General features: G+C 35.3%; 2 protein-coding genes across 2 annotated transcripts; one reads left to right on the plus strand and one right to left on the minus strand.

Annotated features, from left to right (window-relative positions):
- The first annotated feature begins 32,293 nt into the window (after positions 1-32,293).
- LOC107619647 (UDP-glycosyltransferase 79A6-like) lies at positions 32,294-36,005 on the plus strand. Its single transcript, XM_016321940.3, has 2 exons — positions 32,294-32,919; positions 35,115-36,005. The coding sequence occupies exons 1-2, from the start codon at positions 32,331-32,333 to the stop codon at positions 35,930-35,932; spliced, it is 1,407 nt and encodes a 468-aa protein (XP_016177426.1). The 5' UTR covers positions 32,294-32,330; the 3' UTR covers positions 35,933-36,005.
- Positions 36,006-38,492: 2,487 nt separating this feature from the next.
- LOC148546499 (uncharacterized) lies at positions 38,493-40,046 on the minus strand. Its single transcript, XM_088499227.1, has 2 exons — positions 39,169-40,046; positions 38,493-39,099 (listed from the first exon to the last, which is right to left on the minus strand). The coding sequence occupies exons 1-2, from the start codon at positions 40,044-40,046 to the stop codon at positions 38,493-38,495; spliced, it is 1,485 nt and encodes a 494-aa protein (XP_088355353.1).
- Between the last annotated feature and the right edge of the window lie 22,091 nt (positions 40,047-62,137).

Genomic DNA, 62,137 nt, shown 5'->3' on the forward strand with positions numbered 1-62,137 from the left:
GAATCCCTGCTTTCCTATTGCCTTCATCCAACCATTCATACTCCTTTTCCATGGCAAGCTGTATGTTGGGTATCACCGTTGTCAATGGCTACTTCCCGTCCTCTCAGTGAAAATGGTCCAAATGCGTTGTCACCGCACGGCTAATCATCTGTCGGTTCCCATTCATGCTGGAATAGGATCCAGTGATCCTTTCGCGTCTGTCACTACGCCCAACACTTGTGAGTTTGAAGCTCGTCACAGTCATCCCTTTCCAGATCCTACTCGGAATATCACAGACAAGGTTTAGACTTTTCGGATCTCAAGAATGGCCGCTAATAATTCTAGCTTATACCACGAAGACTCTGATCTTTCAGAATGGAGGTTAAGAGATAAATACTCAATCCAAGGTAGAACGGAAGTGGTTGTCAGGCACGCGTTCATAGGTTGAGAATAGTGATGAGTGTCATGGATCATCATATTCATCATGGTTGAAGTGCAAGCGAATATCTTAGAATAGGAATAAGCTTGAATTGAATAAGAAAACAATAGTACTTTGCATTAATTTATGAGGAACAGCAGAGCTCCACACCTTAATCTATGGTGTGTAAAAACTCTACCATTGAAAATACATAAGTGATGAAGGTCCAGGCATGGCCGAGTGGCCAGCCCCCTAAATGTGATCTCTGAACGTAAAATTATTCAAAGACTAACCAGAGATATCAAATAAATCACTAAAAGTAGTTTTATACTAAACTCGTAGCTAGGGTTACATAAGATAAGTAAATGATGTAGAAATATACTTCCGGGCCCACTTGGTGTGTGCTTGGGTTGAGAATTGAGCTTTCATGTGTAGAGACTCTTTTTGGAGTTAAACGCCATGTTGTAGCCTGTTTCTGGCGTTTAACTCCAGAATAAGGCAGGAAGTTGGCGTTTGAATGCCAGTTTGTGTCATCAAAACCCGGACAAAGTATGGACTATTATATATTGCTGGAAAGCCCTGGATGTCTACTTTCCAACGCAATTGAGAGCGCGCCAATTGGGTTTCTGTAGCTCCAGAAAATCCATTTCGAGTGCAGAGAGGTCAGAATCCAACAACATCTGCAGTCCTTCTTCAGCCTCTGAATCAGATTTTTGCTCAAGTCCCTCAATTTCAGCCAGAAATTACCTGAAATCACAGAAAAATACACAAACTCATAGTAAAATCCAGAAATGTGATTTTTATTTAAAAACTAATAAAAATATACTAAAAACTAACTAAATCATACTAAAAACTATGTAAAAACAATGCAAAAAAGCGTATAAATTATCCGCTCATCACAACACCAAACTTAAATTGTTGCTTATCCCCAAGCAACTGAAAAACAAATAGGATAAAAAGAAGAGAATATACAATAAATTCCAAAATACCAATGAAACTTAGCTCCAATTTAGATGAGCGGGGCTAGTAGCTTTTTGCCTCTGAACAGTTTTGGCATCTCACTTTATCCTTTAAAGTTCAGAATGATTGGCATCTATAAGAACTTAGAATTCAGATAGTGTTATTGATTCTCCTAGTTCAGTATGTTGATTCTTGAACACAGCTACTTTATGAGTCTTGGCCGTGGCCCTAAGCACTTTGTTTTCCAGTATTACCACCGGATACATAAATGCCACAGACACATAACTGGGTGAACCTTTTCAGATTGTGACTCAACTTTGCTAAAGTCCCCAATTATTAGAGGTGTCCAGGGTTCTTAAGCACACTCTTTTTTTTTCTTTGGACCTCGACTTTAACCTCTCAGTCTCAAGCTTTTCACTTGACACCTTCACGCCACAAGCACATGGTTAGGGACAGCTTGGTTTAGCCGCTTAGGCCAGTATTTTATTCCTTTGGGCCCTTCCTATCCACTGATGCATTGGATCCTTTTTACCCTTGCCTTTTGGTTTAAAGGGTTATTGGCTTTTTCTGCTTGCTTTTTCTTTTTCTTTCTCTTTTTTTTTCGCCCTTTTTTTTGCAAGCTTTTGTATTCATTGCTTTTTCTTGCTTCAAGAATCAATTTTATGATTTTTCAGATTATCAATAACATTTCTCCTTTTCATCATTCTTTCAAGAGCCAACAAATTTAACATTCATAAACAACAAATTCAAAAAAATATGCACTGTTCAAGCATTCATTCAGAAAACAAAAAGTGTTGCCACCACATCAAAATAATTAAACTAAGCTCAAGGATGAATTCAAAATCATGTACTTCTTGTTCTTTTGTTTTTAGAACATTTTTCATTTAAGAAAGGTGATGGATTCATAGGACATTCATAGCTTTAAGGCATAGACACTAGACACTAATGATCATGTAATGAAGACACAAACATAAATAAAGCATAGAGAATGAAAATAGAAAAATAAATAGACAAGGAGATTAAGGAACGGGTCCACCTTAGTGAGGGTGGCGTCTTCTTCCTCTTGAAGAACCAATGGTGCTCTTGAGCTCCTCTATATCTCTTCCTTGCCTTTATTGCTCCTCCCTCATAACTTTTTGATCTTCTCTAATCTCATGGAGGAGGATGGAGTGCTCTTGGTACTCCATCCTTAGTTGTCCTATGTTGGAACTCAATTCTCCTAAGGAGGTGTTGATTTGCTCCCAATAATTTTGTTGGGACCTCAGGGATCACCTTCTTCTTAGCTACAACTTTATAGAAGTGGTCTTGATGGAGCTTTGAGATGAATCTCTACATCTCCCATGACTCAGAGGTGGAAGCAATTGCCTTCCCTTTCCTCTTTCTTGAGGTTTCTCTAGCCTTAGGTGCCATTAATGGTTATGGAAAAACAAAAAGTAATGCTTTTACCACACCAAACTTAAAATGTTTGCTTGTCCTCAAGCAAAAGAAGAAGGAAAATAGTAGAAGAAGAAGAAAATGGAGGAGATGGAGGGGAAGAGTGTATTCGGCCAAGGGGGGAAGAAGTGTTTGTGATGTGTGAAAATGAGGTAGTGTTGAGGGGTTTATATAGGGGTGGGGGGAAGGTTAGGTTTCGTGTATTAGGGTTGGGTTTGGGAGGGAAAGGATTTTTGAATTTGGAGGTAGGTGGGGTTTTTGGGGAAGAGTGGATGGGTGTGATTGGTGAAAGGTATTTGAGGAAGAGATATGGAGGTGATTGGTGAAGGGTATTTGAGGGAGAGTGTTATGAAAAGGTGTGAAGAAGAGAGAGAGAGAGAGAGAGGTAGGGTAGGTGGGGATCCTGTGGGGTCCATAGATCCTGAGGGGTCAAGGACTTATCATCCCTGCTCCATTTAGGCGTGTAAACGCCCTTAGAGTGCAATCCTAGCGTTAAACGCCAGGTTGCTGCTTGTTTCTGGCGTTTAACGCCAGCTTTTCTCCCATTTCTGGCATTAAACGCCTAGTAGATGCTCTGTTCTGGCGTTAAACGCCAGTTTGGTGCTTGTTTCTGGCGTTTAACGCCAGCTTGATGCTTCTTACTAGCGTTTAAATGCCAATAAGCTCTTCCTCCAGGGTGAGCTGTTTTTAATGCTGTTTTTCATTCTATTTTTTATTTTTCAGTTGTTTTTATGACTTCACATGATCATCAACCTAAAGAAAACATAAAATAGCAATGGAAAATAAATAGATATAATTAAATAACATTGGGTTGCCTCCCAACAAGCGCTTCTTTAATGTCAATAGCTTGACAGTGAGCTCTCATGGAGCCTCACAGATAATCAGAGCAATGTTGGGGCCTCTCAACACCAAACTTAGAGTTTGGTTGTGACCTCCCAACACAAAACTTAGAGTTTGAATGTGGGGGTTTTGTTTGACTTTGTACTGAGAGAAGCTTTTCATGCTTCCTCTCCATGGTTACAGAAGGAGAACCTTGAGTTCTGAATACAAGGTAGTCCTCATTCAACTGAAGGACCAACTCTCCTCTGTCAACATCAATCACAGCTTTTACTGTGGCTAGGAAGGGTCTACCAAGAATGATGGATTCATCCTCATCCTTCCCAGTATCTAGGATTATGAAATCAGCAGGGATGTAAAGGCCTTCAACCTTTACTAGCACGTCCTCTACTAGTCCATAAGCCTGTTTCATTGATTTGTCTGCCATCTCTAGTGAGATTCTTGCAGGTTGTACCTCAAAGATTTCCAATTTCTCCATTACAGAGAGTGGCATGAGGTTTATCCCTGACCCCAGGTCACACAGAGCCTTCTCAAAGGTCATGGTGCCTATGGTACAAGGTATGAAGAATTTTCCGGGATCCGGTTTCTTCTGAGGTAATGTCTGCATTAATGCACTCAGTTCATTGGTGAACAAGGGGGGTTCATCCTCCCAAGTCTCATTACCAAATAACTTAGCATTCAGCTTCATGATTGCTCCTAGATATTTAGCAACTTGCTCTTCAGTGATGTCTTCATCCTCTTCAGAGGAAGAATATTCATCAGAGCTCATGAATGGCAGAAGGAAGTTCAATGGAATCTCTATAATCTCTGTTTGAGCCTCAAATTCCTTTCGTTCCTCAAAGGAAAATTTCTTTCTGTCCAGAGGACGTCCCATGAGGCTTTTCTCACTGGGACTCACGTCGTCCTCACTCTCTCCAGGTTTGGCCATGTTGATCATGGTTATGGCCTTGCACTCTCTCTTGGGGTTTTCTTCTGTATTGCTTGGGAGAGTACTGGGAGGAGTCTCAGTAATCTTCTTACTCAGCTGACCCACCTGTGCCTCCAAATTTCTAATGGAGGACCTTGTTTCATTCATGAAACTTAGTGTGGTCTTGGATCGATCAGAGACTATGGTTGCTAGGTCAGAATGGCTCTGTTCAGAATTCTCTGTCTGTTGTTGAGAAAATTATGGAAAAGGCTTGCTATTGCTAAACCTATTTCTTCCACCATTATTATTATTAAAGCCTTGATTAGGCTTCTGTTGATCCTTCCATGAGAAATTTGGATGATTTCTCCATGAAGGATTATAGGTGTTTCCATAGGGTTCTCCCATGTAATTCACCTCTGCTATCGCAGGGTTTTCAGGATCATAAGCTTCTTCCTCAGAATATGCCTCTTTAGTACTGTTGGATGCAGCTTGCAATCCATTCAGACTCTGAGAAATCATATTGACTTGCTGAGTCAATATTTTGTTCTGAGCCAATATGGCATTCAGAGTATCAATTTCAAGAACTCCATTTTTCTGAGGCGTCCCATTGTTCACAGGATTCCTCTCAGAGGTGTACATGAATTGGTTATTTGCAACCATTTCAATAAGTTCCTGAGCTTCTGCAGGGGTTTTCACGTGAAGAGATCCTCCTACAGAATGGTCCAATGACATTTTTGACAACTCAGACAGACCATCATAGAATATACTTATGATGCTCCATTCTGGAAGCATGTCAGTAGGACACCTTTTGATCAGTTGCTTGTATTTTTTCCAAGCTTCATAGAGGGATTCTCCTTCCTTCTGTCTGAAGGTTTGGATTTCCACTCTAAGCTTGCTCATCTTTTGAGGTGGAAAGAATTTAGCCAGGAAAGCACTGACCAGCTTATCCCAAGAGTTCAGGCTATTCTTAGGTTGTGAATCCAACCATGTTCTAGCTCTGTCTCTTATAGCAAAAGGGAAAAGCATAAGCCTGTAGACCTCGGGATCAACTCCATTGGTCTTGACAGTGTCACAGATTTGCAAGAATTCAGCTAAAAACTGATGAGGATCTTCCATTGGAAGTCCATAAAACTTGCAATTCTGCTGCATTAGAGAAACTAATTGAGTCTTAAACTCAAAGTTGTTTGCTCCAATTGCAGGAAGTGAGATGCTTCTTCCATAGAAGTTAGAAGAGGGTGAAATAAAGTCACCAAGCATCTTCCTTGCATCTCCACCATTGTTATTGGGTTCGGCCATGTCTCCTTCTTTTTCGAAAATTTCTGTCAGGTCCTCTCCAGAGAGTTGTGCCTTAGCTTCCCTTAGCTTCCTCTTCAGAGTCCTTTCAGGTTCAGGGTCAGCTTCAACAAGAATGTTCTTATCCTTGTTCCTGCTCATATGAAAAAGAAGAGAACAGAAAAGAAAATATGCAATCCTCTATGTCACAGTATAGAGATTCCTTATGTGAGTATAAGAAGAGGAGAATAGAAGAAGGAGAAGAGAAAAACTCGAACACAGATAAGAAGAGGGGGTTCGAATTATGAGTAGAAGAGAAGTGTTAGTAGATAAATAAATAAATGGAAATAGATGAGGGGGGAGGAATTCGAAAATTAAATAAAAATAAAATGAAAATATTTTTGTTTTTATTTTAAATGTTAATTAGAATTCGAAAATTAAGGAAAATAAAATAAAATTGAAATTTAAACAATTAGTTAATGAAAAGAAATTTTTGAAAAAGAGATTAGTGATTTTCGAAAATAAGAGAGAGAAAAGTAGTTAGGTGGTTTTGAAAAAGATAAGAAATAGAAAACTTTTGAAATCAAACTGAAAAGTTAAGTAGTTAATTGAAAAAGATTTGAAAATCAAATTTTGAAAAGATGAGAAGTTAGAAAAGATTTTGAAATTAATTTTGAAAAAGATATGATTGAAATAGAAAAAGATATGATTGAAAATCATTTTGAAAAAGATTTGAATTGGAAATTAAAAAGATTTGATTTTGAAATTAAAGTTGATTACTTGACTAACAAGAAATTAAAAGATATGATTCTAAAATTTAAAGATTGATCCTTTCTTAATAGGCAAGTAACAACTTGAAATTTTTAAATCAAAATAGTAAATGCTAGCAAAGAATTAAAAAATATGAAACAAGATAAGAAAAAGATTTTTGAAAATCAATTTGAAATTTTCAAAAATATGAAAGAAAAAATGAAAAAGATTTGATTTTTGAAAAAGATTTGAAAAAGATAGAATTTTTAAATTGAAAATCTGACTTGATTTATAAGAAACAATTAAATTTTAAAAAATTTTTGAAAACATCAACTCAAATATTTGAAATTTTTGAGAAGAAAAAGGGAAAGATATTTTTTTTATTTTTGAATTTTTAATGAAGAAAGAGAAAAACAATAAAAAGACTCAAAACATGAAAATTATGAATCAAAACACACAATGCATGCAAAAATACTTTGAATGTCAAGATGAACACCAAGAACAATTTGAAGATTAAGATGAACATCAAGACTTAATTTTGAAAATTTTTAAGAAAAGAAAAACATGCAAGACACTAAACTTAGAAATTTTCAAACTTTAGACACTAACAAATTGAAAATGCATATGAAAAACAAGAAAAGACACAAAACATAAAAATGCAAAGATCAAACAAAGAAGATCATTAAAAACAACTTAAAGATCATGAAGAACACCATGCATGAGTTTTCAAAAATTTTGATGAAAAAAAATGCAATTGACACCAAACTTACAGATTGACACTAGACTCAAACAAGAAACATCAGATTATTTTTGTTTTATGATTTTATTAATTTTTTTTGGTATTTTTCAAAAATTAATTAGAACAGAAAAATAAGGATTTCAAAATTTCTAATGAGAATTCCAGGAATCTTGTAATGTTAGTCTAAAACTCCGGCCCAGGAATTAGACATGGCTTACTAGCCAGCCAAGCTTTCAGTGAAAGCTTCGGTCCAAAACACAAGACATGGTCAATGGCCAGCCAAGCTTTAGCATACAAATCAGGCATACAACAGCTGAATTGATGAGAATAAAAAAGCTCTTGTGATGATGAGTTGAAACCTCGGTCCAAAAGATTAGACATGGCTTCACAGCCAGCCAGACATCAACAGATCATCATGAAACTCTAGAATTCATTCTTAAAAATTCTGAAGCCATAGAATAATTTATTTTTAAAAAAAAATTTGGAAAATTTTCGAAAATAAAAAGAATAAAAACAAAAACTTAAAATTAAAATAAAATTACCTAATCTGAGCAACAAGATGAACCGTCAGTTGTCCAAACTCAAACAATCCCTCGCAACGGCGCCAAAAACTTGGTGCACGAAATTGTGATCTCTAGCAATGGCGCCAAAAACTCAGTACGCACGTTCATAATCTCAAATTCCTTTTCACAACTTCGCACAACTAACCAGCAAGTGCACTGGGTTGTCCAAGTAATAAACCTTACATGAGTAAGGGTCGATCCCACGGAGATTATCGGCTTGAAGCAAGCTATAGTCATCTTGTAAATCTCAGTCAGGCAGATTCAAATGGTTATGGGATTTTGATAATTAAAATATAAATAACAGAAAATAAGATAGAGATACTTATGTAATTCATTTGTGAGAATTTCAGATAAGCGTATGGAGATGCTTTGTTCCTTCTGAATCCCTGCTTTCCTATTGCCTTCATCCAATCATTCATACTCCTTTCCATGGCAAGCTGTATGTTGGGCATCACCGTTGTCAATGGCTACTTCCCGTCCTCTCAGTGAAAATGGTCCAAATGCGCTGTCACCGCACGACTAATCATCTGTCGGTTCCCACTCATGCTGGAATAGAATCCAGTGATCCTTTTACGTCTGTCACTACGCCCAACACTCGTGAGTTTGAAGCTCGTCACATTCATCCCTTCCCAGATCCTACTCGGAATACCACAGACAAGGTTTAGACTTTCCGGATCTCAAGAATGGCTGCCAATAATTCTAGCTTATACCACGAAGACTCCGATCTTTCGGAATGGAGGCTAAGAGATAAACGCTCAATCCAAGGTAGAATGGAAGTGGTTGTCAGGCACGCGTTCATAGGTTGAGAATAGTGATGAGTGTCATGGAACATCATATTCATCATGGTTGAAGTGCAAGCGAATATCTTAGAATAGAAATAAGCTTGAATTGAATAAGAAAACAATAGTATTTTGCATTAATTCATGAGGAACAGCAGAGCTCCACACCTTAATCTATGGTGTGTAGAAACTCTACCGTTGAAAATACATAAGTGATGAAGGTTCAGGCATGGCCGAGTGGCCAGCCCCCTAAACATGATCTTTGAACGTAAAATTATTCAAAGACTAACCAGAGATATCAAATAAATCACTAAAAGTAGTTTTTATACTAAACTCATAGCTAGGGTTACATAAGATAAGTAAATGATGTAGAAATCTACTTCCGGGCCCACTTGGTGTGTGCTTGGGCTGAGCATTGAGCTTTCATGTGTAGAGACTCTTTTGGAGTTAAACGCCAGGTTGTAGCCTGTTTCTGGCGTTTAACTCCAGAATAGGGCAGGAAGTTGGCGTTTGAGCGCCAGTTTGCGTCGTCAAAACTCGGGCAAAGTATGGACTATTATATATTTCTGGAAAGCCCTGGATGTCTACTTTCCAACACAATTGAGAGCGCGCTAATTGGGTTTCTATTGCTCCAGAAAATCCATTTCGAGTGCAGGGAGCTCAGAATCCAACAGCATCTGCAGTCCTTCTTCAGCCTCTGAATCAGATTTTTGCTCAAGTCCCTCAATTTCAGCCAGAAATTACCTGAAATCATAGAAAAATACACAAACTCATAGTAAAGTCCAGAAATATGATTTTTATTTAAAAACTAATAAAAATATACTAAAAACTAACTAAATCATACTAAAAACTATGTAAAAACAATGCCAACGAAAAAGTGTATAAATTATCCGCTCATCATTCCTCCAACCTAGATTGAAGGTGTTAGAATAAAGGTCGTGCTAAGGCTATTTGGAAAGGTTGCCCATATAGTTCACTTGCTCCAGAGAGGATTGTCCATACTCCATGCCTTCACCTTGAGAAATTTCATTACTCACACCATATGAATTAATATCTTGAGAGCTTACTGTCGACACTTGCATTCCTTCTAGATGTTGAGTGATTGCGTTCAATTGTCGGGAAAAAATTTTATTCTGAGCTAACAAGGCATCCAGAGCTCCCATTTTCATGACTCCCTTCTTTGCTGTTCTATTAGATGAATAAAGATATTAATTGTTGGCCACCATCTCAATCAGCTCTTGTGCTTCCTCAGGAGTTTTCTTCATATGTAAGGATCCTCCAGTTGAGTTATCTATTGAGAGTTGTGAGGTGTGAGTGATCCCATCATAAAATATCTGGAGTTGGACCCAGTCAGAGAACATATCTTGAGGACACTTTTTGAGCATCTCCTTGTACCTTTTCCAAGTTTCATAAAGTGTCTCTCCCTCTTGTTGTCTAAAGGTTTGAACGTCGATTCTGAGCTTAGTCAACCTCTGAGGTTGGAAGAACTTGTTGAGGAATTTGGTGACTAAGTCATCCCATGTGGCTATGCTTTCCTTGCGCTGATTGTCTAGCCATTGTTTAGTCCTGTCCCTTACAGCAAAAGGGAAGAGCAGTAGACGGTACACTTCAGATGATATGCCATTTGTCTTGACTGTGTCGCAGATTTGCAGAAAGTTAGAGATGAATAAATTAGGATCCTTCTGTGGGCTTCCATTGTATTGGCAATTCTGTTGAACCAATGTAACAAGTTGCGGATTCAATTCAAAATTGTTAGTGCGAACAGTGGGTGTAACGATGCTGCTGCCAAAACTGTCAGGGTTCAGATTGGTATATGATCCGAGAACCTTCCTAGGAGGATTAGCATCATTATTCTCTGCCATGTGTGGCTCAGATAATTCTTCTTCAACCACTTCTTCTGTCTCTTCTTCAACTAATTCATTTCTAGCTTGTTTTCTCTGCTGATGAAAAGTCCTTTCAATCTCAGGATCGTACTGAAGCGGTTCCTTATTCTTGTTATTCTGCATAGACAAAAACAATAAGGAAATCAAATTGGAACTCCCTTCACAGTACCGAAGGGAATTCCCAAAGAAGAAATAAAAAGCAAGACAGTAAATAAACAAAATTATAAAGGTCTAATCTAGGTAATCAATTAAATGTAGTTTGTTAACCACAATTAATCCCCGGCAACGGTGCCAAAAATTTGATGGCGGATTTTACAATCCACAAAACACAGGCAAGTGCACCAGGTCGTATCAAGTAGTAACCTCAGGTGAATGAAGGTCGATCTCACGAGGATTAATGAGTTAAGCAAGCAAATTAATTGATTAATCTAGTCAGACTAGCAAATTAGGGTTTTGAAAGCTTTTGATCATAAATAGTAATTGAACTACATAAAAGCAAAGCAGACAGTGAATTGGGAAAAATGTACATAATTGAGAAAGTTAAGGTTTCAGAGATGTTAGTCGTCTGAAGCAACACTTTTCACCTTCTACTCTAATCATGCAACAATTCTTTTATGGCAAATCATTAGTAATCAAACCCTAATTCCTTGGTGATTTAATTTCTCTTTAACCTAATTAAATGCTAATCCCTTAGTCACTTAATCAAGAAAAGGGTTGAAGAACGTCTTTAATTTATAACAGCACAACAATTCATAAGAGTTTAACCTAGTTGATTCTATGACACTTATCAATCCAGTTTCAAAACTTATAAATTATGAGAATCAGTTTTCTAGCTAAATTCAATTAATCAATTTTCCAAGAGATTAAGAAAATCCAAGTTAGAGAAGAATTGTTTCCCAACACATTCAGACCCTTTGAGATGAAGAACGAAAACCGTTTCTTAAAGAGGAATCAATTGCATAAATTAGAAAATAGAAAAAAGTTATAGCATTAATCCATAAAACTAACATAGCTCCTAACCTTAACCTTGGAGAATTAGAAACTCATGCTTGTTCTTGAAATCCAAAAAATTAAAATTGCGAAAGTGACAATCTCCCGAAGAGGTTAGAACCCTCTTCCCTAAATACGAACCTAAAAGATAAAACTGACTTCAAATTCCAAAAACAAATAAAAAATCTAAAATAGAATCAAATCTTTTCCTAATTATTCTCCACCGAGAAGATATCTTCCTTGATTGCTTATGATCTTTAATAACTGTCAGCATTAATTGTAAATGATCCTTCCAGAAGGTTGAAAGATTGGAAAACAGAAGGCTTTACAATTGCTTCTGGAATAGGAAGTGAGGCCTGCATAGTACGTGGGTTGTTCCAAGTTATACATGACTTGAAAGGGTGATCCTGGAGTGTGTTCTTGGTTTAACGTGGTAGTAAGAAACTCTATGTACTACGTGGAATCCAACCTGTGCGTACGCACACCTTCTAGGACTTTCCTTTGTTGTGCGTACGCACGCATGTGTGCATACGCACAGCTTCTGCGTAGTACGTGAATTTGCCTACGTACTACATGAATTGTATCATAATAGTCATTTGTGCGTACGCACAGGTATGTGCGTACCACTTCCTTTTCCTTATTTCACGTAGTACACACTCTTATTCACGTACAACGCTCATTCTTCTCTTTTTGCTTTCCATGAGCTTTTTGTTCCAGAGAGCTTTCTGTTTCTATCTTTCCTTCTGTTCCCGAAAGCCTTCTGTTTGCATGCTTTTCATTCTGTATCTTTGTGTTTTCCTTGTAAAGCTTTCTGTAATCAATCAATTTGACTAATCAAAGTAATATTCATTCTAACCTCAAATTCATTGACTATTTAACAGAAATTCTTAAAAAATTACTTAAAATCAAGAGGGAAAAACACTAAAGATGCGCACACAACAGGTACTGAGCAGATGAGTTACGATTTGATTTTCATTGTTGGGAGAAGAGGAAAAGCGGTTTTGCTAAAGAAAAGAGTATGGAAGTCCTAGCTAATCCTAAGACGAAAGTGGGAAGGAATATGGTCCAGGAGTTCTATGCTAATATGTGGCAGACAGACAAGCAAAAACTATCTGGAACTGCTTTCTATGAATATCGGACCATGGTCAGAGAAAAGATTGTTCATACCATCCCTAACAAGATCAGAGAGATCTTAAAGCTACCTCAACTGAAAGATGATCCAGACTCTTTCAACAGGAGAATGATGAGAACAGACAAGGGCCTGGATAAGATTCTAGAGGATATATGTATCCCTGGAGCAAGGTGGACCACTAGCACGAAGGGTGTCCCAAATCAACTTAAAAGGGAAGATCTCAAACCAGTCGCCAGAGGATGGCTGGATTTCATTGGGCATTCTCTGCTGCCCACCAGCAACCGTTCTGAAGTCACTGTTAAAAGAGCAGTGATGATCCATTGCATCATGATGGGAAAAGAAGTGGAAGTTCATCAACTGATTTCAACTGAATTTTACAAAATTGCTAATAAAAATTCTAAAGAGGCCAGGTTGGCTTACCCAAGCTTGATTTCTCTGCTCTGCAAGGACGCTGGGGTAAGGATGGGAATAACTGAGTATATCTCAATTGAGAAACCAATCACCAAAGCATCAATGGAAAAACAACAAGCACAGGATGACCCCATCAAGAAGAAAACACAGGAATTTCTCCCAGAAATCCCTCAATCTGAATATTGGGAGTATCTTGAAACATCAGTTACCAAGATACAAGAAGCTATGGAACAAATAATAAAGAAACAGAAGGAACACAGTCAAATTCTTTGTTATTTGATTAAAGAACAGGAAGAGCAAGGGCGTGACTTGAGGGAATTGAAGCGCCAGAAGTTATCTCTTGAAGGACCAAGCACCCCACAGATCCGAGGAACATCCACTTCCCAGAACAAAGGTTGTTAAATTCCAATTTCTGCTTTAACTCTGTGATAGTTGTCGTTATAAGAGTTTACCTTAGGAGTCATATAGTAGTAATTAATGTCTATTTTGATTTTACCTCCAATTAAGTTATAGTCTATTTTTCTCATCATCAGCAAACATGAATAAAATAGTAGATCTTTTGAATAAGAGGCAATAAAATTCGAGTTTTTTTAATAAGAAAAAATTCTAATTAGTAACATGTGGTGGCAATGCTTTCTGTCTTCTGAATGAATGCTTGAACAGTGCATATGTCTTTTGAATTTGTTGTTTAAGACTGTTAAATATGTTGGCTCTTGAAAGAATGATGAACATGAGACATGTTATTAATAATCTGAAAAATCATAAAAATGATTCTTGAAGCAAGAAAAAGCAGCAAAGAACAAAGCTTGCATTCAAAAAAAAAAAGAGAGAGAGAAGAGAAAGCAAGCAGAAAAAGCCAATAGCCCTTAAAACCAAAAGGCAAGGGTAATAAAAAGGATCCCAAGGCTTTGAGCATCAGTGGATAGGAGGGCCTAAAGGAATAAAATCCTGGCCTAAGCGGCTAAACCAAGTTGTCCCTAGCCATGTGCTTGTGGCGTGAAGGTGTCAAGTGAAAACTTGAGACTGAGCGGTTAAAGTCAAGGTTCAAAGCAAGAAAAAGAGTGTGCTTAAGAACCCTGGACACCTCTAATTGGGGACTTTAGCAAAGCTGAGTCACAATCTGAAAAGGTTCACCCAATTATGTGTCTGTGGCATTTATGTATCCGGTGGTAATACTGGAAAACAAAGTGCTTAGGGCCACGGCCAAGACTCATAAAGTAGTTGTGTTCAAGAATCATCATACTGAAATAGGAGAATCAATAACACTATCTGAATTCTAAGTTCCTATAGATGCCAATCACTCTGAGCTTCAATGGATAAAGTGAGATGCCAAAACTGTTCGGAAGCAAAAAGCTACTAGTCCCGCTCATCTAATTAGAATCTGAGCTTCACTCAAAAACTCTGAGATATTATTGCTTCTTGACTTATTAGTCTTCTATTTTATTTGTCTAGTTGCTTGAGGACAAGCAACAGTTCAAGTTTGGTGTTGTGATGAGCGGATATTTTATACGCTTTTTGGGGTTAATTTCATATAGATTTTAGTATGTTTTAGTTGGTTTTCAGTTTATTTTCATTAGTTTCTAGGCAATATCCACATTTCTGGACTTTACTATGAGTTTGTGTATTTTTCTGTAATTTCAGGTATTTTCTGGCTGAAATTGAGGGAGCTGAGCAAAAATCTGATTCAGGCTGAAAAAGGACTGCTGATGCTGTTGGATTCTGACCTCCCTGCACTCAAAATGGATTTTCCGGAGCTACAGAACTCCAAATGGCGTGCTTCCAGTTGTGTTGGAAAGTAGACATCCAGGGCTTTCCAGAAATATATAATAATCCATATTTTGCTCAAGGATAGATGATGTAAACTGGCGTTCAACGCCAGTTCTCTGCCCAAATCTGGCGTCCAGCACCAGAAACACGTTGCAAGTTGGAGTTCAACGCCAGAAAAGGATCCAAAGCTGGCGATGAATGCCCAAAACAGCCCCAGGCACGTGAAAGCTTTAGTCTCAGCCCCAACACACACCAAGTGGGCCCCAGAAGTGGATTTCTGCACTATCTGTTATAGTTTACTCATTTTCTGTAAACCTAGGTTACTAGTTTAGTATTTAAACAACTTTTAGAGATTCATTTTGTATCACATGACATTTTAGATCTGAACTTTGTATTCTTTGACGGCATGAGTCTCTAAACTCCATTGTTGGGGGTGAGGAGCTCTGCTGTGTCTTGATGAATTAATGCAAGTATTTCTGTTTTCCATTCAAACATGCGTGTTCCTACCTAAGATATCCATTCGCGCCTAACTATGGAGAAGGTGATGATCAGTGACACTCATCACCTTCCTCAATCCATGAACGTGTGTCTGACAATCACCTCTGTTCTACATCAGATTGAATGAATATCTCTTAGATTCCTTAATCAGAATCTCCGTGGTATAAGCTAGATTGATGGCGGCATTCATGAGAATCCGGAAAGTCTAAACCTTGTCTATGGTATTCCGAGTAGGATTCTGGGATTGGATGGCTGTGACGAACTTCAAACTCGCGAGTGCTGGGCGTAGTGACAGACGCAAAAGGATAGTAAATCCTATTCCGATATGACTGAGAACCTGCAGATGATTAGTCGTGCGGTGACAGCGCATCTGGACCTTTTTCACTGGAAGGATGGATGGTAGCCATTGACAACGGTGATCCACCTACATACAGCTTGCCATAGAAGGACGTGCGTGCGTGAATCAGAAGACAGAGGAAAGCAGAGATTCTGAAAACAAAGCATCTCCAAAACTCCAACATATTCTCCATTACTGCATAACAAGTAACCTTTAATCCATGCTCTCTTGTTTATTTGTAATTCAACTGATAAATATAATTGACTTCCTGACTAAGAATTGCAAGATAACCATAGATTGCTTCAAACCAACAATCTCCGTGGGATTCGACCCTTACTCACGTAAGGTATTACTTGGACGACCCAGTGCACTTGCTGGTTAGTTGTACGAGTGTGAAAAGTGTGATTCACAATTCGTGCACCACTATTATTGTTGTTGCTTTTGGTTTTTCGTTGTCACTTCTGCTTTGTGCTTTTGCTTCTATTCTTTTGTTTTTTGTCGTCACATTACATCGCTACTTTTTTTCTCTTTTGCCCCTCTGTATCCCTCTCTAGAATTACCATTTTGGTTCTTTCATAAAATATTTTTAGATGTTCTTTTCAGTAGGTTTTAGATATTCTTTTGTTTTAAATTTTAGAGTAATTATCCAAATCGGTCCCTGAGGTTTTTAGAATCAGATATTTTAGTCCCCTAAGTTTATGCACAAAAAAGTTTTTGAAGTTTAACTCCTTCGGTCAAAACAATCCCTGACCAAATTATTCCATTAGTCACTAACGAAAAATGCTGACATGGATCGTTAACTTGCCAGTTAAGTCTCCATCTATTGCGAGCAGGACAAATAAGTCCATGTGCTAAGGACAAATAAGTCATTTTTCTTGGGAAGAAAATGCAGCATCTAAAGGCCAGATACTTTTATCTTCTTCTTCTTCCTTCATTCTCTCACCTCCTTCAACATCTATGTGTAGCAACCATTAAATCTCTCTGAATCAGACAATCAGTTTTTCTACCATTTCATTAAGTGGGAGTTAAAACCTTGATAAAAAGCCATAAATGTACCAAGACCCAAAAGAAATAATGTCTCTCTTCGCCTTCGCCATCCAACTACTTCGGACAATTGCCACTTCAACTCTCATCAGTGCCACCACCTGTAAGAACCAGAATTTTTACGACTAAAATAATTTAAATACCCAAATTAGGTCCCAAAAATTTAGAATGAGAATTTGAAGATTTAAATATAATTTTTAAACTCAGTAGGTTTTTCTGAGTCAGAAAATGTGTTTTCTACGAAAAACCGTGAAAAACCGCGAACTGGTAGTCGAACCTGTTGAACCGGTTCAAGTCTGCCCGATATTGTGCGAAAAAAAGTGAAAACAGTCAAAAACCTTAAAGGTTTGGCCCGAAGTTGGGCCAAATGGGCTAAAAATGCTAATGGGTTAGACCAGGCCCAAGTTGGGCCCAAGCCCAACATATATAAGGGTTCATTAAATGAACCCATTCAACACACCACACACATAAACACACACACACACCAGCTGCAAGAGGAGAGGAGAGAAGAAAGAAGAAACACTATTCATCTCCTCACTCTTTTCATCATATCTTGAGCTACGGTGCTCTGATTCGCGTGCCGTCAGCGACTACGCGAAGTTCTCGCCGAGCCCGTCATTTCTATCCAAGCTTTGTGGTAAGATTTTCGAGTTCCCCTGCCCATTTTTCGTGTCCTTGTGGAATTTGAGTTTTAGGGTTTGGCTTTGAGTAAAATCTTGTGTTTTGGGTGTTTAGGTACACTCTAGCACTTGATTACTTGTGGTTTTGGCTTCCAAAACTGTTGGGCAAGGTAAGAGCTCTTGAAACCCTTGTGATTTTATGATTATGTTGAGCCCTAGATTGTTTGGTGATGATTTGTGTGTATGTAGCTTGTTTGTTGTGAGTTTGGGAGCTTTTGGAGCTTGTTGGTGCTTGTTGGAGTCATATTGGAGGCTTGCTTGTAGTTGGAAGCTCAACTTGTGCTCTTTTGGGATTTTGGTCCATATTGGAAATTGGCCAAGGCATGGTTTCGGTTTTCTCTATGTAGTATATAATATTCATAGACACTTAGGCTAGTACACCATAAGATAGGTTGGAATTTATGTGGTTATTGTTGATGTATGATGAATGAATATTGTTATATTGGTATATAATGGTTATTGGGTATTGAATGTTGATGTATGATGATTTATGATGGGTGATTGTGTGGATTAAAAAGTGGTTTGATATGATATATGTGATGTTGAGGTTATTGGAATGGTAATTGAAGATTGGGGATGATTGATAAATGGCTACTTTGCTGTGGTAGTTGGATAGGGGAAATTGATGTTGAAATTGATGATAGAATGAGGGTTGGTGAATGTATTGGTGGAAAAATTGTTTGTGATGTTGTATGTTGATAATTGAGTTTGAAAATGATGAAGTATGGTGGAAAGTTTGATATGAATGGAAAATTGTGACCCAAAGAGGGTAGGGTGTGTTGAAAATGGGAGTTTGGTATTGTTTTGGTTGGATGTGGTTTGAGGATTTTGGAAAATTTGGTAAATTGTGAATTTTGGTAAAAAGAAAATTTTGGTGAATTTTGTCTGATCATAACTTCTGCCTTGATTTCCATAATTGATTGAAAGTTGCTTAGAACTAAAGCTTATTGAAAACTCTTCGAATCGATATAAAGTTTGCAAAATTTGGGATTTTGTAGAGGAAGTTATGATCATTCAAAGATTGGTGTAAAAATCTGAAATTCTGCAAAGCTGTAGAATTGTATGATTTTTGGTATGTGCGCATGCACACCTCTGCGAAAATTTAACCTGTGCGCATGCACAGACCTGTGCGTACGCACACACAGAGGCAGGTAATCTGTTCACAGCGCTAGCACAGCTTGTGCACGGATATATCCAATGAGAAATTGCAACATGTGCGCACGCACAGCCATGTGCGCACGCACAGCCATGTGCGCACGCACACGTTGGGAAGGCCAGTCTGTTAGAGGCACTGGCACACCTTATGCGAGCGAACAGACCTTCCAAGAATTGGTACCTGTGCGTACGCACACTTTAAGAAATCTTCCTGGGCGTGCGCACGCACACCCCTATGCGAACGCACACGCCCTGTTTCTAAATTTTAAGTTTGTTTTCTACTATTTCACCTTCCCAGCAAGATTATAAGCTTCTAAGACACCATTTTAAGACTTTTGGGCTTGATTTTGAGTATGAGAATGTGGGATATAACCTAAGAGTTTTAGCTAATATTATTATGAAAATTAGAGAACGGAGGCTTAGGTTTCTGGTGTATTGAGGATGGGTCTGGTCGAATGAGAAAGGAGAAAGATATATGAAATGAGAAACTGATGATGGTTACTACGAGCTAGTTGGATGTTGAATGAAAGTGTTCCAGGCACTATATCCTTGGAATGTTGAGAATTTATAATTAAAAGTGGAATTGAGATGAGAAATGGTGATGTCTGGTGATAATTTGAGGTGAATGGAATTGCTGGATGTGGAAAGTGTGCCAGGTACTATATCCTTGGAATGATTTATGATGAAATATATGTTGTTGTTGATTTCCTTCTCTGCCGCAAGAGTGTGTCAGGCACTATATCCTCGGATTGAGCATGCAAGTGTGCCATGCACTATATCCTCGGAATGTTAGGGTGCCAGGCAGTATATCCTTGGAACGAAAGCGTGCCAGACACTATATCCTCGGAAGTGGCAGAAGAGGCGACTTCCGAAAGGATGTGTCAGGTTGGCATTCATAGACCGACAAGTGATATCACAAGCCAATAGGATAGACATTCATCATATGCATCTTTTATGTGCTTGTATGCTTTGATTATTTGAGTTTGCCTAATTGTATAATATGTCTACTTGCTTCTTGAATTAATTGTTATATATTTGAATATTACCTGTGTTTTTCTTGCTTGTATTATCTGTGTTTGTCTGGTTTTGAGGAGGTTAAGTAGGTGGTGGCGATGGGATCGCATGGAAGATAGGTTGGAGAAGGCTGTGGGACAGCGTTGTTTGGTTAGAATAGAAATCCCCTAAGATAGAGTACTCTATTTATTCATGATAAGATTTATATATATATGCTTTATTGTTTTGGTATGCCTAAGTTGAATCTTGTGATGGATATGACGTCTAGGATTGCCTCTGGTGTCCCGGGGTCTTATATCCTACATCACTGGGCAGCATTACCATACTGAGAACCTCCAGTTCTCATACCATATTTCTGTTGTGTTTTTCAGATGCAGGTCGCAACCCATCTCGATGAGTTGCTTGGATGGTGACAGAAGCAGAGGACCCGGATACCTTTTGGAGTCTTTTGATTTATTTTGTTATATATCTCTCACTTTTGTATTTTATTTTACCTAGAGGCTTGTATTTGCGAGAACAAAACTTGTATAAGCTGTTTTTACTGTCTAATTTCATGTAGGGCCTGTATATGGATAGCCAGCTTAAACTCCACGAGTTGTGGCTAGATTCTTATGTTATTATACTATGATATTTTGTTATACTGTATCTACTTCTTGTGCCTTAAGTTAGTAGCTTCGCTAGTACGTTTTGTGCTTTTCAAATCCTATTTTTGAGCTATATCCTTCATCGAGCTTCTAGATTATACTAATTTTTCTATATATATTATGTATGAGCCTTAGGACTGTCATAATCTCTGATTAACCTTTGCTTTACGACGCGAGGTAAGGCTTAGGGTAATTAGGGTGTTACATTTAGTGGTATCAGAGCGGTTTGTCCTCGTGAGCCTGAGGGATAGACCTATTGTGCTTCATTGCATACTTTGTGTGTCTTTTTCTTTGATGCTATTAGGTTATCTGCTTGATATTGCATAGCATGCTTGTTTGTGAGTGCCTGTTTGGGATATTTGAAGCACTAGGCTTTTGATATTGAGACTGATCACCTTGATATCGATTGTTTGGTATAGACAGGAACCTTAATGGCCACTCGCGGACGAGGTAGTGCACGTTCACGAGAGAGTAGGAATGAGCGACCGGCCGATAACCATGCCGAGTTCATAGCGGCAATGGCAAATCTTGCAAACACCATGGGGCTACCGCTGCTGCGACTCTGCAAGCTGTGCAGAGGTTAAGTCAACTGGCGGGAAATGAAAATGGAAACGGTGAAGGAGATGCAACTGATAATGCTGAAGGGAACGACGATAATATGGGAGGTGCTCCGATGACCTTGGTGACGTTTCTCAAGGTTCATCCGCCAAGTTTCAGAGGATCAACAAATCCCACGGAAGCAGATAACTGGTTCCAAGCTATGGAGCGCGTGCTGCAAGCACAGCATGTCCCGAATAACCAATATGTGGAGTTTGCTGCTTATCAGCTTTTGGAAGAGGCACAGCATTCGTGGCAAGCAGAATACTGCTTACTATAGCTTCAAAACGCCGATGTTCCTTGGGATGTATTCCAGACGGCCTTCTACAAGAAGTACTTTCCTGAGTCTGCAAGGGAAGCGAAGGAGATAGAACTTATGCAGCTGAAGCAAGGTTTATTATCTGTGGCAGACTACACCAGCCGATTTGAAGAGCTCTGTAGGTTCTCTAGGGCATGTCAGGGTGCCTAGAGACTTATGAAAGTTGGAAGTGTATCAAGTATCAAAGGGGCTTGAAGGATGACATCATGACTGCTGTGGCTCCTATGGAGATCCGTACTTTTTCCGACTTGGTGAACAAGACAAGAATGGTTGAAGAATACGCAAAGACGGTAGCCTCGTCAAGGGACACTCATAGAAGCAACCCTAGTAGGGAACGTGATGATTACCTTGGACCAAGGGGACAGAACTTCAAGAGAGATGGACACGCTCCTCAGCATCTGCTAAGTCAAGGGAATTTTAGGAGGGACAACAATGCCCAGTTTCACCATATGAAGGGGAGTCGCCTGTGTTATGCTTGTGGACTACCTGGACACCTAGCCAAGAACTGCCGTCGTAAGAAAAATCAGAACATGGATCGGAATCAAAAGTCTGGCCGTGTGCTTACCTTGGATGCACATGAGGCGACGGGGTCGGATCCTCCGACGAGAGGTAAGCGTATGCTTTGAGTATTATAATGCTTGGACCTGCCGGTAGCTTAGTTCTATCTTTTCCAAATTCGCCGTTAGGATTACAAGAGCTTAGAGTTTTGTTGGAAGTAAACCATGGGAAAGGAATATTCTAGTGACGGTGGCCGACGATTTCGAATATGTGATGACGAACGATCAGAGTGACGCAGCGGAAGTCGAAAGAGAACATCAACATGGTAGGATGATGATGAATGAGATGCTTTGGCAACTTGTTGGGTTGGTAACGTTGATAGTAGAATGCTTCGTGGAGAATATATATATATTGCGTGATTCGAATTTTTGAGGACGAAAATTTTATTAGGAGGGGAGAATGTAAGAACCGGAGTTTTCACAAATAAAATAATTTAAATGCCCAAATTAGGTCCTGGAAAGTTAGAACGAGAATTTGGGGACTTAAATATGATTTTTGGACTCAGTAGATTTTTCTGAGTCAGAAAATATGTTTCTGTGAAAAACCGTAAAAAATCCCGAACCGACAGTCGAACCGTTTGAACCGGTTCAAGTCACCCGATACTGGGCGAGAAAAAGTAAAAATAGTAAAAAACCTTAGAAAAATGTTAGAAATGGAAAATCGAGCGTTAATTTTAAAGGTTTGGCGCTAAAAACGCTAACGGTTAGACCAGGCCCAAGTTGGGCCCAAGCCCTACATATATAAGGGTTCATTAAATGAGAAGAGAGAAGAAACACTATTCATCTCCTCACTCTTTTCATCATATCTTGAACTATGTTGCTCCGATTCGCGTGCCGTAAGCGGCTACGCGAAGTTCTCGCCGAGCCTGTCGTTTTTATCTAAGCTTTGTGGTAAGCTTTTCGAGTTTCCCTGCCCAGTTTTTGTGCCCTTGTGTGGAATTTGAGTTTTAGGATTTGGCTTTGAGTGAAATCTTGTGTTTTGTGTGTTTAGGTACACTCTAACACTTGATTGCTTATGGTTTTGACTTTCAAAACTGTTGGTCAAGGTAAGAGCTCTTGAAACCCTTGTGATTTTATGATTATTTTGAGCCCTAGATTGTTTAGTGATGATTTGTGTGTATATAGCTTGTTTGTTGTGAGTTTGGGAGTTTTGAAGCTTGTTGGTACTTGTTGGAGTCATATTGGAGGCTTGCTTGTGGTTGGAAGCTCAACTTGTGCTCTTTTGGGGTTTTGGTTCATATTGGGAATCGGCCAAGGTATGGTTTCAATTTCCTCTATGTAGTATATAATATTCATGGACACTTAGGCTAGTGCCCCATAAGATAGGTTGAGATTTATGTGGTTGTTGTTGATGTATGATGAATGAATATTGTTATGTTGGTATATAATGGTTGTTGGGTATTGAATGTTGATGTATGATGATTTATGATGGGTTGAGGGATTTTTCTGAGTTCAATTATGATGATTAATAGTGATATGAAGAGGATTAATGATTGTGTGGATTGAAAAGTGGTTTGATATGATATATGTGATGTTGAGGTTGTTAGAATGGTAATTGAAGATTGGGGATGATTGATAAATGGATACTTTGCTGTGGTAGTTGGCTAGGGAAAATTGATGTTGAAATTGATGATAGAATGAGGGTTGGTGAATGTATTGGTGGGAAAATTGTTTGGGATGTTTTATGTTGATAATTGAGTTTGAAAATGATGAAGTATGGTGGAAAGTTTGATATGAATGGCAAATTATGACCCAAAGGGGTAGGGTGTGTTGAAAATGGGAGTTTGGTATTGTTTTGGTTGGATGTGGTTTGAGGATTTTGGAAATTTTGGTAAATTGTGAATTTTGGTAAAAAAGAAATTTTAGTGAACTTTGTCTGATCATAACTTCTGCCTCGATTTTCAAAATTGATTGAAAGTTGTTTAGAACTAAAGCTTATTGAAAAATCTTCGAATCGATATAAAGTTTGTAAAATTTGGGATTTTGTAGCGGAAGTTATTATCATTCAAAGATTGGTGTAAAAATCTGAAATTCTGCAAAGCTGCAGAATTTTATGATTTCTGGTATGTGCACACGCACAGCCTTGTGCACACGCACACCTCTGTGAAAATTTTAACATGTACGCATGCACAGACCTGTGCGTACGCACACGCAGAGGTAGGCAATCTGTTTACAGCGCTAGCACAGCTTATGTGCGCACATATCCAATGAGAAATTGTAACCTGTGCGTACGCACAGCCCTGTGCGCACGCACACGTTGGGAAGGCCAGTCTATTAGGGGCACTAGCACACCTTTTGCAAGCGAACAGACCTTGCAAGAATTGGTACCTGTGCGTACGCACACCCTTGTGCATATGCACACTTTTAAAAATCTTCCTGGGCGTGCGCATGCACACCCCTGTGCGAACGCACACGCCCTGTTTCTCAATTTTAAGTTTGTTTTCAACTATTTTACCTTCCCAGCAAGATTGTAAGCTTCTAAGACACCATTTTAAGACTTTTGGACTTGATTTTGAGTATGAGAACGTGGGATATAACCTAAGAGTTTTAGCTGATATTATTATGAAAATTAGAGAACGGAGGCTTAGGTTTCTGGTGTATTGAGGATGGGTCTAGTGGAAGGAGAAGGGAGAAAGATATATGAAATGAGAAACTGATGATGGTTTTTATGACCTTGTTGGATGTTGAATGAAAGTGTGCCAGGCACTATATCCTTGGAATGTTGAGAATTTATAATTGAAAGTGGAATTGAGATGAGAAATGGTGACGTCTGGTGATAATTTGAGGTGAATGGACTTGCTGGATGTGGAAAGTCTGCTAGGCACTATATCCTTGGAATGATTTATGATGAAATATATGTTGTTGTTGATTTCCTTCTCTGCCGTAAGAGTGTGCCAGGTACTATATCCTTGGAAAGGTAGTGTGCCAGGCACTATATCCTCGGAACGAAAGCGTGCCAGGCGCTATATCCTCGGAAGTGGCAGAAGAGGCGACATCCGAAAGGATGTGTCGGGTTGGCATTCATAGATCGACAAGTGATATCACGAGCCAATAGGATAGACATTCATCATATGCATCTTTTATGTGCTTGTTTGCTTTGATTATTTGAGTTTGCCTAATTGTATAATATGCCTACTTGCTTCTTGAATTAATTGTTATATATTTGAATATTACCTGTGTTTTCCTTACTTGTATTATCTGTGTTTGTCTGGTTTTGAGGAGGTTAGGTAGGTGGTGGCGATGGGATCGCATGGAGGATAGGTTGGAGAAGGCTATGGGGCAGCGGTGTTTGGTTAGAATAGAAATCCCCTAAGATAGAGCACCCAATAAGATATATATATGCTTTATTGTTTTGGTACGCCTAAGTTGAATCTTGTGATGGATATGATGTCTAGAATTGTCTCTGGCGTCTCGGGGTCTTATATCCTACATCACTGGGATTTGTTACCATAGTGAGAACCTCCGGTTCTCATACCATATTTCTGTTGTGTTTTTCAGATGCAGGTCGCAACCCACCTCGGTGAGTTGCTTGGATGGTGACAGAAGCGGAGGACCCGGATACCTTTTGGAGTCTTTTGATTTATTTTGTTATATATCTCTATCTTTTGTATTTTTTTTTTGCCTAGAGGCTTGTATTTGAGAGAACAAAACTTGTATAAGCTGTTTTTACTATCTGATTTCATGTAGGGTCTGTATATGGCTAGCCGGCTTAAACTCCGCGAGCCGTGGCTAGATTCTTATGTTATTATACTACGATATTTTGTTATACTGTATCTATTTCTTGTGCCTTAAGTTAGTAGCTTCGCTAGTACGTTTTGTACTTTTCAAATCCTATTTTTGAGCTATATCTTTCATCGGGCTTCTAGATTATACTAATTCTTCTATATATATTATGTATGAGCCCTAGGACTGTCATAATCTCTGATTAACCTTTGCTTTACGATGCGAGGTAAAGCTTAGGGTAATTAGGGTGTTACACCACCCCTCTCCAGTTCACCACATTCTCTTCTCCTTGTAACACCCTTACTACTAGAATGTCAAGCTTCCGGCTGTATCACTCTGATAGCGAGGACATTACGACCGCTTCCATATATATATATATATATATATATATATATAAAGTAGGAGCCTTTACCTGAAAATTATATTAACTTTTCTTTGAAAAACCGAAAATATTTTTCTCTTATACATACATATAAATCATCATAAAACACCATTACAATTACATGAACAACTTATACAAGTAATATGTATAATAACCCGAATTTTTTTAAAAATTAAATAATGCATTATTCATGATTTATTATATTTTTTGAAAATTTTATTTAAAAAAATTATTTTTTAAACGTAATTAAATTAAATTTTATAACATTTTAAGTGTAAAATTTATTAAAATTTTTAAATAATTTTTATTATAATAAGATATTTCAAAAAAATGAAAGAATTATAATTATTATTATTATGGAAGGTAACTCACGTAGCCTTTAAAGGAACCAAAGAAAAGGAAATGGAACTTGACTTACTATGCATGTATATAAATGTATAATCATGACACATGTTTTATTTCTTTAGTAAACCTTGACACCTAATATTCCTCAAAATAAAACACTTCCCCAATCACATATAATCATCATCAAAATTCATTGGCTTCTTTTCTTTTCATACGGAAAGAGAGAGAGACCAAATGCTTGCATGGAGGAACCGTAACCTCCACCGAAATTTCGGCTTCGATTTCTTGCGATCTGTAATTCCAACAAAAAATTTAATCCGCTAAAAATGTTCGTATCTTCTTTTTCTATACGTTGGTGTTATTTTTTTTTTTCGGTAGAAGTTAACGGTGACGTAGGTTCTCTTCTCCTTGAATTTGGTCAATTGGAGTTCTAAGAGACACAGACGATTTCTAATGTTTTTTTTTTCGGTAACTCGGTCAAAAAACTTCTTCGGAGCCTCGAGTATTTTGACTTCGTACGAAAAGTAGGGTTTGGTAACTTTATAATAATTAAATATGAATTTGATAAGTTAATGTTGATTTGGTTGATTATTATTTGAATTTGAATGAGTTTATGTTGAATTATTGTTGTTGCTTGTGATTTGTTGGTTTGGCTATGAGAAATAGCTCAGCGGTGATTGTTTTAATGATTTTGGGACTGTTGTGATATGATATTTTTTAGAAAATTGATGAGATTTGATAGTTGAAAGATTAAATTAAAAACTGAGAAAAAATCGGTAATAGTAAAGCTTAAGAATAAATTACCATTTGTATCCATGAAAGATACAAACGCTAACAAATGTATCCATATAAGAATAAAACGACAATCGTACCCACAGAATATAGCTTCCGTGTGCCAAGAATACCCTAACGGACCAATTGTATAACCAACATCCGGGTACTCTTGGCACACGGAAGCCATCTTCTGTAGTTATAATTGTCGTTTTATTATTATATGAGTACATTTGTCAGCATCTGTATCTTTTATGGGTACAAATGGTAATTTGAAAATTTGAAGAATTTTAGAAATGAGATTCAGTTCTTTGATAAAGTTATAATCGGGGAATTAAGATTTATATTTGAGAATGAAATAGTAATTTAATAAAAATTGAAATTAGTTTTGTAATTACATACGTTTTTTGAGTATTTTGGGTAATACGTAAAATTCAAGGGTAAAATGGGTATTTTATAAAATTTCAGGTTATTTTTATAAATATAAAAATAAGGGAGGGTTCAAATATAATTTTATAAAATATTAAGGTCAAAAATAGAATATTAAAAAGTTCGTGATTTAGAAAGTAATTGATAAAAGTTTAAAAGTAAGGTTTTATAAACTAAGTTTTAAGAAAATATATATATATATATATATATATATATATATATATATTACTTATTTACTATTTAAAATATCTTATTTATATTATTGTTATTATTATTTTATTAAGAATATTATCTAGTAAATATATTATTAATATTATTATAAGTCAGAGAAGAGTAAACAGAGTGATATTAAAAGCTTTAGAGAACGCAGACTTAATTAAAGAACTTTATAATTCTTTTCCATAAGACACCTAAGGAGATGTGAGAGAATAATGCAAAAATAGTTTATATTATGGAATGATAGGAAAGAAAAAAAAAAGAAAAGAAAAATATTAAAGAAATCTCTGCCACAGAAGAGCAGAGAGAAAAGATTAAAAGAATCTAAAGAACTTCTACCACAAGAGAGCAGAGAGTAAGAATAAAAGAAACGAATGAAAGAACGAAACGAAAAGGGGATAAGTAGAAGTATTGTTTGGCATTGAGAACGAGCTAAAATGATTATGTACCTGCTAAAAACGAGCAGAGATATGGTGGTGAGTCCACCGAGATCTACTTCCAGAGATACATCGACCAATCCAGGGGATATTCATACCTGTAAGACAGAAGTTGCTTACAGAGGTTATCTATACACACATTGGCTAGAGAGAGCCTCACCTATAAGACCGAGTTTGCTTACAGATGTTATATTTGCATACATCGGCTCAAGAGAGTCGCACCTGTAAGACAGAGGTTGCTTACAGAGGTTATGACACCTTTAATATGGATTTTAGAGGTGAGGTTTGCCTGGAAATGGAGGTTTTTGGTGTATATACAGGTGCGTGAACGTTGGAGACATGCAGGCACAACAAGCAGGTAACGTGTTGACTCAGCACGCAACTCACGTGTTGCTGGACACGTGGCGATCATCCCTTCAACACGTAGGTAACGTGATTCACACGTGGCAGCATGGCAGGCAATACGTAGCCTGTAAGGTGAGTCTTTTGTCTATAAAAATCAAAGCTCGTAACTATTTTGCTTCATTGTGAAAGAAGTGTTTTCCTCTATGGTCGGTACGATGGAGGGCACTGCAAATATAGTGGTTTACAACTGTGAGGTCGTACGAAATACGTATGAGGGTGTGAGCTTTGCATGTGAGAATATGTTTTCGTTTGTGGTTCCGTGCACTATAACGTTTGCGGAACTACAATACGGGCTTTGTCAAAGCATAGAGGCTAATATTTTAAAGAGGATGACCAACATTCTCTATAGGAGTCCAATTGTAGTATTTGGCGGCCTGATACAGTTTGAGGTTATGCCAATCGTCGACGAAACATAACAAATTTCCTGAATATGAAAACATAGATAAGTGAGCAGTGGGTAATATCTTTACTTGATTTTGTTTTAGCGGATCGATGAATGACAAATTTGTTTTCTCATAGGTGTTGCTGATCTTGAAGATGGGGAGTTTAGAATCAGAATGGAATACGGTTCAAAAAAATCAGTCATTGCGGCAATTCAGAGTTACACTATCTCCAGAGGAGTCGATTACATTGTTTATGAATCCGAGCCACAGACGTTCTATGAAAAGTGCAAGAATTATGGACGTGGGTGCGACTGGCTTATCCGAGCTAGCTTGATACATAAGAAAGCCTGTTGGGAGATTCGGAGATACAACGGGAAGCACACGTATTCCATGGGAACGATCTCACAGGATCACTCCAAGTTAGACTCGAATGATTGCTGAGGCTATGAAGATTTAACAGTACATTTAGACAAAAATTATTCAAGTAAATATTAACAAATTAATTGAAAATAATAAACTTACATAATTAAGATGTCCCAAATAGTTGATGATATGATCTTCTGCAGACGTATAATTACGTACCATTTTAGATATTCTAATCTTGCTCTCAACTCTTACTAATCACTTCTAATACAATAAATAAAACCAAATAAAAAAATTTCTCGTGCTGCTGGCTTGAGGAGAGAATGGATGGTGTATGGTGATAATGAAAGGAACAAAAGCGAACTTGCCCAGCCCCACTCCTCCTTCGTTTTTATACACCAAGGGTGGGTGCAACACCATTAGTGTCACCTGTTCCCGGAGCAAGGTTGCCTCTTGCATGGAGACAGCAAGCAACACGTTACCTGTGTGTTGTTGCATGGCCGACACGTGGCAAACGGAGCTTACCTCACAGCTTGCGTGTTGCTACAATACGTTACCTGCATGTTGGCTGGGAGAAGACACGTGGCAAATCTCTTTGCTGGGAATCTATCTGCTACATAAACATGTTACCTGCGTATTGAACAACGCTCCTGACACTTCTACATCTCTGTAAAACATTCCCAAATACCAATATTTAAATAAAACACCATGATTTAACCCATATCTAAAATAATTTCTGTGTAATATTTGTATTTTAAAATAACATTTTATCCTTTAATTTCTTTTACTTCTAATGTCAACCCGCGACATCATGCCACCCTTGCAAAGTGTAGCTTATAGGTATCAATCAATATCATTATCAAGAATTAAAAAAGATGGACCCATATTTTTATGACGAATAAATTATCATTTGTACTCATGAAAGATACAAACGCTGACAAATGTATCCATATAAGAATAAAACGACAATTGTAACTACGGAAGATGGTCTCTGTGTGCTAAAAGTACCCAGACGTTGGTTACACAATTGGTCCGTTAGGGTACTCTTGGCCAAGGTTGCGAGAACTGGACCGATCATCGAACCGGTCAAGTCTACAATGATTCAATGGTTCAATCGGAGTTGAACTGTGGTTGAACCGGTTTAATTAAATATAGAGTAAAATTATAAAAAATTCAATACATAATTTTAAAAAGTTAAATTCAATAATTTTTAAATTAATAAAATTCAAAATTTAACAATTTCACATAATGAACAATACATAATTTATCATTAAAAAGTCATAAACAATTTTAAATATCAAATTTTATAACTAAAGAAATCAAAACACACATAAATGAGAAACACAAAATATTTTTCAACAAAAAAAAAACAATATTCAACAAATAATACTTCAACTAAACAAAGACACTACTCATCAGAAGTCATAATCATCGTTAAGCACACTACAAAGTTGTACCACCACCGTCAGACATAAGGGATGTTGCAGCTGCAACAGCCGTAGGAACAATTCTAGTTGAAATGCCTGGTTTTGACAGATGCAAAAGCCTGATAAAAATTGAAGTCAAACAGTTGTATGTGTCAGTAATATGAATGAACGATACAAAGTATGATAATCTTCATGACAGAAGGATATGTTAGTAATATGATATGACAGAAGGGTTCAAAAATGATAATCTACCTCGTGACTTATTCGAATAGGATAGTTAGACTTTACAAAAGCATGCATGGCAATGTGACAAAACATTCCAGATTAAAATTTTAGGGGATATTATTTTAACTTCCCAACTTAGATTATATCACACAAGATCCCCTTGATTTGTCATACCTACACTGAATTCTCTGTCACATTTTATGAAATGATGGGATAGAGAGTATGTATTATTCTCATGGGAGATTAGCATATATTTTTTACAAATGGTGAAATCTTATATGTAAAATCGCCAAATCTTCGGGGGTTAGTGTAATTTGTTCAAAATTTAGCCTCATACAGTATAAAAAGAGTAGGTGTATGCAGCCTTGTACAAATAGAAAGATTGTTTCCAAAATTTAAATTTGTAAGCTCCAAGTAGCAAGGCAACAACTTTACCATTGCACCAATTCAACCTGTAAGTTGGCAATAGACTATATCTGACAATTAGCCGCCACCAGGTATTCAAAAGCTACCACTTCATCCCCGAAAAATTTGAAAACATACAATACAGAAAATTTGCAGAAGGAAGACAGTAAAAGTTTCTTACGGTGCAAGATATTCACAAAAGGATGAAACTGCAGAAGCAACTTCAGCATAGGTTTCACCAGTTGCAGGTGCAGTTACTTCCACCAACTGTATACCAGGCGTTACCGGTACAGCCTCAGAAGAACTTAAAACAAGAACTCAGAATTCACCACTAAATAAAAATTTAATTGAAAAAACCAAAAAACTCAAAACAAAAACTCAAAAAGATTGAAAAAGTTAACAACCGAAGAACAGAAAAACAAAAACAAAAACTCAAAAAGATTGAAGAACAGAAGAACTCAGTAATCAGTACTCACCGCAGGAGAGCATAGAAGGCCAGAGCCAGACGACGACGCTTCGGTGATGGTGACGACCACAAGCCGACGACCACGACGACGGCAACGCTTCAGTGACGGTGTGGCTTCGACCTGCGACGGGGAGGCTTCGACCCGCGACGGTGGAGCTTCCCTCCGGCGTTTGTTTCATTTGTCGGGGGCGTTTGTGCTTCGTAGGCAGAAGGTTGAAGAGATTAGGGTTGGAAGGTCGAAGAGATTAGGAAAGTGGCTGCATTCGCCATTCAGGCTTCACTTCACCCTTTTTCTTTTTTCTTTTTTTTTTTCAGCGCCAAACGACGCCGTTTAGTGACTTGGGGGAGAACCGGTGTGCCTACTGAAACCCGGCTAGTTTGCCCGGTTCGCTGGTTAACCACCAGTTCAATCGATTTTTTTGCCAATTTTTTGTAGGACAGTTTTGCAGGTGGATCGGACCGGTAAGATAACCGATTTTAAAAATATTGCTCTTGACACACGAAAACCATTTTCTATAGTTATAATTTTTATTTTATTTTTATATAGGTATATTTGTCACACATCTATATTTTTTATGAGTACAAATAGTAATTTATTCTTTTTATCACTCAACTAGAATCTCTCCCGTGTATAGCAAAGACCATAAAAGTATTTAGAAATCAGACAGAAAGGAAAGAGAAGTAAAGATGTCTAACGATGAAGTTCACATAGTTATGTTCCCGTTTCTTGCATTTGGTCACATTAGTCCCTTTGTTCAACTCTCAAACAAGTTGTTCTCTCAAACAAGAATCCGCATCACTTTCTTCTCAGCTTCATCAAACATCCCCAGAATCAGATCTACACTGAACCTCAACCCATCCATTGAAATTGTTCCACTTCACTTCCCAAATCATCATGATAACAAAACAGTAACAAGCACTGCTGAATTGCCACCACATTTGGCCGAAAACCTCGTCCATGCACTTGATCTAACACAAACTCACGTGAGGTCACTCTTGTCACAACTCAAACCCCATTTTGTGTTCTTTGACTTTGCACAAAACTGGCTTCCCAAGTTGGCTTCTGAGCTTGGAATCAAGTCCGTTCATTTCTCTGTCTACTCTGCAATATCTGATTCCTACATTACTGTGCCTTCAAGATTTGCATCTCTTGAAGATGGGAAAACCATTACTTTTCAGGATCTTATGAAACCACCCCCTGGGTACCCTCAAAGTTCTAACCTTTTTCTCAATGAGTTTGAGGCCAAGGATTTCATGTTCCTCTTCAAAAGATTTGGTGAGAACACTGAACTCTAATCTTATCTTAATACACTTTCAAAATTAGTAATGTGTATTCGATGTTTGTATCTCACTTCTCACCTTTTTTTTTTTTAATTTTATCTTTTTCACACAAATAAGTTTTGTAACTGTTAAACTTCGGTAATACCATATAACTAAAATTAACGTTATATTTTTACGAGTAAAGTTGGAAAAAGTGATAAAGTTGTCTTTAATATTTAAATAGTTATATTTAAGTTTTTAATATTTTAAAATAGTTTTAATGTTGTCCACTCACTATAGATCTATTAATAGAATTGACGGCGAAACAAAATTGAGATGACATTAAATCTTTAAAGACTTAAATAAGACGAAAACATTAGGAAAAAAATAATACATTACTCTTAGAAAAATTACCAAATCAAATAAAATGAAAGTAAATTTTAATGAAATAAATTACATTTACAAATTCAAAATTTTTACTCATCATAGAATATTCCTAGAGTGTCTAGTAGATAAATTTTTAGAAAAAGAAAAAAAATGAGTATAATACATATATAATATATAATAAAGTATAAATTACATCTTTTTTATCTCTAATATATCGAACTTTTTTAATGTTTAATTTAAATAAATTTTATTTTAACTTAGAAATAAATTTTAATTTTATCCTTTAATAATATCAATTTTTTACGATACGTATTGATTTAATTATTTTTTAATCACATCTAAGTAAATTACACTTAATCACATTACTTTCATTCTAAATATTTTTTTTTTTAATTTTACTCTTAAAGATTTTTACTCATAAAAAAATATTTGTAAAATAATTAGTACATAAATTTGTAGAAAAAAAAAGAGTATGGTGCATATACAATAAAATATAAATTATATCTTCTTTTCTTTTTCAAAAATTTATATACTAGTGATTCTACAAGTATGAATAAAAATCTTGAATTCGTAATATAATTTATTCTATTAAAATTCATTATCATTTTACTTGATTTGGTAATTTTTCTAAGAGTAATCATTTTTATCCCCAACGTTTTTGTCTTATTTAAGTTCTTAATATTTTAAAATTGTTTCAATTTTGTCCCATCGTCAATTTGTTAATAGATCACTAATGATAGGATAATATTGAGACAATTTTAAAACGTTAGGGAATTAAATAGAAAATTTTAAATATTAAAGACATCTTTAAAATTTATCCACAAACGTTAAAATAAAAACAATATTTTTCTTTATTTTTATTTATAAAAAAGTTATTAAATAATAAGTATTATTTTTATCTTTAACATTTAATTTTAATTTTTTGGATTAACTTTCCATATGTTTTAACTATATTATGGGGTGAACATATGATGTGACATTTTTTATGTTCACATAAGTACATAACTTATACGCCAATCTAGGATTGTCATGTATTAGCGCCATATCAGTATATGATTTTCATGTTAGTATTCCTATATGGCTTTCATGTTAGTATTCCTGTTAACAGTTGAGTGATGATATATAATTAAAATATATTTAAAAATAAAATTAAAATAAATTAAATATTAAAAATATTTTTCAATTTTTTATAAATTTTAATAACAAAAAATACACTTTATTATTCTTTAATTCTTATTGACCTTACAGTGTTTTAATTTTTCACATTATTTGATACACTTTTGACATTATAGGCAAAAATAGACCATTTTAATTTTAAAGTTTAATAGACCAAAATTAAAATATGAGTAATTCACATTCATAAATTATTTCAGCTTTAAAATTATAGTGTCTTATTATAATTTTCGTTACATGTATATCTTAAATAATTTTATATAAATCGAAACAATTAAATTAAATTTGATTTATACTTCTTAGATGTAAATCAAATCAATTAACGTCGGATTTAGGGTGATACATGATAAATCGGATGAATTGGATTTAGGGTGATACATGATTTCGAGTCCAATTCATTCGATTTATTATGTATCACCCAAAATCGATGTCAATTGATTTGATTTACATTGAGGAGGTATAAATTGAGTTCAATTATTTCGATTTACATAGAATCATTCAGGACATACATGTAACAAAAATTAAAATAAGATATTAGTGTAATTTTGAAGCTGAAATGATTTATGAGCGTGAATTATCCTCAATATAACATTTCATTTAATATATATTAGCATATAATTAATATTCTTATTTGTATGGTGCAAAACTTAGGTGAGAACTCAATAACTGGCTACGAGAGAGTGATGCAAAGCCTCAGTGAATGCTCATTTGTGTTGTTCAAGTCATGCAAGGAAATGGAAGGACCCTACTTAGACTACATAGAAAATCAGTTCAAGAAACCAATTCTATTAACGGGTCCGTTAGTCCCATTAGAGCCATCAAATGACGTTCTTGATGAAAAATGGTCAAAATGGTTGGAAAAATTCCCACCAAAATCTGTGATACTATGCTCATTTGGAAGTGAAACATTTCTCAATGATGAACAAATCAATGAGCTAGCAACTGGGTTAGAACTCACTGAATTGCCATTCATCTTGGTCCTGAATTTCCCGTCAAATCTTAATGCTGAAAATGAGTTACAAAGAGCACTGCCAAAAGGGTTCTTGGAAAGGGTTAGAGAGAGAGGTTTTGTTCACACCGGTTGGTTGCAACAACAACTTTTGTTGAAACATAAAAGTGTTGGATGTTATGTGTGTCATGGTGGATTCAGTTCTGTGATTGAAGCTATGGCCAATGATTGCCAACTTGTGTTGTTGCCTTTCAAAGGTGATCAATTCTTCAATTCTAAGCTCATAGCTATAGATTTGGAAGCAGGGATTCAGGTCAATAGAAGAGATGAAGATGGGTATTTTGGTAAATGTGATATAGCGAAGGCTGTGAAAATTGTCATGGTGGAAGGTGACAAAGATCCAGGGAAGAACATTAGAGAGAATCACATGAAATGGAGGAATTTTCTTTTGAATGAGGGAATTCAGAACAAGTTTATCATAGATCTTGTTGCTCATTTGAAGTCTGTGGCATATGCCTAGGTCTGTTATTTTGATCAAACAATAACCCGAATATTTTTTGAACATCTAAAAATAAGTGTTTTAATTAAGTATTTATTTGTTGTTGAAAATTTATATACAGTTAATTTTATGTGAAATTCATAACTGAAAGTAGTTAAATAATTTGACAAATTTGACTAAATTGTCATCTAACTACTATCGCGGTCAACTTTAGCTAAAGTTAACTATACCTAAGTTTCTATCTTATTTGTTTTTTATTATTTTAATAAAATTGTAAGTTATATTATTGTCTTCATTAAAGTTGATGAGTATCTAAATAAATCCTATAAGGAATTATTAAACAACAATTGTTGTGTTTTTTTTTCTTTTGGATGAACTATAGATTTGTTTATGGTAGGAAAGTTAAATTTGGTCATTAAAGGACCAACCTTGAAAATACTAAATTAGTGGCTCAGATGCATTCACGTAGATTTTTCTTTTAAATTTTGGCCCACTAAATTACAATTTACAAAATAATTTTGATCTGATTTTTAATTTAGTCTAACCCTCTTGATAAAGAAGAAAAAGGTGGTGGTGATAAATCTGAAGTGTTTGATGACAATGATGATTAAAAAAAAAAAAAAAACAGCAAAATTACTATATTCTGAAACTTTCAATTACTCATTTGAATGGCTGTGTTTGTCATTATTAGCACTTATGTCTAGTTTTGTGGAGCAAGAAATTGAAAAAACTTGAAACTTTCTAGTTTCTAGTGAGGGAAGAGTTTGAGTACAAAGTGGTGATGAGATTGTTGGTGAAGGATAATACCTATAATGTTGATAAGATAGTATTGCTTTCATAGTTGTTCCTCTTTTTTGAGTTTATACCACCTCTCTTTCCATCTTCAATTATCACAAATATTTATAAAATTATAGGCTTAAATTAAAAGCTTTTTTGTAAAAGACATAATCAAAAACCAACTCCACAAATGATTAAAAAAAAAGTTAGAAACTATTCTAATCTTTTAAAGAACTAAAATATACTTTTACTATGTTAAAATTTTTTTATAAATTATGTCTCGTAAACCACATGGCTCATGAATTAAAAGAGAAATGATGTCATTTTAATAGTTAGAATGTCTAAAATAGTTGACACACTATTAAAACGACATCTTTTTTATTTTGATTGAGAAAAAAAAAAATCCCTATTATTTTATTATTGTCTAGAATAATAAGAGAGTGCCAAGCTATCAACTCATCATTCTATTTACTAAATGTCTGTTTACAAAACTTCAAAAGCTATCTTTTTTTGTTTTAGGCCCAATTTAGGTAAATAACTTAATTAATTTCCTTTTAAAAAAATAGGTTAAATAATAAATGTTTATATTAGAAATAAGGGCAATTTACATAAATAAAATGATTGAAGGAAACCTTTACGCAATACAACATTGGCAAACTCCAGACGTAAATGCAACAAACGCAATTGTATATAATTCGCGACACCCTCTAGCGGAACTTAAATACACGTAATCTGCTACACCCTGTCGCGGATTACGTTGAGAACTTAAATACTCATAAACCGCTACACCCTGTAGCGGTTTATGATCATATGGGCCCGAAGCCTATTCCGCTACACCCTCTAGAGGATTATGAAGAGAGTGGAAGCTTTGGAACATATTCATGAATACCAGTCTAATAGTAACAACCCGTGATGCAAAATGTATGAAGTTATACAAATATACTCTTCATAAGCAATAAGCCGTAGAAATATAATAGCCACCAGGCATTAACACTAACACAGAATAAATTACTACATAAGTCATACAAATGTAATAGTCATACAACAATTAATAGTTAAAGGAAATAAAAATGTCATAAGTCATACAAATAGGCCGGAACTAACACTAACACTAACACACCAAAGGCACTAACACTAACACCCAAAAATGCAAATTGCTACATGAGAAAATAAAATTAAAAAAACTAGAAGCACAAAGACTACAAGTTCTACGAACTACTCGCGACGGTGGAGCCTCTCTGGGGGCAAGATCTACGCATGTGCCCAGGCTGTCTGCAGAGCCCGCATCGCTTCGGTCGGTTAGGGTTGGCCTCATCCATGTTGTTTCGGATTCTAGTAGACCTCGGTTGCCCATCACGACAACGCCTCAAGCTAGGATCTGGAATAACGGTCGGACCGTCATAAGGTGGCCAAAGTCTCTCTGGTACTGGCGGCACAAAACCCATTTGGTACACCCTGAACACCTTCTACATGGTGTAGACTTTGTCGACATAGATAAACCAGTCAGCCCGTGACTGGGCACAACATGCAATCACATGGCAACATGGATAATGGAGAGCCTGAAAGTATCCACAGTCGCATATACGATCATGAAGGGAAATTCAGTACGTCCCAAGCGAAAAGCTCCCGGTCGGTGTCGTCTCGGCAACGGTGTATTCTGACTGGTGTCTATCGAATAGGGTGACAGTGAAGCACCTGGAGTCTCTCAAGTTGCGCTCCATCGCCTTCATAAAAGACTGGCAAAACTTGGCACCGCTGGCCAACTGAGCCTCTGCCGTTTATCCATGAATCCCAAACAACTCCGCTAGCGACCATATGTGGACTTCACAAGGGCGATAACTGGAAGATTCCGTGTACCCTTCAAAAAAGAATTAACACACTCATATATATTAGTCGTCATGTGACCGAATCGCCTGCCACCATTCTGGTGCTGAGTCCACTTATCGTATTCTATTCTGTTCGCCCAATCACACATTGCCGGATTCTCAGTCCGCATTATATCAAACCAATAGTAAAACTCTGCCTCAATCTTCGCATAAGCAGCGTTCACAAGCAAACGCTTTGCATCCGTGCCCTTGAAACTGAGTGCGAAGTTAGCTGCAACATGCCGAATACAAAATGCTCGGTACGCATGAGGGGGTAACCACCCACTGTTAGGGTTCTCTAGTGCAGCCTTGATGCCGTTGTGCCTATCTGAGATGACCCGTATCCCCTGTTGCGGAGTCACATGTTGGCGCAGGTTGGTCAGGAAGAAAGACCACGACTCGGCATTTTCCCCTCCACGAGATTGAAAGCAATAGGCAAGATGTTGGAGTTCCCATCTTGAGCGATGGCAAGGAACAAAGTCCCTCCATACTTGCCAAACAGATGAGTACCGTCTATGCTGACCAATGGCTTGCAATGTCGGAAAGCTTCAACACAAGGAAGAAACGTCCAGAAAAGACGATGACAGTTCACGGTTGAGTCATCAACGTCATCACTGACTCGAACCGGAGACGTCTTCAACAAGGCAACCGTCCCCTCCATGGTAGCTAGATCGCACACCAAGGATCCAACGAGGTAGTTCGGCATAGGACTCTTTCCAGTTCCCGTATATCTGTGCTACCGCCTTCTGTTTTGCCAACCATGTCTTCCTGTAAGTCGGCCTGAACCCGTAAGTTCCTTTGGTAGCTTCTTGCAACACCTTTATCGATACCGCCACATTGGCTCGAACCAGAGGAAAGATTTTCGCACAGATCACGTGATAATCAAATTGTCGGTGGTCGCTTGATATCGATGTAGCCAAGCATGTGTGTGGTCTGTTGTACCGTCGAACCTCCCAGGTTCCCTTCCGCGCTCGAAGGCTGGTGCGAATCATCCATGTGCAACCCTTCCCGAACTCCTTGCATCTTCCATGGTACTTAAGATGATCTGACCCCATCACTTTGTACTCAACACCGCGCCGAATGCTGTAATCCTTTACAGTAAGAACAACTTCCTCCTTAATGTGGAAAGATTGACCAACTTGAAATTCAACTACAGAATTTCCCTCGTGCAACCCTTGACCCCCAAAGGTTGGTGCTGACTCTGGCAGTTGGCTGATGGCTTCCAGGTCCAGGCTAGAATAGTGTGCACTTGACGGTGGTTGACATGTTGCTGGGTTTGTCAGAATTTCATCATCGCTGTCCCCTCCAATGTCAGCAGGCTCTTCATCGGAATCATCTTCTAGCATCGCATTTTCAACCCGATCCGGTTTCCCCTCACGTCCTACATCTGGAAATGGATGAGCTGAGGTGAATACCCCAACTGGACTAGCTGGCCGATACTCCAACAAACACTCAGGTGCAACGATGGGCATCAAGGTAGAGGCACCCCCCATCGTGGTGGACTGAGGGTTTGGCGCAGATGCCCTAGAACTATCGATCCCATGTTCCAACTTCGCAAACAACTCGTGTATCCTCACTTCCGGGAAACTCCGACGACAATGAAACAACACTTACATATCTTCATCTGATCGTAACACGAATGTTTCATATTGCACGCCGATTGACACAACCATAATAGGAATCTTGTAGAACAGCTTCTTTACCCACTTTGTGCCACCCGCGCCCAACTTCTGCAATATACTGCTCTTCAGATCCAACAATGTATCAGACGACCTGATGAAAATACTCAGTAGTTCTCTATCTGTGAACTTCACACCATGCCTCTTACTCTTTTTTTTTTCAGAAGAGTGCACTAACACCAAAAAGCTCTCTTCACTCTCCATTCCTCAAGTTATGAATGAATGAAAATGACACTCTACACAACTTGATAGGTATATATAGGCATCTTCTTTGCTTCCACTCTCTTCATAATCCGCTAGAGGGTGTAGCGGAATAGGCTTCGGGCCCATATGATCATAAACCACTACAGGATGTAGCGGTTTATGAGTATTCAAGTTCTCAACGTAATTCGCGACAAGGTATAGCGGATTACGTGTATTTAGGTTCCGCTAGAGGGTGTCGCGGATTACATACAATTGCGTTTGTTGCATTTGCGTCTGGAGTTTGCCAATGTTGTATTTGCGTAAAGGTTTCCTTCAATCATTTTATTTACGTAAATTGCCCTAGAAATAACTTATAAGTAAGTTATTTTATATTTGGATTTTTAGTTCTAAACGTGCTTATTTTAAGAGAAGAATGATAAAAAAAACTTTTTATTATGAGAGAAATCATTTTTTTTTAACTTCTCCATAAGCACTAAAATAGCTTTTTAGAAAGCTGCAATTTGGTTTTAAAAATTGTACCAGACATTAATACTATACATTTTCATAAGTTAAAAATTAAAAAAAAAAGTAACTTTTAAACCTATTCAAACGGACCCTTATAAAAAGTCATATTAATTGTGTTTGGTATAATTTTTTAGATATGTTTTTATTTTTTAAATTATTTTATTACTCTTATTTATTACACAACTTTAAAACAAATATTTCTATAATAACTTTTCAAAGACAAAATAATTTATTTATAAACTACTATTAATAAAAATTCTTATATTTTAAGTTTTTTTTTTAAAAAATTTATCCAAACTTACCCTAAATCATTAAGGAGTCGAAGGATTATTGTATTGTCTGCCTGTCCGAAGTTCAATCATAAAACTAACAATAATGTAACTAAAATATCAGAAACCAAATTAATATACGGCGTAAATCTTGAGAACATGGGAATTTATCTGATTTCACTTGTCCTTGATTTTATCATTAAAAAAATAGTTATTATGTATTCTAATAATAATTATAAGACACGCTAGAACTTTAAAAAAAAGTTACCAAAACAATTAGTCACAAAAAAAAGAGACATGGCATAATTAAGTTGGGACCGGCATGTCTATCATGTGTACATTAAAAAAAAATTAAAATGGGATTAATTAGTTAAAAAATTATGACCACATTTTAATTAATTAATTTAATAAAATAATTTTAAAAATTATATCTATACTTTTTAAAATTAATTAACTAAAACTAAATTTAAAATAAATTTTTAATTGATTAACTAAAACTAGAACCAAATTTAAAAATCGCAGTTTTAATTTTTTAGATTAAAAATTTAATTTTAAAAAATATAATTTTTTTTGTTAAAAATCGATTTTTCGTTCAAAAACTGTTTTTTTTCTAAAAACCAATTTACTATCAAAAAATCAGTTATTTTTTAAAATCGATTTTTATTTTTATAATCAATTTTTATAATCAATTTTTATTTTTATAATTGATTTTTAAATTTTTTTAATCAATTAATAACTAATTTTATCATATAAAATTAATTTATTTAATTAATCAAAATTAAATATTTAATTAACTAAAAAATAAATTTAATTTTTAGATTAACCAAATTATATACATTGTCTATGTAAATTTAATGGTACTGGCTTGATTTGTCTAAATTTGGGTCCAAAGAAAGGACGTCGGTGTACTTGTTTAAAGTTATTTAAGGAGTAAATACCAAAATTAATAAATAATAATAATATTTTAGTATTAATAAATTTTTATTCTTTAATAATTTTTGAAAATTATATTATTTTTATTAAATAAATTAGCCTATTTGTCGTTTTTAACCAAATTTTTAATATTATATTAAACAAATAAAATCTTAGATAAATTTTATTAAAACATAATTAGGTATTAAAAAATAGTATTATAACTTAATTTTTTTTAAATGACGAAAGAACCCATTTATCTGATAAGAATAATTTTTGAAAATTAAAAAAAAATATTTTTTTCTTAAAATTAAAGTCTGCAATAAAAAATTCTTTCAAGATCAAATTGAGTATTTATTCTGATTTAAATTGTATCATTTTAAGTTGGTAACTCACACAAATAGTTTCTATAATTTTAGTTTAAAAAATTGATAATTTTTTCAAGAAGGTTTGTCATTCTTAAAAATAAGAAGAAACATAAAACTAGACATGAAAAAAAAGTGAGATCCAAAACATTATCACTCTCCAAATAAATAAATAAATGGTTGAATTACCTTTGCTTGTCAATTTAATAATGAGAAACTATAGAAAATTAATTTTAGTTAATTAATATTAGTTTTTTTTAATTTTAATCGTTTTATTTTTTTTTGAAAAATTTAAGATTTAGAATTTATAATTTAGAATTTTAAAATAAAAATAATTTTAAAAAAATTAACGAATATTGATGAAAAAAATTGATTGGGAAGTATTATTCTTTAATAATATATCTTTTAGTGAGTGAAGTGATCAAGTGGCAGTGGGATGAACTCCGAATTGTGTCAGTATGTATGGATTTCAGTGCTTACTAAATTTACAATTGAAAGTCTTAGAATAGGAGTTTCATTTGGATGATATTATAGAGGTCCCTTTATATATTTTCACCTTGAAGACAGCTCTCTCTTTTCTTTTCTTGGGTGCTTTGCACCTTGAGCCTAATAGTGACTCTAAATATTTTGTCTCAAGTTTTACTCGACACAGAAATACTACAAGCATTTAACTGGAGAACTCTTTGAGTATGTGCTTCTTTTCATTCTTCCCAATCAGTGGTGCTCGGAGCCTTTGACTTCTCTTTTATTTGCACTTGCCTTTGATTCTGAATGTTCTATCTCAAGATTTTCTTGACACAGTCACACCACAAGCACATAACTAGGAAAACAACTCTTTGAACTTTTATTCTTTTTAGGAAAAGTATGAGGAGCCAATAGAGATATTGTACAATGCATACAATGGGGGTTAAATTGAAAGTTAAAATATATTATGGGCAATTAATTAATTTTAAATTGTTTTTAATTTGAAATTTGAAACAAATTAGGATTACTATCAGTTATAGAATCAAAATAAGAACCCCCTCTCTCAATACGCCGTTACCTCCATTCTCTCCATTTTTCCGAGAATCTTGCCGATGCAGCACGTCCACGATCATCGCCTGCCATCCGAATCTATTCTCCCTATTTAGTACCCAATTCCTCTCCCTCGCACCCTAATCCCTCTCTGTCAAACTCTCAACGTCGTGCCGCCTTATTCATAACAACCCGACCGCCACAACCACTGCCATTGACGCAGGAGGGGACGCTAAGGGCAGCAACATGTCGCCATGCTGCCGCGCCATCGCTTCTTCTCTACCTAATCTTTATCTCTCTTCTTCGTTTTCTCAACCCAGATCACCCCAACCATCACCCCCCAGCCAACCAACCCCATCAAACCGTCCGCAACCACCACTGGTGACCACCGTCACCCACCCTCTCTCTCTTCTCTTTCTTTCCTCTTTCCCCATTTCTCCTTGCCGTGTTCGCTGCCCCACGCCCCTATTCGCGCCTGCCAGCTCCGGCGAGCAACACCCTGGTGCAACCCAGCAGCGGCTAAGTTCTGTGCCGCTGTGACACCATCACTGCCCCTGTTCTTCTTTCTCTCCTTCATCAACGTAGGTTCCATCTCTTTCTTTGTCCCCGGTTCTTTCTATTTTATTTATTTCATTGCTTTTAATTTTGGTTTCTGCATATAGATTAGGCTTAGGACTAGTTAATATCTATTGCTAGATTGAATGTGTTTGCTGGCTGAATTTTATGGGTTGATTGCTGCTTCCATTGAACTGAATGCTCTGTTTACACATGATGCACACCATATGCTCGATGAAATGTCTAAATGAAATCTTTTTGTTTAATTCTTACATATGGCCAACATTTGACTTAAAATCTATTCTCATGAGGCATTATAATTTACAATTATGCAGTTTTATGTGATTTCTAATGATGTTTGAGTTTGAATTTTGTTATGCACTTATTTGTGATTTTTTTATCAAAACACCAATTTGGTTAAAAATTCGGATGTTATCAATTGTTTGGTATATTTTTAAGAAGTGCATACCATGTTTTATTGAGTGATTTGAATGAAATGGTTTATTCATGTTGGTTTTGAACATAAATGATCACATGCATCATCACTCTCACTTATGTGTGTATATCTTCTTTTTGTGATTTTACAATGTGTTTCCAATAATAAGTGATGTTTCTATTTTAGGTTATTGATCATAGTTATTCTTGTGTATGTGTGGGATTATAGTACCATATATCACTTAATTCCTTTGGTTGGCTTTTTTTATTTGTATTCGATTGCAGGTTGTGGAAGTGACTGAGCTAAAAACTGATGAGACGCAACATGATCATATTGTTGAGTTGGATTTAGTTTATCATTCACTGAATTCAAGTATGCTTGGAGTTGTTGCAGTTAGATATAAGTGATTAAGTTATAATAGACATGCTATTACATTGCTAAATCCTACTTAATTATGTCATATTCCATAATGTAAATTTATCACAAAGCGTAAATTTTTTCAATTATAAAACATATGCCGTTAGTATCATGAATATGTGATTAAGGAGAAGTTTAACCTAAAAGTGTTATACGTTGTGGTCAATGACGAATAATCCAGATGTTCATTTCACTATGTTAGCAGATGATTATTTCTATTCATACGTGGATGGTTATTTAAGTAATCACATGTTAAATATACTGTCTTTCAGTTTAATATGAATTCGGATGGTTACTTTCATAGGCAAAATAGATGGTTATTTTTGCCACCTGGTAAGTATGTCATGATTAAAAGATATTCTACCAATACATTCAGATAAGTTCAGAAAATGAATGAGCAATCACATGTTAATCTTCATCAAGTCTCATGAACAAAATCTCAATACTCCAACTAGGGAATTAGCTCAACAAGCATTTTGTATTGGAAAAAAAATTCTTGTTTATAGATATAATAAACTGGATGGTCAATTTCATATGGAATTAGATGGTTACTTTCATAGACAAAATAGATGGTTATTTTTTATGCCTGGTATCGAGGGCTGAAAGATGATGAGGGAGATGCGGTGTTAGTCAGCGGCGCTGCGGTGGGATGGTTACCAGAGCTCGCGAGGAAGAGGGTGAGAGGTGTGCCGTTGTTCAAAAATAAGGGATTGGATAAAATTTGAAATAAGGATTGGAATGTTAGAATTAAAGTGAAACTGAAGGGTTTTGTTACACTGGGGTAAAAAGCGGGTACATTTTCAATTTTAATTTAAATTGGGCCAAATAAACAGCCCATTATACACATTGTATAGATACTCCATTGGCTCCCTAGCGGGATTCTTCTTTTTAACCTTCCTAACCATTGGTGCTCAGAGCCTTGATCCTTGAGCCTTACTCTTTGCTTTTCTTTTTCTTTTCTTCTCTTAATGTTTCTTGGTTTTATTGATTTTTGAGAAGCTCCATAATGCTTCTCTAAACTTTATTTCATGTCTTAGAGCTCCCATGCAAGTTTTCACAAACATGTAACCTCATGACACAGTCATACTATCAGAACCTTCACTTCTCTTAATCTTTACTTGCCCCAAATTTAAAAATTTTTTAAATTTTTTTCTATTAAAAAACTCTTTGTTGGATGCTTAAAGATATTGGGTGCATGTAATTTCAAAAACGAGGTGAAGCGAGGATGATTGAATCATGATTATCAAAACAGATGCAAAATATAAGAAATAAAAGCTTAAAAATAGAGTTACCTCTCTTTTCATCATCTTTTAGGCTATGTAGAGCATGGCCTTTAACACCAAACTTAGAGTGGTTGCTTGTCCTTAAACAACAAAGAAAAATAGTGTTGATGGAATTATGAATAATCATGATTAGCTAGTAAAAACAAATAAGTGATACAAGGGCTTATTAAATAAACAAACGAAATTAAAAATAAAACGAAGGAAAAGACAAAATAAAGCAAAATAAACATGTAGCTAATGTATTGGCATAGGGGGTGGACCTTACATAGGTGAAGTATGGCAACACCAAACTTGGTGTGAGAACACCAAATTTATTGCGACACAATCAATGAGAGATTGGACCAAGTACCCAGTAAAATGCAAGCATCATATTGGTATAGCAATACTTAATCCATGAAACACATATGCAACATGAAGCAAAACAAAAAGAAAGATGAAAAGAATTACTTAACGTCAGGTTGTCTCCCAATAAGCGCTATTTTAACGTCATTAGCTTGACGTGTGGTTCTTAAATTTTCTTCCTCTTCTTCCAGTTGGTTAAACTTCAGTGGACATGAGGAAAAAAAGGATACCCATAAAAAATAACCCCCATACAACTCTCTGTCACTAGGACCAAAGAAAGTATATTCAAGTATTGGGAAGAGAGACTTCAATTCATATGTGGGTAGAGCATTCAAATTCTCATTCCCGGGAGCTTGCATGCATAGAGTTGAAGGGACTTGTATGGTTACTCCTTAGTTATTGGAATGTGTAAGCATGTAGTGTGCATGGCTTCCTCCTTTGTTTGTGCATCTTTCTCTTCTTCCATGTGTGAGGTGGAAAGTTCTCTAATTTACTAGAGTATGAACTCCTTTGATTAATTTTCTCACATTCTTCCGTAAGATCTTGCATTGTATCTCTTGGAAAAGAATTTGCTTGTTTCTCTATCATATGCTTGGTAATCAATTCCACGTGTTTTTCTATATTTTTTATGCTACCTCAAGTGGGTAGAGTAAACTCAGCAATATTTTGAGTAAACTCAGCAAAAGTGTTCTCTAGGTTTTTCAATGCCAGCTCAACAGATGATAGTTCTTAATAGAAATAAAGAGATGATGTTTTTTTTATAAGAATAAAAAGGCGATGGTTCCTGATATGAACAGAGAGCTGATGGTTCTTGGTATAAATAAGAAAATGATGATTCTTGATAGATGGGATATAAAACATTAAAGTTTCCTTGTTCTTGACTTTTCCAACCAAAATTTAGATAGTTCCTCCATCCACAGTAATATAAATCATTCCTTGAGTGTGAGTAGTAATTCATGTGGTATATCTTTCTTATTTTTCTTAGCAAAAAATACCAAATTGAATTAAACGTAACATGTGGTAAAAAGAAAACAAAGAAAAAAGAACCATGCTTTACTTGCCATACCCCTTCGGACTTCTGTCTTTCTCCAAAAAAATTCAACTTGCAAAGAAACAATCATACGTGCTATTGCTTTTAGAATCTTGAAAATACTCAGGTAGTACATTGGTAAATTATCAAGCACTGGTTTGATTAGCACAAGTTTTTCGGCTTTGGAAAAGAGTTTACCCTTCCATCCTTTGAGTCGTTCTTCTATTTTTTGAATAACCGGCCGCCATGTCTCTAACTTCCTAGGATTTTCACCAAGTAGAATGTCCATAGATTTATTGGTAGATGTACGATTTTGCACCCGAGGATTGTACAAGCTACCATAGTTCTCTCTTCACTACAATTTATACCGAAAACCGTAGATTTGTCAAAATTTATCTTTAGGCTTGACAATACCTCAAACTCCTTCAAGATTCTTCTGTAATTCCTAATAGTCTCGACATCATATAGGCAAAACAAGACTGTGTCATCGGCAAACTACAAGTGGGTCACTGCAATTTTATGTTTGTCCACATAAAGTGATCTCAAACTCCTTTCATTTCTCAATCTACTCAACACCCCATTTAGGATTTCCGCAACTAGAACAAATAAGAAAGGCGACAGAGGGCCACCTTGTCTCGGTCCTCTCTGAAAAAAATGGTTTAGTTGGAATGCCGTTTACTAGGATGACATCGAAGCGTCGAGGTATACTTTTATCCACTCCCTCCATAGCTCTTTAAACCCCATGGCTTGCAGCACCCTATCCACAAAGTCCCACCTCACCATAGCTTTCTGAAAATCCAATTTAATGAGCCAACATGGTCTTCTACTCTTTTTAAATCAGTGTACCATTTCACAAGCCACCATCATGGATTTTCCTTCCCGTTACAAATGTCGTTTGTACCTCCTCTACTAGTTTTGGTAGCACCCTCCTCAACCTCCTAGCAATAATCTTTGCTGTACTTTGTACATATATTCCACTATACTAACGGGTCTGTAATCCTTCAGGTCATTAGTTCCTCCTTCTTTATGGGCAAGAGTAACCCAAGTCAAGTTTACAGAATTTGGGATAGTCTTTTTCACGAAGAAGTCTAAGATCGTCTTTGTAAAATCCTCCCTAATTATATCCCACATATTTCTAATAAATTTAAAGTTGTATCCGTCCAGCCCCAGCGTTCTTGTAGGCTTGCAATCCCAAACTACATTTTTATATTTTCTCGTTAGATGGGAACCTTTCTGGCCAAACAGCATCTTCACTGCTTACCCTTTACACCAATAAAGGATCAAAATCTTCATCAGGGTACACCTCCTCCAAATATAATGCCTTGAAAAATCTTCTCACTTATTTCATAATTCGTTCTTTTCTCTGTAGCATCGTCTATTTATCTTCAATAACTCATCTCTTTTTCTTTTCTTCCTACTCTTCGCAATTGCATGGAAGAACTTAGTATTTTTATCCATGTGTTATGCATATTTAGACCTCAATAGCTACTTTCAATAAGCTTAAGACATGTGTTCATAGTTGAAAAATAATATGAACACATGTCGTAAGCTTATTACAATTTCAAACCATCTTAATTTCATAATGTCTTAGAGAAAAAGAAGAAAAAAGTAAGCTCTTATTTTTAAATTGGAATAATTAGAAAACTCTTATATAAGAGATTATTAAAAGTTTTGGGGTGGACAGTCTATACACGACTTCTTGAATGAGTTCTGGTATTAATCTCTTGGTCTGAGAAAAAGAGTTTTTTTTTATATAAAATCTATTGAGTAGGATAAAATTTTAGATTTTTTTATGCTTTAGTATTTTTCTTTCTTTTACTATTTTTTAGTTTTTTTTTATTGATTAAATGGGTTTTAGCCTTTTTGTACAAAGTATGATATTTTAGTTTTTTAATTAAAAAAAAAGAAATACAAAAAAGAAGAAAAAAGAAAAGTTAAATTAATTGGTTAATTTTATGTCTAAGCTAATAAGATGATAAAGTTTATTCTAAGATTGATATTATTCCACATATTACATTGCCTTTGAGATAGCTATTCTGACCATATGATTAGTAATATAGTTGGCAGATTCAACTAATGTTTGCCTTTCAATTCATAATCTTTTGAATTTTATGTTCTAAATCTTTTTATAAAATGGTATCATCATTTTGTCTTCTATACACCGTAATATTCTAGTTGTGTGAGGATAACTTTTCAATTAAGTGTAAATAATATATAATATGTGATTAAATAATTTATTGTAATTTTAATAACCACATACGATAGGCTCCATGATCATTTATTTACATAAACACTTCAACAACAATACAATATAATCTCAATATAATTTTTTTTCAATAATAATATAATAATATACTAAGAAGAAAAATAATATTACAATAATAAAAAATGTCTCTACTTTCTATTAACTCTCTTAATAAAGAGAAAGTGAAGACTCTTAAACTCACATTATAGTTTTTACAAACTTCACATAAGAACTATATCATATTCAAATTTTTATTTATAGGTAAATATAAATACCAAATGACTAATATCGTTAATGCTTAAGAATAGTATTAGTGGTAGATAATTTGCATTTGCTTTGCTACTTGCTTTCCAATTCTTGAGGGTTCTATATTTTTCAATATTAGTTAAAACTTGTAACTCATATTTGACTTTAATTCAAGTTACTTTTTCTATGTTATTCTTCTTGCTTGTAGTATGCATAAGGTGGTACTTTTCATTTGTTGCAATAGAGTTTAAATTGATTAAAATCTTGAGTTGACAATTAGATATATTTTGATTTGTTAAATGTATCAACTTCTAAATCTTTTTATTTTTGTCAACATACATGAATTCAATTTTCACTTCTTTTGGATACTTGGATATGAGTTGTTACATTAAAACTTCTATAATCTTCTAGCAAATTGATTATTGATTGGTAATTGATAAATTTAATTTAATTTTTAATATTTTCTCTTAACTAAGTTTGACAAAAGCTTTTTCTTTCATATTTGTCTTGATTATATAGCAACAATATTATCTCTTTCTTCTCATATGTTGATTCTTTAATATTTATGAATAAAGTCTTTTAGATATTGAAAACTCTTTCGACCTCTAGTTCCTCTTTGCAAATGTTCTTGTAATCTCTTCATCTAAAATCTCTTCAGCTTCTGCTTTAATAATAGAAATCAATCTCTTTTTATTTTTCTTCTGTTATAATGGTTGTAGCTAACTCTTCCCCTCTCTCTCTTAAATTATTGTTATACGATATCCTTTTAACACTTTTTTTAATTCTGTTTGATTGTATTTATTGTCACGATCTCTTTTCAACAATTATGACTTAGTTCAATACCATGTTGCATTCATTACTTAACTATTTAAGGCAGGTTGTTATAGTTGACAACGATTATTTTCTTCTTTCAACAAATTCTGGATTATCTTCTTTTGTGTACAACTTTACATCAAGTATCTTCATATTTCTAATATGGAATGTAACGTTGTAGTCACTACATGATGGTATCTCATCAACATCATGTGAAGAACTCTTTCTACTATAATTTGTCATAGTGTCAATGAAACATTCTTCTGAGCTACAACATAAACTTCTCATAAACTTGCATCAATAAGACTTCAAACATTGTAAGCCTTTTAATAGTTAGATACATCTCTTAACTATTTTTTTCCATTGATTTAGAAATCTCACTATAATAGCTATAATAAGTTAACATGAGAATACTCTTAATTCTCATCACTTTTCTGACAAGAACTCTCTTACTTGATAATATCTCTAACAAGAATACTCTTATTTTCACAAACTCTTTTAAGTGAGAAAACTATTCTCACAAATTCTCTAACTCTTCATCAATTCACACTAAATTAAACTAATTCTGTGAACAAATTACTGCATGAAAATTCTCTCATACCTTACAAAATCTGTAACAATTAATATTGAGTTAAACTAACTCTGATACCAAATGAAAGTATAAATCCAATAATTGAGTGATCCCAAGATCGCTCATTCACATAAATGACACCTTAACAACAATATAATACAACCTTAATATAATTTTCTCTCAACAATAACATAACAATATACTATAAAGAAAAATAATATTATAACAATAAGATATATCTCTACTTTCTATTAACTCTCTTAATAAATAGAAAGTGAAGACTCTTAAACTTATATTATATTTCTTACAAACTTCACTTAAGAATTATATCATATGTAAATTTTTTACTTACAGAAAAATCTAAATACCTAATAACTAATATTCTTAATTTTTAAGAATAGTATTAGTGATGGATAATTTGTATTTAATTTGCTACTTACTTTCTAATTCTTGAAGGTTTCATATTCTCTAATATTGCCCAAAGTTTGCAACTCATGTTTAATTTTAATTCAAGTTGCTTTTTCTATTTGATATTTTGATTCTTCTTTCTTCTAGTGTACATAAGGTAGTGTTTTTCACTTTTAGTAATAGAGTTCAAATTTTTTAAACCTTGAGTTAGCAATTAAATATGCTTTGACTTGTCAAACATTTTAAGTTCTATCATTTTTTTTTGTCAGCATTGATGAATTTAATTTGTATTTCTTTTAGACACTTGAATATAAGTTGTTATGTTAAAGATTATATAATTTTTTTGCAACTTTATTATTGATAATTGATAAGTTTAATTTAATTTCTAACATTTGTGTAAAACAAGATTGTGATTTTCTTGTCAAAATCGAATCTCATCAACATATCCTTTAATAAAATTTAGACCTAATGACACACTTAGACCAAAAAGAAAAAAGACCTAATGTCAGACCTACATTTTATATACTATCTTTTCAAATACTTCTATCATTTTTTAAAATACTTTTATCATTTATATCTTCTATAACAAAAATATATTTAAATTATTTTATATTAGACCATCTCGATGATGCTACATGGTAAAGTTATTCTCGTAATCAATAGTTGGTTTAATAGTGTATTAACACAATAGAATCCGTTAAAAAAAAGGAGACACAAGAAAAAAATTGGTTAAACTTGATTACAAAAATAACTTCTTCATCTAACATTTCTCTTAAAATAATATCTCTCCAAATACACAATTATATTAAACAAATCACAAAATTCTAGCAGAGTATTGACTCAACACATATATAACTAGGTTGAGTTGCTAACATACAACATAACTTACAAACTCATAACTCGTGCTTCTTATTATGCTTCTCACAAGACATGACCTGTGAACCTTGATTCATTATCTTTTTTATACTCTAGCAAAAAAGGTTTACGTAATTGACAGAGTATGCCTCAAAAGTGATGTAGAACTAGGGTGGCAATAGGGCGAGTTTTCGCCTCATTCGATCCTGTGCTGCCTTATAATAACCCACCCCTTTTCTACCGCAGGTAGTAAAAAGTTGAACACTAACCCGCTCTTACAGGTATCCGTCGCTATAATTATTAAAATCCAACAAATAAAACTAAATTTTAAAATTTATATAACCATCATCACATACATAACATAATTAAAGTAAAAACTTAAATATAATAAAATATTATTAATTATTTTACCAATTATTTTACATATATTATATATACCGGAACGAGTATTACTTAAATCCGATCTCGTCCCATCCAAGACCCTGTCTCGCTAAAAATTTGTCCACATTGGGACAGGTAATCACCCGTCTAGATCGGGTAGAATACGGGATGAGTACCCGTAGGTTCAGGTAGTGTTTCCATTCTATCCTTATATAGAACATCATATTAGTAATAACTTGAGCATTTGTCTTGACAAGGATATCAAATTCAAACCTGCTATTATTTTTTTCATTATAGACTGCCAAGACTTTTTTGGAGAAATCTGTCAAAGAAAAATGTAGGGTTAAATTGCATTAGGCAACATGACTTTAACTCCTTAACATTAGGATTATTCGTCCAGATCAGGTAGGGTGCGGGGTGAATACTTGTGGGTTCAAGTAATATGTTCTATCCTTATGTAGAACATCATACCAGGAACAACTTGAGCATTTGTCTTGACAAGGATATCAAATTCAAACCTGCTATTATTTTTTATTATATATTGTCAAGTCTTTTTTAGAGAAATCTATAAAAAAAATATAGGGCTAAATTGCATTAGGCAACATGACTTTAAACTCCTTAATATAAGGGTAGAAACAGGTCAGATCAAATCAAATTCCATCCCTAATAGGCTAAGTATGCAATAAAGTTTAGTGGCTTAGGCTTAATCTGTAACTTGTTATAGATTATTTACTGAGCATTAGGTTTAACTTGTTGATAAGTTTGACTTGACTTAAAATCTGTTAAAAGACATAATAATTTAAAAAATAAATAAATAGTAAAATAAATAATAAAATAAAATAAAATAAAATAAAAAATATTAAATATATTTAAAAAAAAGTGTATATAGTTAATTAAAAAAAATAGTCTAGTGGATAAAATTTTTTAAATAAAATAAATGATATAAAGTTAAGCTCTCGCCATTATATTTTTTAATATAATAAATTTATATATTTATATATCTTAATAAATTTATGTATTTATCTATCTTAATAAGCTAAACATGCTATTTCATAAGTTTGAGCTTAGCCTGTTAAAAAATTATTTAATTTTTTAATTTGTTTGTAGCAATACATATATTAATTATAATCACAAATTATGCTATTTTAAATTAGATGACTTATATAATGGTGATCTCATTTATTGTTATAAATGCTAAATTGAATAAGTCATAATTACTTTCGATTTGGAATTAAATGAGAATAAAACCAGATATTATCTTTTGTATTTTAGATATATTATCTTTTGTACTTTAGATTTTATTTAGGCTTTAGGTTTAATGAGTGACATGCTCAAATATAAATAGTGCCTTCAGAGTTTTGGTCCAAAAATATACCAAAAGCTGCCTCAGTAACTCTTTCTCCATCAGAGAAGTTGCAATTCAACCATCCAGGGATACAGAAGGTTTTGGTTAAGGAAGACTAAGACAATCCTTGCATCAATTTCTAGTTTCTAGTTTCTAATTTCTGAGTAAAGGTACGCTTTCACATTATGATATATTTTTGGTGATTCAATGACAAAGAAAAACTATTGTCGATCTAGAATTTCTCAAAATAGAATATGTTCATTGCAAGTATAGTCTAGACCAACAATTGATCTCAAAATAGAATATTAATTTTCTCCCTTGTACATGCTTCCTTCCACTTTTGCCTATCCATTCTTGCCTAATTGACCTGAAATCACTCAACAAATATGTCATGGCATCAAATGGAATAAAATTGGAAGTAAACTGCTCATTTCAAGCACAAAATTGTATGTTTTCACATTTAAGTCCAAATTAGGGATCAAACACAAAAGTATGCTATTTTGGTGCTTAAGTGTGAGTTCATGTGCTAGAATCCATTCAAATCAAGTCAAAATACATCGAAAAATATGGACTCATCAATTCTCCCACACTTAAACAATAGCATGTCCTCATGCTAAACCAACAAGGAAAATAATCAAGAGGGGTTCGACTTATTAAATGCAACTATCTACATGCATGCAAGCATATTATATACTATCTATACTTATATATCTATCTATAGTATCTATATGAAATTGGTGAAAACAAACAATCGATTTTCCAAGCAAGTATATGGACAAATAGGGCTAAGCAAGGAAATAATCCAGTGCATCCAAAATCTAGAGAATTGATTCACTCATCCAAATGAAGCAACTTGCAAGAATACATGATAAGAAGCATGGAACATAAAGTTGAGTAATTGAACCCTCACTAGGTGTGTATATACACTCTAATCACTCGGTGTCTAAGGGTTAATTCACTCATCAAGTCTCCTTTAATCATGTTTTCAAGGGATTGCTTTTCATCTAACAATCAACAAGTAGTGATGCATGAATGCAATTATCATGAGGACTTCATATGGGTGTAATGGGGTTAGGGTAAAGGTGGGATAGATATGGCTAAGTGGACTAAAATGATTGAATCCTTGATTATTTTAAGTATCCAACTTAACCTTTCTCCATCCAATGACAAGAATATGCAACCTAACCTTCCTATTCTCACTTTTTATATACATTCATGTATGCTCTTTCATTTACATCACATATGCATTCCTTATTCATTTTTTTTCTTTTTTTTGGGGGCAACCTTTGTCCCCTCTTATTATTTTTTTATTTCATTTTTTTTTCTATTTCTTTTTCTTTTCCTATGACAAATGCATATGGTTAAAGCAAATTGACACATGAATGTGCACCCATTTTTCCAAATTTTCAATGAAATATCCCAAAACAACATTTTCATTCACTACCAATATTTTCCAAAATTTCTTCCACACTTAAATGTAGCACACTCCTTCGACCTAAGCTAATCAAGGATGCATTCCAAGGTAAATTCATGGTTTTTCGCTTAAGGTTGTAATGTGGTGATATTAAAACCAATGGGATAAATAAGGCTCAAAAGGGGTTAACAATGGTAGATATAAGGATTAGGCTATATGGGTGAATGAGTTATGCAAAGATGGCCTCAATCATTCTAAATGCAATTCAAAACATCAAACCTCGGAAATAAAGAATCAAGCAAAACCAAGATCGCAATCATAGAAGGAGAAAAATCACACTATGAACAAAATTAGTGGTTATAATGTGTAACCACTCATTAAAGCTCAAAACTCACAAGGTATTTTGTTCTATCTCTCTTCTATGTTCCATAAAAATTATTCAAGCAAGTTTGAAAACAATTTTCTCAATCAATTCAATAGAATGCCCTTGAACAAAATTCTTGGAAATCCTTGTTGTTTTTCACCAAGATTATTTCCCATATGTATGTATGTTGTGATGGATTTAAAATTTTCCTAGTTCTATTCCTAATTTTCAACATTGCAAAAACTAACATGAACAATTAGGACAAAATCAAACTAGGTGCTATACTATTTACAATATCCAATCACAACTTCTATCTATAAAATATATACCATGCAAAAGATGCAAAATGCAATAGATGTAAACTATGAAAAAAATGCAATGCAACAATCAAAAACACTCTAAATATCTACAAGAAACATAATAAAAAGAAACAAAAATAGAGTGCAAAGTGTTTGAAAAAGAAAGTTTACGCCCCAAAATGGCGAATCCTCCCCCACACTTAAGCGTTGCACGGTCCTTCGTGCACAAACAAAATCCGGGGAGAATGTCTCTCAAGAGCTCCACCTTCAGTTGGTGGATGCGGGGACTCGAGTTATGTGGAGATTGCCAAGTCCAATGCGTGCTCGGCATCTCCATTTTCGGTGTCCTCCTCCGCTCTCGGCTCCTTGCCGTTATGTCTCATCCTCAAAAAGATTGAATAAGGTATAATTAGGAAGCATAGGGCAAGTAACACAAAAGGTAAAGGAGAAAGTAAATAAGCATCTAATTGAGAAATTTTGCATAGTGGTGTGGAATACACACAACGGCCGGTTAAAATGGCATCCACACAATGAAAAAGTAATAATGAGTTCCTCAATTAAATGGCCTAAGATGCAACTAAGAGATGAGCATCAATTAAAACAGAAGCAAGCTTAGGCAACTGCAACAAGAGTGAATTGAATGTGGAAATTATTGGATATTGAGGTTGTGCAAGTGAATGAGCAAAATTGATATAAAATAGCACAACAAATAATAACCAATGCAATGATGAAGAGAGCTACCTATTCATCCTTAAGGATAATCAAATAATCACATGGGAAGGTGCTTGCTACAAAAAGTGACAAGGCTTGATAAAAATCAAGTCAAGTCAACTCAAACAAATACAAAGCATTAATAAGGAGCAAATATCTTTTGATGTGATTATATTGACTTAAGGACAATGATGAACAAGCAATTCCACTCAATTCACTAACTTCACTATGTACTTGTTAAAAATTACACCAAATAAGAGACAAAAGGTTAATTTCTAGATCAATTTGGTGCTAGTAGTTCAAGACAGTGAACAAGTACATGATTGAAATTTCAATCCAAAACAACATCATCATCATTCAAAAGTGCACAATTCTTGATTAGAATGTCAAACAAGGGTATGGTCTAACACACATGGTAGCTACAACACATGCATTAAACAAAAATTTCATTCAGGCATTATGTCATACATATGGAGTGCAGTGCACATGCTCATCAAATCCAAGCAAAAATTCAAGCATGAACAACCCATAAATAAGAAATTGGAACACTTGCAATGCAATAAATAAACAGATAATTAAGCAAACTTAAACTAAATAACCAAAATTAAATAAAGAAACCAAAAATTAAGCAAGCAACTAAACATAACAAAGAAGATTAAAACAAGAAAATTAAAAAGATGAAGACTAGAAAAGAGAGGAATGGGTAACAGTGGCACTTGTGTTAGCCACTGCGAGGCTCACGGCGACAAAGTTTCGCCGGAGAAGAGAAGAAAGAAAAAAGAAAAAGAAAGAAGAAAGAAGAAAGAAGAAGAAAAGAGAAGAGAGAAAAGACCTGTGCGGACGCACAAGGTCATGTGCGGATGCACAAAAGGGAAGATGAGGGTATGCGCACGCACAGCAGCGTGCGGGCGCTGCGAGCAGAAGATGCATCGCAGCCTGTGTGGATGCACAAGTTGTGTGCACTCGCACAAAAGAGGAAAGAGGGCTGGGTTCACACGCACAGCCTGTGCGGGCGCTACGGCCAGGGGGATCGCTGCAAGCTGTGCGGGCGCACAGAACTATGCGCTCGCACAAGATGTTTTTTTTTTGAAAAGGTAAAAATGACCATGTGTGCATGCGCACAAGTACTCGTGCACATGCACAGAATGAAACTGTGTTGGGTGCGCGTGCATAGAGGGTGTGAGCACTGCAAACAGAGCGTGCAACAACGAGTGTGCGAGCGCACACTGCTGTGCGTCCGCACAGGTAGTGAAAAACAAGGAAAGTGTACGTACGCACGAGGCTATGCGCACGCACAGAACTCTATTTCTGCAACATTTTTAATGCCTTTAAAGCACAAACCATGATATCAATCAAAGTTTTTCAAGCCCAAAACACATCATTCATCAAAAACACATGATCAAACATAAAATTCAACTAAATTCAACCTAGAAAGCAATCAAACTAAGCTAATTAAAGAGACAAAATTCAACAAACAAAATTAAAAGAAAGAGGGGTTGAAAGGATATTACCATGATGGGGTGTCTCCCACCTAGCACTTTGGTTTTAAGTCCTCAAGTTGGACTTTTTGGGTGAAGCTTGTGTCATGGTGGTTTATGCTTCCACTCGTCCTTGAGTTGCCACCCATGTTTATTCTTCAAGAATCCTCCGGGATCCCACACGAAGTACATCAAGCTCTCAAGCAACCTCAAGCAATTAATTTGGATCCAAAATTGTTGATTGTAGTCATGTATGCCCGGATCCCACACTTTGGTTTCTCTATCATCCTCTTGTTGACCTTCACTTGCGTCCTTGGATGAATAACCTCTCCAAGCACCTTTGAAGTATCCACTTGAATGTTGGACTCCTCCAAAGCGGACCTTGCACCATCTATGCCTTGAATTTCTTTGACAACCAACATCCAATCCTTGACCATTTAACACTCCAAGAAGCACCTTGAGTTGATAATCCGTTTCCAAGAGAGCAAATTGATATGGGCCTATGGAGCTCATGGAGGAAATTGTTACCCACTCAATTTGTCCTTGGGGTGGAGTTATCCTATTAAGCTCTTGCACAATTGCTTCTACTTCTTGGGTGATCACCTCTTCCTCACCATCCTTTTTAAGCTCTTCCTTATCCCTCTCAAACTCAAGAGTGGAAGGTTCCTCAAGATCATTGAGGGGGTTGACCAAGGTGGACAAAAAATCATTAATGATGCAATCCACTTCTTGATCAAACTCTCTCAATTCTCCATTCACCTCTTCCGTTTCACAAGCTCTACCTTCCTCCTCTTGTTGCAATTCTTGTTCTAATCCTTCTTCTTTCCTTTGAGGCTCCATATTTTCCTCCTCCTTACTACACTTCTTCGTTGCTCCTCCACATTCCTCAAGGGGAATGTCTTGATTGCTTGAGCGTAGAGAAGCTAAGCGGTTCAACGCTTCGGCTATGGTAGCAACAAACTCCCCTTGTGTCCTTCGGAACCCTTCTTGCTCTTGAAAGAATGCTTGAAGGTCTTGTTCTTCTTGGGGCAAGGGTTGGAAAACTTCATATTGAGGTGGAAAAGAAGGTTCAAAGGTTGGAAGAAAGGTTGTATAGTTGGAAGGTGTGTCATGTGAATGAAGGTATTGAGGTGGTGTATAAGGGTGTGGTTTATATGGTTGGTAACAAGGTGTATAGACATTTTGATTCCATGGAGGTGTATAGGGTGGTGCTTGAGGGTTTGGTGGTTGAGGGTTGTGTATGGGGTATCTTTCATATCCTTTGGTTTGATATTCATATAGGGGAGGGCTTGGGGAAGGATTTGGCTCGTTGTAGCATGGGGAAGATTCCTCCTCCCTCCATCGCTTCTCCAACTCCTTGATACAATCCCAACTTGAATTCATCATACCCTACAATACAATCACAACCAAGCTCCAAGCAACAAGGGTGATAACTCATAGAGAAAGTAGAAAATAAAAGCAAAAGACATTAATAAACAAGAAAAATAAACATCCAAATATTAACAAAAATAACCAAATAACCAAAAAGTAAGCTATTCACACTATGGACATATTCACAACAACCAAAAGATAGCACTCAATTGAATCCCTGGCAACGGCGCCAAATTTGACAAAGAAAAACTATTGTCGATCTAGAATTTCTCAAAATAGAATATGTTTGTTGCAAGTATAGTCTAGACCAACAATTGATTCCCCAAATCAAATGTTTAAATTCAAATCAAATAACCGAGATCAAGAGTACTTCAACCTCGGGTCGTTCTTCCTAGGATGCAATTGGAAGTGTTTCTCCTTCGGTTGTGAGGTAAAGGGGGGTTTTCAAATAAGAAATGAAAGATTAAAAGAACTAAAGAAATGAAAGAACTAAGCAATGACCAAAATTGGGAATTAGTGCAAGTAAAGGGAAGCAAGATCAAAACTAGTGAAAATGCTATAAATGCAATAAAGAGCCTTGACTTGGGAATGCGAGTCTAAGAATCCTATCATTGCCATAACCACAACTATGGTAATTATGATGAGTCAATCTCGCCTAGTCAACCCCAACCATCGAGGAGTAAGTCAAGCAAGCATAATTGACCTTAATCCATAAGTCCTAGCTAACTTACCAAACTAGTTGATAAAAAGCTAGCGTTAATGGAAACAAGAGTCAACTAACTACCTAAGAATTACCACTAAATGTCAGACATTATGACTCTAGTATCCTAGGAACTCAAACCACAAGCCAAGGTGGAAAAATCTACTCAAATTCTAAAGTTGACATTTTCACAAACACCTTGTGTGAATAAAAGTAAACCATGGAAAATTGCAAGGAAAGATAACAAACTATAACTATCTATCAACAAAACCAAACATAAACAAGCAATCAAACATAAAGAAAGCATGAAACAGTAAATTCATCAATCAAAACTACAAGAACTCAAAATTGCAATTATAAACAAAGTGCTTGAACCAAAGGAAATGAAAATAAAGACAAGTAATTAAAGATGAATTAAAGAGTACTTACAATTAAAGATGATCAAAATCCAAAATTAAGCTTGCTATAAAATGCTACATGAAGATGGAAATGAAAATCCTAAGAGAGCAATTTCTACTCTACTCCTACTCCTACTATATGAAACTATGGAAAATAAAATCTAAGTCCTAATGCCTTCATATGTGTTGATCCCCCCTTATATAGCACTTTAATTCAACAATTCAGCCTTCCAAAATGGGCCAAAAGCCCCCAAAATACGCACAGCACATGTTTCATTAATGAAATCACGTATTGGATCCTGTGCGGACGCACAGATGTGTGCGTCCGCACATGGAAATTCTCGCTTGTGCGCACGCACACATGGAAATTCTCGCTTGTGCGCATGCACACTTCGCTGTGTGTGCTTTTCCTTGTTTTCTTAATGTTTTCTTCCTTGTACATGCTTCCTTCCACTTTTGCCTATCCATTCTTGCCTAATTGACCTGAAATCACTCAACAAACATGTCATGGCATCAAATGGAATAAAAGTGGAATTAAACTGCTCATTTCAAGCACAAAATTGCATGTTTTCACATTTAAGTCCAAATTAGGGATCAAACACAAAAGTATGCTATTTTGGTGTTTAAGTGTGAGTTCATGTGCTAGAATCCATTCAAATCAAGTCAAAATACATCAGAAAATATAGACTCATCATTCAATATGGATGATCTAGATTAATAAAATAATTTATTCCAATGAGTAGTATCAGAGTCGTCCATAATTTAGTCATAAAAAATATTCAAGTTATTATTCCTTTTGAATTAATATATGTATATGCATACGTCGTATACATTTAGAATTGTTGTGCAGTAAAATTATATATATGTTGAACATTCTACTATGGTTTGGTTTATTGCTACTGCACATATATGTAATTCATCATATATATGTATGCTATCGTGGGTTCCTTATATATATATATATATATATATATA

The sequence above is a fragment of the Arachis ipaensis genome, chromosome B9 (genome assembly GCF_059453495.1).
Source record: "Arachis ipaensis isolate K30076 ecotype BB chromosome B9, ASM5945349v1, whole genome shotgun sequence".
Taxonomy (NCBI): Eukaryota; Viridiplantae; Streptophyta; class Magnoliopsida; order Fabales; family Fabaceae; genus Arachis; species Arachis ipaensis.

What these genes read in the sequence shown, in the direction of transcription:
- LOC148546499 (XM_088499227.1), bottom strand. Translation starts at nt 40,046, where the DNA reads ATGGGGGGTGCCTCTACCTTGATGCCCATCGTTGCACCTGAGTGTTTG. An exon ending in GACGTCTCCGGTTCGAGTCA is followed by an intron (nt 39,100 to 39,168) that starts GTGATGACGTTG and finishes CTTGTGTTGAAG; the next exon opens with CTTTCCGACATTGCAAGCCA.
- LOC107619647 (XM_016321940.3), top strand. Translation starts at nt 32,331, where the DNA reads ATGTCTAACGATGAAGTTCACATAGTTATGTTCCCGTTTCTTGCATTT. An exon ending in GTTCCTCTTCAAAAGATTTG is followed by an intron (nt 32,920 to 35,114) that starts GTGAGAACACTG and finishes TGCAAAACTTAG; the next exon opens with GTGAGAACTCAATAACTGGC.